At 37.2% G+C, this 72,089-nt stretch overlaps 3 protein-coding genes, 1 long non-coding RNA gene and 1 pseudogene across 14 annotated transcripts in view; 2 read left to right on the top strand and 3 right to left on the bottom strand.

Moving 5' to 3' along the window:
• LOC18423772 (Rubisco methyltransferase family protein) overlaps positions 1-2,470 on the bottom strand; it is a 14,679-nt gene extending 12,209 nt beyond the window's left edge. For 10 of the 11 annotated variants that reach the window (XM_088865205.1, XM_088865208.1, XM_088865209.1 and 7 more), the window contains exon 1: positions 2,070-2,470. Coding sequence is in view for 4 of the 11 variants with exons in the window: in XM_088865203.1 (XP_088721329.1) it covers positions 2,070-2,406 (337 nt within the window). In the remaining 7 variants the exon portion in view is untranslated. Of the gene's footprint in view, positions 1-216; positions 339-2,069 lie in introns of all 11 variants that reach the window. The other variant, XM_088865206.1, reaches the window with a different exon arrangement.
• Positions 2,471-15,075: 12,605 nt separating this feature from the next.
• Positions 15,076-31,386, bottom strand: EMB2656 (ARM repeat superfamily protein). Its single transcript, XM_006828366.4, has 12 exons — positions 30,205-31,386; positions 25,027-25,230; positions 24,460-24,605; positions 24,093-24,361; positions 19,700-19,788; positions 18,696-18,843; positions 18,088-18,530; positions 17,161-17,675; positions 17,006-17,066; positions 16,375-16,656; positions 15,876-16,137; positions 15,076-15,731 (listed from the first exon to the last, which is right to left on the bottom strand). The coding sequence occupies exons 1-12, from the start codon at positions 30,559-30,561 to the stop codon at positions 15,289-15,291; spliced, it is 3,219 nt and encodes a 1,072-aa protein (XP_006828429.4). The 5' UTR covers positions 30,562-31,386; the 3' UTR covers positions 15,076-15,288.
• A 3,946-nt stretch (positions 31,387-35,332) lies between these two features.
• On the top strand, positions 35,333-37,253 carry LOC110008461 (uncharacterized). The gene is made up of 2 exons (XR_002283371.2): positions 35,333-35,877; positions 36,967-37,253. It is a non-coding gene; the product is annotated as an uncharacterized LOC110008461 (long non-coding RNA).
• A 4,203-nt stretch (positions 37,254-41,456) lies between these two features.
• LOC148782441 (secreted RxLR effector protein 161 pseudogene) lies at positions 41,457-41,795 on the bottom strand (annotated as a pseudogene).
• A 13,671-nt stretch (positions 41,796-55,466) lies between these two features.
• On the top strand, positions 55,467-56,284 carry LOC18423768 (putative isoaspartyl peptidase/L-asparaginase 2; the record flags this gene model as incomplete). The annotated part of the gene is made up of 1 exon (XM_006828365.4): positions 55,467-56,284. A coding segment is annotated over one exon (486 nt), but the record flags the coding sequence as incomplete, so codon positions are not given.
• Positions 56,285-72,089: the final 15,805 nt, after the last annotated feature.

Raw genomic sequence — 72,089 nt, 5'->3', positions numbered from 1 at the left:
TCGATTCTTGAGGGTGTGGTCTAACATTTCTAATATTACCGACAAGATGTTCCTTTCACCAATAAACACACCCATATAAGTTTTCTGAAATAGAGTTCTAAAAACACTATTTGAATTTTTAGCGTAGCTAAGTTCCAAATATTTCAATGTTAAATCTTTGTTACTGGAAAAAGACAGACATTGTCCCAGAAAAAAGTATTAGCAAATGAATTTTACCGAAAAAGTCGATCCTACATTCTGAAATTCTGATACCAAACCCAGAACAATTCCCAAAATCCTTGTTTTCATCTCCTTAGCTCTTGAAATACTCGACCACTTGGTAAATCCTTGCCCAAAACCTTCAAAACAATGTGCAAAACAAACTCAACTGATCGCCCAAAGAATCCTTTTTTGTCTTTTCTTGAAAACTTCAAATTCACAAAAAATTTCTTGATTTCAATCTCTTGGTTTAATTCCCTTAGAACCATGTAAAAATGGCTCCAAGGACTTTTTGAGGGGTACATACTCCCCATACCCCTTTCCCCCCTTCTTGGGAGGTAAAATTACAAGACATGCCCCTATTCTTGGGTGTTTTCCACCCAAGAACAGTGGAGCACATATGCAGGCACCCTATGTGATTCACTAGTCTATGTGGGTTATGTGCTGCATATGCCATCACATCACCAAATCCTACACTAGTGTTCCGAACTACCTCAGGGCACATAATGCAATGATGCTAAAGTATATTGCGCTATGCACCTGCTTTTGATAACAACAACGTCCTGCAAAAAATTTATCTGGAGGTGGGTAAGTATTGGCAAACAGGTGGTTGGCTTGTTGGGGTGAGAATTGACCCAATCCGGATCCGAAACCTGGATTTTGAACCCTCTTCGGATCTGGGCATGGATCTGAAATCCGGATCTGGACCCAAAAGTCATGTCCAAATTGAAATCCGGATCGGATCAAGGTGCAGGTGGATCCGACCCTGAATCCAAATCCGGATCTAACCCAATTTTCGTTCAAATAGTACTTTTGTATTATATATATATATATAAATTTTTTTTAATAGTATATATATAATCTAGATCTGGATCCGGATCCGGATCCGGATCTGATGTATACTATTCAAATCCAAATATGGATCCAGATCCAAATATCTAGGATCCGGTTTGGACCAGGATCCAATGTATACTATTCGGATTTGGATCTGGATCTGGTCGGATCCAGCCCCGATCCGACCCATTCTCAACCCTATTGCCTTGTATTGCCAACAAGGATCTGAGCTTGTTTGGGCCAACAAGGAGGTGGGCCGATATAAAATTACTCCAAACAAAGCTGGAAATCAATCAGTTTTAAAAATGAAGTAATCCTGAGAGACTGGTGAAGACATCCGTTGCTTTGAACATAAAACACTAACAATATGCGCATGAGCGCACACACAGAGTGAATGTTATTATGGAAAAATTTAAGCAAAGAATTTCGAATTCAGTAATAGAGAGCAGTTGGATAGGTTTTCTTTGTATGCACATGATAATCAGATAGTTAAGCACACATTTTAATGCACTTTCTTTTTTTAATTTGATGGATAACACTTTAATAGTTTTTCTGAGTATAATAATCACTTTCAGATAGTGAGCGAAAGTGTAAGAAAGCAAGGTTTCCAACTCAAGCAGTCAGAAGCATGAAGAGCAAAACAAACAGACTTTTACAAATGCCATCAATGGAATGCACCAGCCATTACCAGTTGAAATGAAGGAAGAAAAGACATAACAATCACATTCATATTCAGATAGTTATTCCATTTATGGCTGAGTTTGAACCCCCTTCTGTGTGTATGTGTGCGTACGAGAGAGAGAGTTCCTAGTTCTCTTCCCGTTAATGATAATTCGTTATCACAGATTCAGCATAACTTAAAATATACATCTAAATCTCCCAACCCAGGTCCCAATTTCACAATTGATTTGAGTGTCTCTAACACCAAAAACCCAAATTTCACACTTGAATAGTTCTCATAGATAATTCATTCAAATTATAGCTAAGGAAAATGCCACAAAAAGTATGGAGAGAGAGAGAGAGAGAGAAAGAATTACCAGGTACTTTCTGAGCTATCCTGAAGAGAGAAGCATCCCATTTCTGGCCAGAACCAGAAGAAGGAAAAGAGAGAGGAATGTGTTTAGGAAGAGAGATAAGGTCTGAACCAGCTTCTATATCTGAAGAGGCCATTAAGCAAAGACCTGAAGCTTCTCCATCAGCGATCCTCAAACCCTTGTGGACAAAACCCCCTTCCCTTACGACCCATGAAACGAGGTCGGGTGGGTTGGGAACCAGGCGTTTGGACATGGAAGCAGAGACAGCTGCGAACCCACGGAGCCAAAAGGGTTTCACTGGGCTCGAGCCCAGTAGGTCTCTTGCTGCCATCGCCACCATATGCGGGACTGAGGGCGTTGGCGACTCGGAGAGCACAGTGGTGATAACGAGAGATAGGCGTGTCACCTCGGGCGAAAGTATATGGGATTTTTGTTACGAAAGGGATCGTATATAATCCATTTATCAATGGGACAATGACGTCACAATTATTTCTAACCATCCGATGTTAAATCTAATATCTAAAAAACCTTATTTGAATTTTGAGCTTAACCACCTTGCGTAATAGTTTTATTACGATATTAGACCTTTTTAGTTATTTTTTGGGTACGGTTTGTATAGAGCCGAGGCTCTAAACAATCAAAATAGAGCACACCTTCAAATAGTATCAAGAAATGCGGTTTCAAAACTAAAAAACTTTGTGATAGATTTAAAGTATATTTCTATTTCTAATTATAAATTTTAAAGCTTTAAAAATAGTATTGATCGAGCAAATCTATGAAAACTTGAAAATTGACAGTCCAAAAATGCATTACAAAATGCGCTAACTTGAAATCCATTTTTTTTTCATGTCCATGCATTTTGATGTCGAGATGATCAATATGAGGATATTTGGCATCAAAACAACCTCTTCTGATAAAACTTTGAGGTGTGTTCTAATTTGATTGTTTAGGTCCTCGGCTTTATATAAAGTTTTGGAAAAATTGTTCATACCCAAGTTTGAACTTTCTAGGCAACCTCCTTCCAACAAAACTTTTCTTTGTAATTTTTACTCCAAATCATACTTTTCTAGCTAATACACCCCCAAGTCAAAAAAAAAAGAGGTAAAAAAAGATCAAAATGCCCTCCTTTTAGTTAAAATGCCTCTCTCTTTTCCAATCGTGGTCCTAGTCCGGCAACAGGATAGGCGGTCCAGTACTAGCTACACACGGTCTGGCACATCCAACATTCGGTCTGGCAATTTTTTCTCTATCTAGGTTGTCAGTCCGACAAAAGGAAATGCGGTCCGGCACTGGGTGCCCTTAGTCTGGCAAATTTTTTATGGGGCCCAACAGTTGTTCTACATGGTCCGACACGTGTTCGATCTGACGTGTCTTTACCTCAGTCCCGCACATCTTTACATCGGTCCGACAATTGTTTACTACATTCTGGCAGTCAACATTCGTTGCGTATTTTATGAGGATGTGACACGAGCTTGTACGGACAAGGACATTTTGGTCTAACTAAATATAATTTTTTGATTTGAGAGGTAATTTGTTAGAAATATATTTTTTAAGGTAAAAGTTGCAAAAATAAAGTTGTTGGAAGGAGGTTGTGTAGATATTTCAAGGTTGGGGTATATGCGATTTTCCCTAAATTTCTTCTTCGTTTTAATTTTGACTCTGACCTTCCCAAATGTAGCTTCTTTTTAGTGTAAATTATTAATTTGCCTTTCTCCTTGTTAAAAATTCTATATATGTTCCAAACCTCTTCCTTTATTGATTTCTCTCTTGACTTTTTTGCTTGTGTTTTGTTCTTTTAAATGTTTTATTTGTTTTTGCCATGTAATTGAAGAAAGGTGAGGTTTTAATGATGCATAGGTGATATTTTTTGGAAAAATTTCGTATAAAACCCTAATTTATCATATTATTTCATGGTAGACTTTTTCTCCGTTTTTTTTTCAAGCGGCAAAAAGAAACTACTAAAAATTTTACCGTATCCATTCGTCTCTTATCTCCCTCTTTTATCGACTTTTGATCATAAAAATTAGTCCCAATAAATCTTTTTATACCATTTCAACTTAAATTTTTTTTAATGGGTGGAAAAGAGAAAATAGGGTTAAAAAATATTTTGGGTTGAAATGATATAAAAAGATTTGTTGGGGCTAATTTTTATGATCAAAAGTCAATAAAAGACGAAAATAAGAGATGACAGGTATCGTGAAATCCTTGGGACTTTCTTTATGTAAATAAAAATTAGCCTCAATAAATCTTTTTATACCATTTCAACTTAAAAAAAATTTTAATGGGTGGAAAGGAGAAAAGAGGGTTAAAAAAAAAATTGAATTGAAATGTTATAAACAGATTTGTTTGGGCTAATTTTTATGGTCAAAAGTTAATAAAAGACGAAAATAAGAGATGACAGGTACTGTGAACTCCTTGGAGCTTTCTTTATGCAAATAAAAATGGAAAAGGGTCTACCATGAAATAATATGAGAAATTAAGGTTTTATACGAAATTTTCCCATATTTTTTGGCTGAAGAATGAAATCTTTGATTAAGCTTCTAAAAGTAAATGTCTTGTCCCTCTTGGAAGTGTTCATCACAAAATTTGGAGTTGTAGATGGATTCACCTGTACTCATTGCCTCAACCAAATGACAACCATGATACATGAAACCAGGAATCACATGATGAAATGTTAATCCCTTGTAATGCAAGAGCTTGCCAAAACAATGCACTTTCCACCATTGCATAAAACTCTGAATCTCTCAGCAATGCGAAGAACAGCATTCACATATGGTGCAACTAACAAGTGCACCACTGATTATCACGTCAAAGAAGGCCTCTCCTCTCTCTCTCTAACTGGTTCTCTCTCACTGCAAATTTCTTTCTTCTTCTTTTTTTTTGTTAATTGTGGCTGATGGCTCTTGATTAACGCCAAAACTATGTAACTGAAAAGCAGTATATTTGGGCATATTGGGGTCTAGATTGGTATTGCAGGAGCCCGAGCAAATTTCATAAGCCTACAAACAAAAAGAACCCAATGATCCCCAATCCAGGGGTCGGGTAATTGTTTCAAAAATCGGATAGTACCAAACTACTTCGAGTCAAACTGGCTGAGACAGTAGGGGTGTCAATGGGTTGGGTTCTAGGTCGGCTCAAACGCGGGTCTAGAAATTAAATGAATAAAAGGATAATTTTTATATTGTATAATATATTTTTTATATATTTTATACAATGTTGGTCAACCCCAACTCGGACGCAAACCCAACTTGGGTCCAATCCAAGTCATTTAGACCCAAATCCTACCCGACTTGGACCGGATTCAGGTCGACCCATCAGGTCTTGCGGGTCAACCCGACCCAATTGCCACCCTGATGAAACATCGACTTAGCTCCACCTTGGCCGTGTTAATACAAAATAATAAAAAAAAATCATCATTATGATCCAAAAATTGTACTTATTTTATGACAAGCCCTACCATTTACCGGGCATTAAGAAGCTTGTAAGTATTTCATTCCCCCCTCGAAATGTCTCTAATCGTCTTTTTTTTCCTTTTAATCTCATTAATACCCCAAATTAGGTCTCAAATATCACTCTTATCATTTCTCCCTCTTCCTCAATTTCATTATATCCCAAAATCTAGAAGCCCAACTCTATGCGCCCCTCTTCTCTCTTCGAACTAGGCTGTGATGGTAGCACGAAGTACATGGGCGTTCATTCGTGTACTTTTGTGATTCACCAAAATACAAAGTTAAGTTTACGGGTTTTGAAAAATAAGAAATAAAAGAGGAGACAAAAATGACACATCATTTGATAATTATTTAGAGGCACATAATAAGGACATTTGGAGGGTTTGGATGAAGGATTCATTGGTATGGATTCATTCCGTTGGTAGAACATTTTCAATCAAAGAAGTATGAAACTTTATTCGTTATAAAAACTCATTTCAACCTGTATTTTGTACTCTTTGATCAGCCAAATGTCATCCACGGGCCAAGTGGTTCTCCTAGCTAGCTATGCACAATCAACTACCGACTACATCCATATTTCAGCAACAGGGTATTCATATGGCTACTATTTGTTCTTTTTGTAGGAACAATGAGGAAAACTTATGTCCTCTCCTATTTCATTGCACTTTCTCGCAAGACATTTGGCGGTCTTTAGCTTGGTAGTATGGCAAGAGGTTTGTGCTAGGAACTTCATATTCAAATCAGAGGGGTTTCTTAACATCTGGACGACTATCTTCTTCATGACAATCTGGTTTCTGTGCGAGGAGCGAAACAGAAGAATCTTTCGAACTAACGCATCAAGAAGAGAGCAGGTTGTCATTCAGATTGCTTCACATGTAAAGGTCATTACATAAGTTAAAAAATGGGCCTTTCATCTATTAGAAAAGGTGATTATTGGCAAGCTACAGATTAAGTTGCGCCAGTTGAAGCCAAAATGCATGATCCCAGTCGCATGGTCGCTTCCAGAAGCTCGTTGTTATAAGCTGAACATTGATGGTGCGGCCTTGCACAACCTTGGTTTGGCATGTGGTGGTGGGGTCATAAGAAACTGTAATGGTGGATTTGTGGCGGTGTTTGCTAAACACTTTAGTTTTGCATCCAATAATTTTGCAAAATTTCATGCTCTCGGAGAAGGCATTATTTTAGCTATTCAAAAGTGATGCTTCTCGATACAGACAGTGAGTAACTTATCTCTACTAGTGGATGCCATTAAAAATCAATGTCGTGCCCCTTGGAGATTACAAACGAATTTGACAATTGTCGTGCATGGTTATCGCCTCACGGGCGGTCTATTGCTCATATTTTTTGTGAGGCGAATATGGTAGCTGATGTCATCGCTAAGAGACGATCGGTTTATACAGGAGCCACTATTTGGTGTAGTTGTCCACCTAACTTTCTCTCTCTTTTTTTACTACATGATTTGGCTCAACTGCCCTATTATAGGGCTGTATAATAACATGTTATCCATTTTCTATTAATGAAAAATCGGGTAGGTGGCCTTCTCCCCCATTGACTTACCCCAAAAAAAAATAACTTCTCAAAGCCACTTGAATGGGGATAAAAAGATGAGGGTTATTATGATTATAAGTAAGATTGTTACGAGTTATAATAATAATTTCTCAAAAATAAAAATAAAATAGCTTATACAAAACGTAAAAGTGTGCAATGTTGTATGTGTGCTAAAACCAAATCACATATGTGCCATTTATATGTGATATTTGTTGACTTTTCCTTCTCTTATTTTGAGCATTCGGATTGAAACTAATTTAAGGGTGATGTTGTACAGACTTTACTCATAGAAGGGATTGAAACCTTTTTGTTTAGAGAGAGTGAGTGAACTGGGGCTTTCTCTTGTTGGGTGTTGTGTGCATTTCTAGAAAGAGAAAGTAAGAGTAAAAAGTGAGTTCTCTTGGGAGTTTGTTATGTGCCTTATTCTAGAAAAAGAAAGCGTAAAGAGCAACACATTGCATTGGGTTTTGTAGGTTGTAATATAAAAGGGCTTTGTACATAGGGAAAGACCTTTGTTTGGAGGTAAAGAGCAACCCATTGCATAAGTAAAGCCTCTCACCATTCTCACGTAGATATATGTCACTATTTGTGGCAGAACCACTTTAAATATTTGATGATTGATTACTTTCTCATACTTTCTTATATTGTTATTTTGATTTATATGAGATTTCATATTGTTTCCATGGCATGTTTGTGTGGATTGGATACACAATAACTATTTATACTTTACACCCCCTGCTGATTTTTTCATCGTCAACATGAAATGCTTAGACAAGGCTTAAGAACTTCAAAACATCCTATGGATACTCGTTTTATAACAAAAGACTTTTTAATATTAACTGCACATCCTTATGTCCTCATCCGGAATCAAGGAGGGACTTGAGCAAGTCATTACCTATCCTAGTTCGATTCTAGGGTTTCAAGTCAAATTGGCATTTTTGGATGGTTATAGTGAGAGAGTGGACATAGAGACCTACTCTTGCCTCACAAGCCAAACGATTAGTGGGAGATGATAACCTCTTGTCATTGACTTCTTCTTCTTCTTTTTTTAAATATATTAACAATAGGAATGGAGAGTAGGCCGGTATGTTGAGCCATCCAAACCCTTGCCACTAATGCCCAAAACCCCATTCCCTCTATTGTCATTGATTAGATAAAGCTCAGCCGACTTTTTTCAACTTGACTGAGTAACTTCGTCTCAAGCACTAGCCGAGCCCGAGTAGTCCCGATTTCATGGTCTTTCCTTTAGGAGGGTCCCCTACACTACACTACTCAGCCGACTTACCATACAACTCAATTTGTACACCACTCAGTCGATTAGTATATTACTCGATGATTTTATCAAAAAATCGACCGTTTTTTGCCCTGTACAGAAGAGGCTTCAGAAAAGCCTGTCAAATGGATTGTGTAGGCCCCAATCTTCCATTTTCCATACCTTTACAGGACTTTTTCAGGTCGGCTCAACTGCATTATTTGAGCTTTTGCTCTTATTATGGTTGGAGCAGGGAATCACCATTTGTTGGAGATATTTTGTGTGATAGGGCGTCCTTAAGACCCCCACCTTCTCTAGTTTCCCAGCACAACCACAGTCGATCTCTCTCTCTCTCTCTCTCTCTCTCTCTCTCTCGATTTACCTTCTCCCCCACTCTCTCTCTCGCAGTTTTTCTCTCTCAGAATTTAATGAATTCACTTTTTTTTTTGTAAAATGCATGTTAAAAAATGTGATGTGAATTTATAAATCCGCTTTTAATCTCAAATTAAACTTTTAGTACAAAAATTTTAAAATATTGATTTCTTAAAAATCTATATATATTTTTCAATTAAAATAGGATGTAACCCGAGGAGCACAACTCACTGGAGAGTTGTATCTCGTATACATATTAATTTTCTTCCATTTTTTATTTTAAAAAGAATTAAGTATAATTCTTATATATAGGTGCTTTCCAAAAGGATCAAAGTGATATGATGAGGGAGGATATTTCTTGGCAGTATGCCGACAAAATAAACAATCAGGGTAGAACTAGATGTCATCTTTCCAAGAGTGAGTTTTCAGGCAGTATTAGTCACCTAAAACATCACCTGCCAAAAGTATAAGGTAATATGCAGTCGTGCCCTCAAGCGTCAACAACTGTTAAAGAACAAATTTTACAACAACTATGGGACACAAAGGGAAAACAAATATAGAGGCATAGGGAAGTTGAGGATATATAGAGAGCATATTACAATCTGATAGATGAGAAGGATGAAGAGGCCTCATTTGAAGCTCAAATGGAGCAGGCTAGGCTTGTCAGTCTAGCAAATCTCTATTATAAACAAGCACAGATTAAAGAGATATATGGTAGACGTGGTGGAGCTATTGAATCATCTTCTAGCCACATCAATCCATATCTCGTACTATTAGGTATGAGAGGTTGTGAGCCTTCATTTATGAAGTCCACATCTACCATACTGTGGTGGACTTTCTTAGGTCGTCCTCCTACACCAAGCCGGCCTTCTACTACTGTCGCACCTAAGCCAACCACCTTATCACAATGTGCATCACCCACGAACCTTATCTTGGCCCCCCATAGTTAACAATATCATCAGACTAAACTCAATCTTTTGTGGGGGAAGAAACTCAAATAAATACTCAGTAAGGAAGTCGGGAGACCCTTCTCCATGAATGTCGTGCCATTTAATGTGGCTAATTCGAAATACCCCACGATGGTATCTGTCATTGCAGATGCATGTCTAGGTTTCAGAGCATCAACTGTGAATAACTTTGCAGGTTTAGTCCTACAAGAGGTTGTCGACGATGTCGATCGGCACGTTGCAGAATTTAAGAAAACCTGGCTAATGATTAATGTAACAATCCTGATAGATGGTTGAAAAGATAAAGCCTACCGGCATATTGTAATACCAGAAGGGTATAGCATATCTTTCTAGTCTGGACCTCTCGAATAAAAAAATACTGGAAGAATTTTATGTAATCACATTGCGAAGGTCATACAGGATATTAGGGTGGAGAATGTAGTGATAATGTGGGTCCATATAAAAGGGCAGGGGCATTGCTCATGGAAACAATATCAACTCTACATTGAATTTCTTGTGTTACACATTGTTTAAATCTAATGTTGAAAGACGTAGGGAAGTTGAGGAATGTGGCATTCCTTACTAAAAAGTGCAAGGTTATAACAAAATTTATATACAACTACAATTATATCCACTCCATAATGAGGAGCTACTGCAGTTGAGAGATAGTTAGGGAGGCGACCACAAGGTTTGCCACTGCCTTCTTGACCATACAGTCCATCTTGGAATAGAAGGCAGGTTGCGTTCAACGGTAATATCATCGGAGTGGCAGACATACAAAGTAGTAAGGAGTCCACAAGGAAAGGAAGTTGAGGAAAACTCAAACGCTGAGGGTTCTGAAAAAGATGCAAAGAGGTCATTACTATAACTAAACCTCTCGTCCAAGTGTTGAGGCTAGTTAACTCAGATGTCAAGTCAGTTATGGGTTTCCAATGCGATGCGATGAGACGGGCTCTCGAAGCTATTGCACATAACGCCATCTTCATCAATGAGATCTTGTCGATCGTCGAACTCAAGTGGCTAAATCAAATGTACAGCAATATCCATGTAGCCGATAATTTAAATTTTAGTAACTCGTTCGACCTATCGGGGTTAAATGCGTATTTCCTACTAGGAAATTCTTTGATTGTTGTTAACTACATATGCCATATACATATTATTTATTGAACCTATAGTATTTTATGCGCCAAATGCAATACGAGATGCCGATATAATTATGGGCATAAGGAATTGTGTTTATACCCTCGAGCCTGATCCTGATTCTCAAGTGCAATGTATGGTGGAGGTAAATCTTCTTAAATGCATGTCCATTGCAAGAAATTATTGTGTTTTAACGTATTAATTTTCTTGGTATGCACATCTTGATCTGTGCGGCTTAACAAGTGCATGGATACTAAGGATGAATTCGCATTCAAAACTGCCATAAGGGTTATTAGATTATTGCCTTCGAGTTAGTTCTACAATTGCATCATCATAGCCTTTTCACAATTAATTGGGGTCGGCTATACGAATCGTGGTCTATCATTGAGGTACGAGCTCAATGTTGACGCTTGATGTAGACTTATTGTTATTGAAAACTCACTTGTCTCTCCACTAGCTATTCGTACACTAGTTAGAGCACCATCATATATATCTCTCACCAAGTCGATGTAGTGTCTGGAGACTCATTTCTTTTCCAACACCCACTAAATCAAATCTTAAGGTACTCTATCATAAGCTTTCTCTAAATCAATAAAAAGACCGTATGAAGGTCATTTATCTTTGCCCTAAACTTCTCAATCAAATGCTTAAGTAGAAAAATAGCCTCAATTGTTGACTTTCCTGGCATAATAGCAAATTAGTTTTCATATACGCTTGTTTCATGCCTTAGTCGTTACTCAATCACTCTCTCTCAAAGCTTTATAGTATGGCTCATAAGCTTAATCCCTTGATAGTTGGCACAATTTGTATGTCTATTTTCTTCTAGTAAATAGGTACCACAATACTTTTCCTACATTCGTCTGGTATTTTCTTTGCTCTAATATCTTGTTGAACACATTCGTCAACCAATCAATGTCAATCTCCCCCATATACTTCCTAACCTCTATCAGCATACCATCCGGTCCTAAAGTCTTTCCTTTCTTCATCATTTTTAAAGATTTTTCACCTCCAATATCATAATCCTATGAATGTATCTATGACCTCCTCCCTCATTTATACTAACAGTTCATTTTACTACTATATTCCCCTTGTGCTCTTCATTTAATAATTTTTTAAAATAAACTCTCCACCTTTCGTTGATCTCGTCATCTTTCACCAAAACTCTTTGATCATTGCTCATAATGCATTTAATGTGGTTTAGATCCCTACATTTTCTATCTTATTTTTTCTAATTTGAATATATCTTTTCACCTTCTCTTATTCCAGGTTTATTATATATATTATTATATGCCTTACATTTAGCTTTACTTACTATTTGTTTAGCATTTTTCTTAACATTTTAATATTTTCTAAGTTTTGATTACTTCTACAATTACTATCATTACTTTATGATTTCAAGTTATCTACCACTTGATAAAGCATTATAATGCTATTCTTTGCTATTAAATATTTTGTATTTGTCTGTATCAAATAATTGGTAGATGGTGCATAATATAATGCTACACCTTCAAAAGCTTGCCATTCAAATTTTGAGCTAAATAGATTCCTTCTCAAGTTGTGAGAGAAATTGGAGCATGTTTAAGTGGATACACACTCCAAGGCAGAAAAAGTTGAATACTCAGACATTGCACAACCTCGTCTATATCCACTATAACATTAAACTCATGCCGCACCAGATAGAGAAGTCTCCCTCAGACTATACCTTGATCAACATGGGTTACATATTCCGCAAAGACCTTGCTGACAAGTGGGTATCAGAGAAAGTGCTACTACTAGATCAGGAGTACCTAGAACAATCGATTGCACACATGAATGACAACGATGACATTCTGGCAACCGACGAGGGGAACATGGTGGAAGACGAGGATGACTTCGATAAGGGAAAAGACAAGAACAACGACGACGATGATGGGGCGATGGCAGATGATTGGCATGAATCAACAACAGTAGAATGCGAGGTGTCGCAAGGTACTAGGTGCTCCCCTAGGAAGGAAGATGGGCTTAGATTGATTTGAGAAGAAGTCAAGAGACCATGCATAACCGCTTCATTATTGGAGAGAGAGGCACAAGTGGCGGAGCTATAGGTTGGTTATTCGCAACGATGACAACGCCGATGAGTGGAAAAACAAAGGCAAAGGAAGCGAGGAGCATAGGTGGTTTCAAAGTCTAAGTGACTATGGCTAAGGAATTTTACATGGTAGTATTCCTACTTGGCAAGGAGACATTGCAAGTGCACTACAGAACCGAGCAGGCTTCACAGCGATTTTTGGCCAACTGAACCCTAATAGCAAAACTCAAGAAAATCCCGAACCCCATTGTCACTCTTACTACTTTTGAGCAGTGATTTTCACGATTTTTTAATATGTAATTTCCTTCCATAGTTGTTCACTGGAAAAGTATTGCCTTAGGTGTTCAAATTTCTTTTCGAAATCCAATTATGCCTATAATATTTTTTTTCAATTATTTTATGTGACATTGTACAAAAACAATACATAATAAATTTTTAACATATCTTACAAATTTTTCATATTATTTTTGGGCTCCTTTTAGCCCCATTTTTATGTTCAATACTGAACTTGGCCCGTCTCGGCCTGAGTTACTCAAACACGGCCAAAGTACTCAACTTTGGCCAGGGCCGAGTACCCAGCCCAAGTCGCACTTCAAACATTGTTGGAATAGATGGTGATTATCATATTTCACGTTGTTTGGATGATATATAGGCGATTAGGGCCTCATTTCTATTCATAGATGCCTTAAAAATGAAACAATTGAAAATTCCAGATAAAAAGATTCCGTGCTCCCGCATGAGCAAATTGCACACTTCTTTCCTCCACCAAAAACATGGACATCCATTATTCATCTCAATTCGGAATGAAAAAATACATAAAAATAAAAAAAGTTGATTTCTGACCCACAAAAGTTCTATTTTCTGTAATAATGAATGCAAAGTGTCTCCTAGACCTAGATTTTTTAAAGCTTAAAACCAATTTTGTTCTTTGAATTGTTCTTTGGTGAATCAAATATCATACAATTTTGGATGATAAAATCCTTCAATGTCGATGCCTTGCCTGGAGAAGTATTCAATTTGCTCTAACAAAAACATGCTCTAAGAACTGAAGATGGCTTAACCCTTACCCACAACTAATTAAAAGGGGCCCATGGTGAGGGAGGAAGAATTGGAACATACAACTCCATAAGTGACCTTTTTTGTTCCCCCTCCATTGCAATCCCAGACTATCGATTGGATGATGACAATTTAATCGTTGACAGTTATGATGACAATACAGTTTATATGATACTATCCCCATAAGTAAAGTACTCCATATAATATGATCAACATGTTCATGATGACAACATGGCCATCCCGTTTTCGGGCTGCAAGGTGATGATGCTCCCTCCAGTGATTGAAAATTCACCGATCTGAATTGGAAATGCCATTCCGGTTGAGATTTGCTAATCCAGGCCAAGAGCCTTTCATCATTGCGTTGGTTCTTAGTCTGAATCAATGATTTAATATTAATATAAGATATAATATAGGAACTCTATTTTAATACTCAAATAATATATAATGTAGAAACTCCATTATAGAATTGAAATGGGCATTCTAGCGAATGTGTGGCCGAAAGGATGTTCAAACCCAAACCGGATCAAGATTGGTGGGTGGACAATCCACTATACTGGTCTGTATTTTAAAACGCTAGGCCTTGCCCAAACAAGTAATTTCACCTCTAAATCCCATTGTCCTCCATCACAATCCAACTCATTTAAATTCTAATTATAATAATATTACAAACTTTGTTTCTTCATCATCACTTTAGCCTTTTTCCAATTAATTGGATCGGCTACATGAATCTTGATTCTCTATTATTAAATGTTGTTTCATCAATGAGGTCATAAGTCTTTATATCTTTTCGTACTACTTTCACCAACATCCTTTTGGGCTACTCTTTGTCTTTTTCAGTCTTTCCACTTGAACTAACTTACATCTCCTAACAGGTGTTGTACTTCTTATAATAATATTATAAACTTTGCTTCATACCACAAAATTGGTCTCATAATGGATATTCAAGTGGCATGCAAAGAAAGTACACAAGGAATGAGAAACAGCTTAAATCTAGGCAAATATATGACAATGTACTATCCGATTTTATTTAATCCCATCCAACATGCAGGCCATAGTAACAAATATGGATGCTAGTCACAGCAATTACGACCAGACCCTCTAATGGAAGAAGAAATTTAAAACCACTTTCATTCCGGCTATGAGCTCCGCTGCCCAAATATAAACGGTCAATGCACAATGCAAAAAACACAACATATATTTACTTTCCATGAGGAATCAAATTACAACCTTTAAAGGGATTTTACAAGAGCATTTGACTGAATGATGTTTGATTGACAGGTTTTTTCACGAGTGATTACATGAAAATCAAAAACCAGACTCCAAGCGCATGCTTTCTACGATAACCAATCTCAGAAGTCACGTTATATATATATAAAGGAAGCTTTTTGCTTTACTCCAACTCATTCTGTGCAACAGCTCCAAGTACATGCTTTGCTTGGCTTCGAGAACTCACAGGGCTCCCATTTTCTCTCTTCTTCACTTTTTCTCTCTCATCAATAGCATTACCCTGTCCCTCGAATGCAAACTCATAATCAGATCGATCTGCAGTCTCTTCTGATGTCAAATCTGACTCTTCATCACTCGCCTCTAACTCCAAATTCTTAGCTGCCATCTTACTCATTGCAGCAGTTTTGCTCACCCTCTGAGAACGAGTGGCTATTGTTACTGAGGTGACAGGCATCGGGCAAGGTGGAGAAGCATCTTCATCATCGGATGAAACAGCTGGCCTTACCCGCCTTCTTGTGGTGGTTCTTCTTGTTGAGGGTGCAACTGGTGTAGGGGCTGATGTGGACAACTCCTCAATGTCAAATTTATCGTCCAAACCCAACTTTCCTGTACACAGAGCCAATGTTACTCCCCCTCCCCCCCCCCCAAAAAAAAAAAAAAAAACAAAGCACTCTCTCTCTCTCTCTCTCTCTCTCTCTCTCTCTCTCTCTATACCCCAAACATAACACAGCCATCAAATTGAACTTTTACCAAATATAAACTTGGTTCGATCAAGAGAGAGTTCTTGATCTGGATGTTCATCCAAAGCCTTAATGTGTGATGCTAATGCATTCAGTTCCTTGAGAAGTAATTTGTCCACTTGAACCAACTCAGCCATGCAGCCCAACAGTTTTCTCATACACTTAATTGCTTCCTGTTCAGAGGGCCGGAAATGGAGCAGAACCACAGCCTTACACAATGCTGACAGGTATGATTTTCCTGCGGCCGTCTTCTTTATTGGATAGCTCACCACCTTTGATTTATATATACAACATAATCAGCATACGCAGTTCAAGGTTCAAACACTGAGTTTCTCCCTACCACTTGGTAGCAGATGCAAGAAATAATCCAGAAATAACTACTCTCTCTCTCTCTCTCTCTCTCTCTCTCTCTCTCTCTAGGATGCCAAAACCTCAAAATCACTGGAAAAGAAGAAGAAACAGAAGCACAAGCCAATAGAAAAGTATGAAAGAACAAAGGACAAAAGTACCTCAACCCCTATTCTGATAGCGAGCCCTTCCTCTCCACTCTCAAGTCCAAGTGTATCCAGCTTCAGGTCTGTAGGACTACTTGAGTCTTTCTCATTAGACTGGTTTTCCTGGCCTTCTTCAAAGAACTTGTACAAAGGTGCCTGCATCATTTGAAGCATAAAATGTGACATTTGGGTGGCACGTCTTCTTTGGGCAGATACCATAACAGGAGAACCTGATTGTCCATTAACACCAGGCCACTCAGCACGAATGGTAGGAATAAAAGCCTCAGAGATGCTCCTCTGCATAAGGACCAAAGAAACCCATCAGATAGCAGTTTCCACCACAAATCTGAAATGTAAAACAGTCCATTCTCAAAACACACAAGTATAAATTTGGTTTTCGTAGAGATGATAATGGTAATTGTCTCATTTCTATATTCTTATCTATTCTGCAGTTTTTTCAGTTACCCAATATTGTCTGTATGAAATGTAGTTAAGTTGAACTTCAGGCTTTTCCAATTAAACATTATGCTCTCCCCACCCACAAAAAACAAACAAAAAAAAAAAGACAAAAACTTTGACAGCATAAAGCAGTGGCACAGGCATTCTTTTCATTGCACCTTCTCACATAAACAGTAACTCGACTTGCCTTGTGATCGTCTGAGAGAGCAGGATACTGCTCAAAGAACACAGACAAGCACTGCCTTAACCTGACAAAAAAGGCAACTACATCATTTTCAGGATAAAAGCAAAGGAATTCTACAGGCATAGCAGGAGTGCGGGGGGAAAGTAAAGAATGAATACCTGTGTAACTCCTTGGTTTCTTCACTGAAGTATAGTTTGATAAGCTTCCCAAAAATTAAGGGATGCATAGAAGAAGAGATGCTTGGATAATTCTTGCTCTGAAGTAACATTTTTGCAAACCCTTCAGCAAGTACAGCTCGAACAGTCTGATGATCTCCAGCATCTGAACAATTGTCCCATTGTTCTCTGTCGAATCCAGAATACAAGAGATCTACAACCCCTAATCCCAAGTCATCATCCCCATCACAGGAATTTCCGGAGGGAGAAATCCCATTATCATCAGGAGATGGTGTCGAAAGACCCAATCCTACAGCCCTATCAACTTCTTCAGGACTGTGCCACATAGCAAGGTCAAATAGAGCCTTTCCAGCTATGATGCTAACTGAAGATGGACCATTAATAAAAGAAATTCGCAATTGCTTAACCATCTCATGGCTTGGCTTCCCCTCTGCTAAACCAAAAAGGCCCAGACATCTAACAGCAACCCTTCGAACATCCATATGAATGTGTTTTGCCTGTTCTTAAAGAGTAAAGATAAGGAATCTTTATAAGCCTCACTTTAATAGTGCACCGGGAGGTAAGAAATTATGATAAAGAAAATCTTAGGTACAGAAATACAAGTATTAGCTCAACATATATGTATGTCTCCTCACAAAGCACGAAGAGTTATTCATCAGATTCGCGGTTGTTCTTATGAACAAACATTTATGATACTGAAACTCATACCTTATGGAGTATGTTATTCCATTTTCAAATTGGTTTATCAAGCATACCCAAAATGAAAAACAACTACCATTTAGCAAACTACAAAAATAAAACTCATGTGTATAGACTTCTAAGGAGATGGATTCACGCATGACAATTCAAGCCTAGAAAGAGAAAGTAGAAATGATTAGACAAGGAACAATAACACTAAAATAAACTAACCGCTGGAAGCAGTAACGAGTGAAGTATTTCAGAAGCTTCAATAGGTTTTCCACGAAGGCTCTTGAAGGATTTGATGTTTTCCAAGAGAAGGCCGGTCACTGCAAGACAATGCATCCATTGCATAAAATCAGCACCTCTCTCTCTACATGGACAAGCAAGCTCTTCAACAACACTGATGACCACGTCCTCAAATTCTCCAGCAGATGCATGTACTTTTCTTGCCAGATCAGACACTGCTCTTGCCCAATTTCTATCTCCACCAAGATTTATACCATCCCCTATGAGCACTTTAGTCCCGTCCTCCTCATCAACCTCATGTTCGAGAGGTCTATACAATAGCTCTTTTATAAAAGCACTAGCCACTTTTCTATTTGAAGCATCAGAAAAGTCTAGCATTACACCAAGCAACAGAAGCTGCCTCGAAGTGAAACGATAATTTGGTCCTGAAGAAAGAGAAAAGGATTATAACAAAGTGGGGAACAAGAAAAACACGCACACACATGCATGCACACAGAGTGTTAAGCATACACATGAGCACACACCAGTGCGTGCACATGCACTGGAGATTTGATTGATTCCTAGCATCTCATATGGTTGTTTGAGCTTACCGGCAAAGAGATGTGCCTTAACCAAATCAACATAATCAGCAACAGTGGCAGGCAGAAGTTTTTCTAAGAGGTCATTATTGTCTGAAGCTACTGCCGCATATACAGCTGCTTCTGCACCTGCTGTAGCTGCAGCATCACTACCTTTTGCCTAAACAACCAATTACAAAATAAAACACAACTACAAGAAAGGAGAATTCAACTAACGTTTTATGAGGTCAATAATTTAGATTAATAATAAATGGGAATGTTTTACTAGCGATGTGACTTATAAAGTACGACCAAGGTATAAACTTCGCTGTCCAGGAACAAAAGAAAGTGACAAAACATGGATACTAGAAGGTGGAGCACAGCACTTTCCAAAAGTCAGGGCATTCCTTTATGCAGTTTCATTTCTTTTGAGCAAAACAATAACAATAGCGGGGGCTCAAATTTGTATTATTCTTTAACCATAGATATCACAGATCTCTTTGAACAATCGACATTGCAGTCAGCTTGATATCCACCACACATAGACATTTACAGATCGGATTATGAGATGATGAATAAATTTTGAGATCTCAAAACCACCTGGAAATCAACAAAAGTGAATTCCTTTGCCATAGAAAGTATCAAAAGAAAATATAAAGAGCACAGCAATGGTAAGCTGTCGAATTAATTAAACAAATAAGTACACTAGTAGGATCAAGGACCCAATACAACTAGCCCTCGCTGTAATGAGAAACAGGTAACCCCAGCCGTCATTCTTCCTACAGAGTGATAACTAAAGCAGAGTAGGTCAATATATGCTGGAAAAATTGCCCCCACATGTAAAAGGGAGATAAGGTAGCTTATTTCAAGAAGAAAATACATGAAAGACATCCAACCAAAAAAGAACATCGGAGTGGGTCAGAAACTGAAGATCACAAAATGGAATAATACACCCAATACCTGCTTGTTTTAGTACAGTAACCTTGTCAAAGACACATCGAAAAGGGGAAAAGGTAAACAAAAAAAATTTTTCTTACCTGTGCTTCAGTTTGCAAGTGTGCACATAAAGTTCTCCAGTAAAGAGCAACTTCTGCCTCAATTAGTGGAATGCCTCTACTGCCATTGCCTGATATGCATATTTCATTGTGTTACAAAAACTATACCAAGTGCCATAGCCACAGATATTAAATGCAATTACTTAGCTATGTTGCTGTGACAAAGGACATGAAATTTAGCTTTCTGAATTACAGCCTGCCAGATGACATTGCATATGTAGAATACGGAGGATGCAACATAACCAGGAAGATACCACCTAGGAGAACTAAAATATAAGCAAGTATTTAGTTTATACTTTAAAGTGCAAGTGCAACCATCAATGAACAAAATGATTAAATATAGCAAATCAGAAGCACATGAGACATATTCAGAACATGATGAACATAACTAATACGCAGGTTTGAGATCCATGTTTGAACCTCAAAAGAGAACAAGAAACGATAGGAAATATCCCAAAAGAAGACTTCCAACTACTATAATGAAAAAAGCAATTCCAAAGAAACTTCTGATGAAAAGTACAATAACATAGGAATTAGTTGTTTTCATACCTGAGTTTATATTAAATGCACAAAACATATGATGCCTAAATACAGCTATGTAGACAGCTACTACATAAATTTTATGTTCAAAACACAGATGTTTTCATCGTATCCAACATAGGTCATTTGTTGCATACAAATATGAGCCTCTAATCTCATCTACTCGATGCAACCAAGTAAACAAAATTAAAATCATTTGCTACATATTTGCCATTAACATAATGCTCCTCCTTATATCCGTAGACTGTTAAAAATCGGGGAATGCCTCTCAAAACATGATTCCTACATCCTCCTAAAATGTACAAATATTTAAATGAACATCCTCCATGAAGGACACAAATAACCCACAAGCTATACATATATATGTATGACTTGTGTCAAAAATCACATGTATCATGCAAATCATAATTAGGCATGTTGTCTATTAATGCCCTTGGCGGGAATCGCTAAATTCAGTATTCCATAGCCAAACCAGAACCTAGTTGCTGGCACGTGAAGCATCAACCACATCCCCTCATGATCACACCATGACATGCCTCCAAAGAACAGATCCAGCTTCTGCTAACTGTTAATCACCACTGTTGGTCTGCCACTTATCCTCAGCTTCCTTAGCAGAATTGACAGAGTCCTTTGCAGGATTTCCTGCATCCATGGAGACATGTCTTTTTTTATCTTCCAGGTCATAAAAACCTTTGCGCATGGATCGCATGCTTCAAGCTCATTGACATCACATGAGCCGCCCAGGAATTGAGCCTTCAGTTCGGCCCTACCATCAGAAGAATCAAGAATAATGTGGAAAGGAGGCCCTAAAACACCAGCTGCCAGGTTGAAGAGAGCTAGCAACATTGGGACTCTGTTGGGCTGGACCCTTCCAAATATTCAGAAGGTGAACGGCATCATTTACCCAACATCACCTCAAGATTTCAGGATGAAAGGATTTGAGAAACATATCACATATGGAAATCACATGGAGTGAACCTTAGCCTAAACTAAAACAATAACAGTCATAAAACACAGAAAGGATCATGAAGGCCATCTCAGGAAAATGGCCAAAACGGACACATTACTCTACATGCTGGTTGAGCTATGGTCCTAAACTGGTCTTAAGAGAATAGTAGTCATGTGAAATTACAACCAATTACTGTAAAGCCAAAGCGGATCTTCAAAAGAGACCCGAGGAGATTAATACATATATGATGGCCTGAACGAGAGATGATCCATTTCCAACCCTTTCAAAGAGCAACTTAGTCTCCAAAATAAAGCTATGGTACACATGTCAAAAGGACTAGCAACATGTTGAAAATTTGCAGTAGAAGATGAAAAAGTGGGAGGCTAAGGTAAGAAGGGCTGGAAATTTGAAGATGGGAAAATTGGTGCTGGCTAAACTTCAGCCCAACTAGCTGTAGATCCATAGAGGTGTGCACAAAGGGCTCATATGGAAGTATAATGGGGCCTTTACCAACCCATAATCAGGGCTCGGGAATGCAGCTTCTAGGGTCTCACAAGGCTAAAGCTTCACACAAGTTGCTTCAAGCATACAGAACAAGGTGACGATCAAAGTCCACATGAACTGAAGCATTCATTGCCATAGAAGTCAAACGTACAATGCAGTTAGGAAACCACTTGATACATGCCAGAAACTCCAAGCATTCCAAGCGGGGGACAATCTCAATAAGCATTAAAAATAATACATAAAATTTAAATTATATATTTAAAGGGCAGTGATTTCATGCGACGGTTGTATCATTGTATAATGCAACAATCTTCAGAAACCATGTTAGGGCCATTTGTTTGATCCAAATTTTGAACTATACACTCTTTCATTCTAATGAACAATTACAAAAAAGAAAATTTTGAAACAAAACCTAGAAAGTATTTTTTTAGCCCAATTAACATAGGCTGTCCATTTTGATAAGATGTTTACATCTAGGCCTAAGAAGGATTTTTTCTTTTCCAATTTTTTTAGATGCCTTTATTATCATTAGATGAACAATGTAAAAAAAGAAAAAAATCCCAATGATCTCTCTACACATACACACAAGCTAAAGAAGCTAAAATCCCAATGATCTCTCTACACCCTAGCAAAAGCTAAAACAAGTTCAATCATCCAACATGAAACACAAGAACAAGAGAAGCTAAACCTTAATTTGTAGTCCCTTCCCATCCCAGAAATAAACATCTAGTTACGGCAACCTTAAGAAAAGAATTAATTATGAAATCAAAATTGATTCAATAATCTCATAATACTTCTCAAACTCTCCCTAAATTATATATACATAGCATGAGGTCCCACTTAACAATGATGATATTGTCCTTGCTTAACAAACTTGAGAATGACATATCTGGTCCTTGCACGAATGAAAGGAAAGGGCGCTGCCCTCTCATTGATTGGTCCCTTAAAGGCATTCTAAAGTGAAAATTTAACCAATAATATTTCCATATACCATTTATAAACTTGGTCCAAATTAAAACACACAGCACAGATCAACATGAACTCAAGCCAAATCAAAGCACATGACACACATCTGAGCTAACAAGTAAAAATAGGAACGCATGGCTGCATACCACATGGGCCGTGATGCATTAAAGTAAAACACACTCATGAAAGAGAAGAAATCACCCTAATTATGCCTATAGGTCCTATGTGATGTCATGACGAGGTGGAGTCTTCACTAATGAACTTGGGGACCATAATGAAGGGCACACCCCCATAAGCTCTACCCAAGCTGCATGAGAGGAAAAGAAGATGCCATTGATGAAGATCATAAAGTCAAACTAGACTTCCAACACGAAAACCATGAGGAGTTACCGAGAAAACATAATTGTGATTGTCAATCTCAAATTATTAGATGCCTTAGCATTTACATCATGAATCACTAGTAAATGCTGGAAAGAGGCATATTAGCAAAAAAAAGATATCATCATCATCAAAGCCTTTTCCCAACTAATTGGGATCGACTACACAAATCCTGATCCACCATTCTGCTCTATTAAAGGTCATACCCTCAACGAGGCCATAAGTCCCCATATATTTTCTTACTACGTCCAACCATGTCCTTTTGGGTCTATCCCTTGTCCTTTTTTAGCCTACCCCTTACCATTTTTGAGCCTTCCACTTGAACTAACTTGCACCTCCTAACAAATGTTGTATTGGATCTGTGCCACACACGGTCAGCCCCACCTAAGTCAACTCTCTCTAATCTTATTGCCTATTGGTGCTACGCCTAAATTTTTTCGAATGTATTCATCTCACATTCTAATCCCTTCTTGTCTTGCCACTCATCCATCTCAACATCCTCATCTCCGCTACACTCATTCTACATGTATATTTTTTTTTGACCACCCGACATTCTATCCCATAGAACAAAACTAGTCTTACAATTGTCCAATAGAACTTTCCCTTATGCTTCAATGGTATATGGAGATCACATAAAATTCCGGTTGCATATCTCCACTTCGCCCACCCAGCACTAATTCTATGTACGACATTTTCTTCAATCTCTCTATTTTCTTGGATTATTTACCCAAAACATCGAAAGTGCGCTCTTTTTGGTATATCCTGACCATCAATCTTAACTACTTCCTCTTCTCTACTCCTATAATTACTAATTTTGCATCAAAAAATCATATCACATGAAATGAATATTTCAAATGCCGCAGCCATATACATCCGAAAACAATAAGGATCTATCTAAAATGAAAATAAATAAAAACTTAAAAAACCCACCAAGCCAAGAAATAAATTGTCGGCATTTATTGGTCACAATTTCTTCATGGCATATGCATGCACAAGAGGAACATCATTTGCAACAGCATAGAATTGAGAACAACCCACCATTATTTGTGACTTGCACTGGGATTACAAACTGATCAATACATAGACCATCCTGAAATGGCACCATCCCAGTTTTCAAAAGCTCCTCCATGACAGCCTCTCCAACCAATTCATAAGTTTCCACATCTAGAAATTTGAGAAGGTTTATGGGATCACCATGGCTACTGTTTGTGAGCCATGAATCTTTCAACATCTTCAGGCATTCTTTAGTAACTGACAGGGACCTGTCAGCAAGTCCCCTCTGAAGAATAATAGCTCGATGCTTGATGCTACAACGAATAAATCAGTTAAAACATCAGGTCAACAAATACGAAACAATATGACAGATGAATAACATGAACACAATGTAGAAACCATAACAACTTACCTCAGGCTCTGAAGGGGGAAATTTTTTGCCAGGACAATGTATGCTGAGTTGCGCACAGAGTCACTGATATCAAGTGTACGTTCAATCACATCCATCGCTGTCAATTTTGATGGAGGCATGGACAAGACTAGCATTTTACGAACTTCCTACAGAAATACGATAACAGGTTCAACTAGTATGTCAATAACATATTGGTACAAAACTTAGCATGCTGAAATGTTGCACTAGAATCACATACAATGTCATGAGAAAAGACTTCAAACTCATCATCATCATCCAAGCTTTATCCCAATTGTTTGGGATCGGCTAATGAGAAAATGCTTGAAACTAAAAAGTCCAAAAAATGACAAGAACAACAAATTTGCAGGAAAATTTGTGTCCCACAAGGACATAATGATGAAAGGCTTCCAATGATCATGAGAAACAACTACAAAAGAGTAACTTTCAACCACACCAAGGGATGCATTGATCAGCATGTGTAGCCACAGAAATGTCCATATGCATATCATTAACTCCAAAATCACCGGTCCACACAAAGTATTTTTTAAAAAATTGGCAGATACTTACTGCATTATGCTCACCAGCCAGAACCTGCCGGTATAGATCAACTATGTCTTCATTCTCTGAATCGCTTGCAAAGCGTGCTAAGGCACGAACTGCAAAAGCCCTAACAGTTGGAACCTTATCCTGCATCCGTTGTTTCATGCAATCTATCACTTCATCCCAGACATCATTGCTTACTTCCGCATCGTCTGGCAATCGCATTATGATCTACAAAGGGGAACATTTTAAGCATAGAAAAGTACATGCAATGTATCAAAAAGCTCTGCTTAATGAGAAGAGATTTTGGATGATTCAAAGCTCAAGATCCATACAATTCATACAAAACATCGAGGATCGCAGATCCAGCAACAAAGGTTTTGTCATTTTTGGTTAAATATCTTTATATTTGAATTCTTTGAAGTTGTGTTATATGTGTGAAATGTGATACAACATTACCTAATTACTTCCAAACTTTGGATTTTTAGAATCAAATTTTTTATGTCAATTGATTAAATATAAACTTTAATTGTAAAACATATAGGTTATCGGAAGAATGCATATAAGCCATATACATATGCATGAATATACACACTTTAACACCATATAAATATAAAGGCTGGGGCACCTCAAAACTAACATGCACGCGCAGCCAACACGTCACACAAACCCCCAAATCCCCCCCCCCCCCCCCCCCCCCCCCCCAAAAAAAAAAAAAAGAAACCCCTTTTCTTGGCATATTTTGGTGAACAAAAAAGTCCATGGTCTCTTGGAAATTACGGGAAAGGGTATCAGCGGTTGATTCCTGTGTATCAAGGACACGGTGTCCTTATTCTTTGTACGTGTCAATATATCAAAGATGCTATTTTACAGATATTTAATAATATCTTAAATATTTTATATTTTAAGAAGAGGTTCTAGATAGCGTATCACGTATTTTAATTTTATTATTTTTTATATAAATCAGATTTGGACTAATTTTATTGTTTTTTATATAAATCAGATTAGCTTTTACAAATTCTCATTGTCATGGACTTGGATATGTACATAATCTCTTCATAATTGTTACATGTATACTTTTCTTATATATTCTTTGATACTTTTTTTTTGGGTAATTCATTGGGGAAGACAAGCCCCTACCCATTTTCTCAAATAGATTAGCAGTTAGCTTTCTGAAGTATTAGTGGGGTTGTGCTAGTGATGAGAATGGAAACTACAACGTGGTGACTAGGGTGTGGGGTGCTACCACCACAACCCAAACCCCTTTCCCAAATCCAGAATCTTCAACTTTACATATAAAAAATGCCCATCCTAGGGAAACTTTTCATGTCAACCAGTTCCTTTCCTAATATGGTTATCTCTGCAAAAAGATAGTTTCCTCTACAAATTTCAAAAGTCAAACAACAATATTCTTCTGGGCTTGAGAAAAAAGACCACTTGCGACTGATTACGCAATTAATCTAAGAATCTATAAGAAAAATTGGACATAGAAAGATGTGGACCATTGTTCGGAAAGGCAAACCGCCCAGTGCCCAGGCGGCTGCCGCCCAGCGCCTAGGCAGTTCAGATGGCTTGGGCGCCTCGCTCAGGCCTAGGCGGTAAATATAGGTGGCCTTCCCCTAGGAGGCGACCTAGGCACTTGGGCACCAGCCTAGGCGGGCCCATTGCCCAGGGGCAGAAATGCCTCTCGTTGAGGGGCTTTTTTGGGTTGTTTTTTAAAAATAAGATGACAGATTTTTTAATGAAAAGAGGGGGAAAATGTGGGATTTGGGTTCATTTCAAACTTAAACTCCAGTATGGCTCATTTCAGAGAGAGAGAAACTTCAAATAACTAGATTTTTATGATTTCCATAGAATCAAAAGGTTTCTCAAAATTACGAGAAATCTATCTAAACATCACCCATTGAGATTAGATTTAGCTTTGGACGTTTCATAGGTCAATTAGAGGGGTTTTATAAGATTTTAATATTTAGAAAACATCTCAAAGTTGGAAGTTTGGAGATCAAGTAATCAAAGTTAGTGAAAAATTTTATTTTTTAGATTGCTTTTATTATTTTGAGTTGTCTTCTTCAGAATCTAATAGAAGTGGTGATCTAGGATAGAAATATGGCTATAACCCAAATCCTTTACATAAAAATTGCATGGTATAGGCAGCTACATCGTCCATTGCATGCAGCTAGTTATTTTTTTAACCCAGCTTTTTTTATGCCGATAAGGATGCACACACAAATGACACAATTATGACTAGATTTAATAAGTGCGTAGATGTGTTAGTCCCTACTCCGAACCACAACATAATATGTGTTGATGAGCTAATAATTTACAAGTGCAGATTAAAGTCTTTTAAGAGTCCAATGGTGGTAAGGCAATGGGCCAAAATTGATCTAGGTAATAATATTTTTAAGTTCCTCAAGTTCAAGTTTCATTTCATGTTTGTTGTTTGTTTTCTATAATATATATTTCATATATTAATATATAATTAATAATTGTAATTCATAATCAATTTGCAATCAATTTGTGGAGCCAACATGGGTGTAGTGCTCCAAATTTACAAAACATTGACCATTCGGATCTTGAGCCTAACCACTACCTCGTCCCACTATGAGCGGATTTGGAGGACTTTTGAGATGGTAATTTAGTCTACTTTATTAGTTTGCAAATTGAAATTTACTAATTTGTATTAATACTTTAGCAGTTACTAGTTAGTTACTAATTACTGATTATTATGTCAGTTGTAAATTTGTAGCTTTGTGGTAATATATTATGGAAAATTGTTTCATGCGACTGGACCGCATGACTACATATGCGGTCCAAAAAGTGTAAAACATCCATCTTAATGATGGATGCAAGTAGGTGTTCCATCTAAAAAAATGGAAACTAACGGTCCAAACGTTTTCTTACTAGAATTATTATTTCTAGTTTCTAGAATTTACTTATTTTTTCATATTCATGATCTCCATATAGAGATTATATGTCCTTAAAAATTAAGTCCAAAACTCCATCTCAAAAATAGATTCATTAATAGGCCCGCATTTCTATATATGTGGGTCCTTATATTATATATTTATATTAGTTAGTTTCATTTAATTTTATTAGATTCATACAAACAAAGGGAACCAGCTTGAATAAAAGGTGCTCAATGACCTAGTCTATACCAAATATAATCAATACTTGAAGGAGAGGTTTGCTAAGAGAGATAAGAAAGACCCCCTCAAATCAAAAAATATGGATAATGCTATGGAGTGGTTGGATGATGATGTTGAGCTCGAGGGGCATGAAGGAGATATGGTCATAGAGGCCTTAGGGACAACAGCCGACCCTCCTAAGGCCACTAGATCCTCTCTCTCTCTCTCTCTCTCTCTCTCTCTCTCTCTCTCTCTCTCTCTCTCTCTCTCTCTCTCCATATGACAAAGAGATGCTCGCACTAATACCTTAAGATTGAACAAACCATCGCCACCTCAAGTACATAATAAGGGCAAAGGATAACTTCTTTGCAGCAGCAAAAGTGGCACTCAAAGTTATCGTGATATGATGTTGAGCTTATAATCAGCGAGGAGATGAAAATGAGGTGGCTGATGCATTATCCCAACAATTTAAAGAGCAATCACCATGTCCCAATTCAAAGGGTTAAACGAGGTCCGGCAAGAAAAAGGGGTGACAATACCATAATAGATGTCATTGAGAACCATTATCAATAAATACTTATTCATATGAAAAACTCAAGGCTAAAAAAAGGCCCTTCCCAGCGAATTCCATGATTCTCTAGCAATCAGGCGTTCGAGTTACCTAAGCACATTGAGACAGCCAGCCCGATCTTTTTATTGTAAGGATGGAAAGAGAAGTAATAAATATGTGAAAGGAGAAAATGTTGCAAGTCCGGGAGGGTTGCAACCATAGCCAATACCCAAACAAGTATGATCAGACATTTCCATGGATTTCATTGAAGGATTACTTGTTTCATTTGGGAAGAATACAATCATGGTGAAGGATGATTGCTTGACCAAATATGCACATTTTTGCCCTCCGAGCCGCGGCCACAATAGCACAAACATTTGTAGATCAGATCTCTAAATTGTACGGAATGCCCACATTAGTGATAGGGATGTTATCTTTACGAGCAACTTGGGCAATAACTAATGAGCTATTACAACTACTCGAAACAAACTTGCAAGCTGCTCAATTTCATATGAAGCAAAATGCAGATAACCACAAGAGTACAAGACTGAACATGAAGCCAAAGAAGGAGATTGGATGTTTTTGAGGTTACAATCTAATACACAATCAAGAGTGCCTCTACTAGAATTTATGAAGAACTCTCCAAGGTTCAATGGACCGTATGGAATCGTTCCACCTATTTGGCCAGTAGCATACTAGTTCATCAGTCCTATAAATTCCAAAATTCACCTTGTTTTACATTTATTTTGCCTCAAGAACAAGTTCAGGCAGCATGTTGAGAATCATGATGAATTACCACTAGTCTCAGAAGAGGGTATAGTACAACTTCAGCCACATGAAAATGCCACGTGGGAAGTTCCAGATTTCCAGCCTTTAGGGCAAGGTTGGTCTGCAAAGAGTATGGAATTTTGAGAGAGGAGGCCAAGTAAGCAGGGATTTAAATTTTAAATTTGGGCTAGGTAGTTTGGAAGCTTTTAGGAATTTAAATTTCAAGTTTTATGTGGAAATAAGGAGATTAAAACTTTGGGGGCAAGAGGGAGAAGGGAAGAAAACTTTTTGTGTGAAAACTCAAAGAGGACTCTCACATCGAGATAGGATGTTTCTCACTTTAGCACATTTAATGTCAATTTCTATTTCATAGTTTATTTGAATTCAATATCACAACAACATCACAGAGAAATTAATCAAATACGTAAAAAATTTCAGTTTTGATAAGAAAAATTGAACACACTGCAAATTCCCTGATTTTTTTTTGGTAAGCTAAGTGTCCTGATTTAACAGAAAAACAGTCAAGAAAGGATCCAATACTGCAATGGTTCAGCTTCAGTAAAACACACATGCCACATCATATATTGTGATGCAAGCAAAAAAAAATCAATTTAACATCTTATCTGAGAAATGAGAATGTTTGGCCAACGCAAGTGTCAGTTATACTGTTTCCTAGGCTATAAAATCCACTATCACAGTAATATTTAAAATAAAAAATAACAGACAAAATTGCAAAAACTCAAACTTTGAAAAGTATCTGACCTCAGAGATGATCTGGCAAGATCGAAACCTAATGGTCTTGTGTGATGCAGAGGAGAGTGAAAGCAACATCTTCAAGAATTCTTCTAAAAAGGCATCGGAATCTTGTGCATTCTTCTCATCCCTGTAAGCTGCAAAACCTGCTAAAAACTTAACAAGCCTTTCAGTGCCCAAAACCCTTTTCTGGGCAAGGAAAAGAGGCCTTAGGGTTTTCCAATATGGCTCTACAAACCTCCCTGGAGATGAGGCCCGAAGGGCCATCAACTCCTTCATTTTTCGGGCATGAATGGCATTAGACTCCTGACACTCGTTAAAAACCTTAGCAATCATCAGTGACAAGTCCTGTGCTTTCTTCGCCATGGTGAAAACTATTGAAAACCAAAAGTTGACCGAAACTGCAGATGGTCAATAAGGGGCACAGGTTCTCGCGTCCACGATGTAGAGCCCTAGATTTAAAACATTCACTGAAACCCAGGAAATTTCAGAAACGTAGATCAATTCTCCATTTCCATAGCCCTCTGAGCAGCAGGATGCACAAAAAATACACCTTTCTATGAATAAGGATGTAACTTCAAGCAGAATCACAGATTTCAGATAACAGGAAATTCAGGAAGTGCATCCATTACAGTTTGGAACCCCAGATATTCACACTAAAAATAAAAACCCCCTAAAAAGTAAAACCCTAGAAATAAGCAGAGCCAATGCATCGCTTGAAACGTCAAGGATTAACAACTCGGATCCCAATTCCTTGTTATCCAAAATTATCAAACGAAGAATATCAGAGAAACTTGAAACCCTAGAAATTTGGAAAGGCACTCAAATCGCATAGAACCCAAATGGATGGCCCTGAACTCCAGTCATTCACGGCAATGGATCCACTTTAACAGTGGCAAACTTCCAGAGCCCCAGAAAACTTTGCAGGAGATATTAACAAAATTTATTCAGTCCCATTCTTCAAGGGTTTTTCAGCGCTCTATAAATTTTTTGTTTAAATGTAGAGGCGGGAAAGATCGTGGCACCCTGTTTAAATCAAACTTTTGAGCTGTAATAATTATATTGGGAGTCATGATCATACGAGACCTTCCTATACGCATGTATGTAGGATTCCAAATGATCATTATTAAATTTGGTATAGATTTTTAGAAAAGTCAAATCTCATATCCATATGATAACTTTTCTAAAGATATGTACCAAATTTAATGATGACCTTTTTAAAGTTCTACACACATGGGTAACATGGGTGTGGGAATGTCTCTTAGGATCATTACTTTTATAATAATTAATAACAAAATTATTTTATGTAGACTATGCGGTCCCCAAGTATAAAGCATCCATTTTAAATATGGATGCAAATAGGTGGTCCATCTAAAAACAATTGAAACTATCTGTCAAAATATTTTTTAATAGAATTAGTATTTTAAATTTTTAAAATTTATTAATTTTTTCATATTCATGATCTTCATGTTAGAGATTACATGTCCTTAAAAGTTAAGTCCAAAAATCCATCTCAAAATAGATTATTTAAGAGGGGACTCATTTCTACCTAGACTCATAGAAACCATGTCCTAAATAATATATATGAAATTAATATATATATATATAACAAAAAAAAATTATTACATATAATAATTATATATAGTTATAATAATTATATAACTATATATTTTAAGGTTATGTTAGAGTGTTCACACTATAGAGTATTTTATAATAATTGTACTCAACAAATTTTGGACACTTATATACCATTCTTTTGTATAAGGAGCATTTTTTTAAGTAGGGTATTTTTGGTCACTTGTTGGCAAATCGGGATAATCCAAATTCCAATATGATGTGGCGAGCACTCTACAACAATGATTCCACCACGCAAACAAAATACCCAAAAATAACAATGTGTTGAATATATTTGAAAAAAATATAAAAACAAGTAAAACAAGTAAAATGAAAAATCACCAAACCACAACATAAATAAAAAAGTCAAAGGCACACACATTTACATTGTTCACTCAAAAATTGGTTAAATCCACTTGTAAGAGGCAATGATGCATTCACCATTAATGGAAGAATTTTACAAAATTTTGGTGTTTTGTAGAGATTACCTCATACAAAATGACAAAGAAAATTCAAATCGATATTTTCTACTACAATATTAACATCAACCGACTCATATCTTCATCACCATCAACTAAGTTCGCAACACAGAAAAAATACCAATGAATAATCAGCCCAATACAATACCAAATGGTACTAAGGTTCTTGCAAAAACCGCCAATATCTATCTCCCAAAATTTCTCTACACTTCTTCTTCTTCTTTTTCTCCAAAAATGCCTTTTATGGGCCTCCATAAAAGGCTTATTTTTTGTAATGAAATACTCCTCATGAAAGAAGGAATGCCATATGGGAGTGATTTTGGCATTACATCCCAACAATTTCCACTTGATGTAAAATCAAACCCTTGTCTAGCCAACAATATCAAGTTATTTCCTTTTTTTGAATAACTTAGTGAACTTAAGCAATGTCGTAAGCTCTCTAGCCTAATAACCGCTATGAGCATGCCTTGCTCATCTTCCTTCGTGTTTGTTCTTCTTATTCGAACTCCACCTTCAATAATCTCATCATTGAGTTCTTGAGGCCATCTTACCTTCATACATACTCTTAAGTGGATAATTTTCTACACACCTATAAGTATAACCAATGCTTGATCTCATATAAGCGAGATTCCTTGCATAAGTCTTTCCTACAAAGTCTTTTTTGTGCTCAAAACCTTGGTAATGCATACCCATACTTATCAAATTTTGAAGTAACCATTTCATTCCATCCCAACATTTTTTTTATAGGCTAAACACAAACCAATCAAGAGAGCAATAAACAAGTGAAGTGACAAAATTCATATAAATCATGACAATAATCAAAATCAACAATTGAGTATCATGCTTATGAAATAGCTAATCTTCATAGTTGTAGAGCAATCCAGCGTGCAAGATGGATCATGCCTCCTTTAAACACCTATAAACTCAACTTTGATGGCAATTCCTTTGGAAATCCAATAACAATGGGTTTTGGGGGGCTTATCAGAGATCATCTTGGGAAGATCTTATTGTCTTAATCTGGTCCTTGTGGTAATACAACAGTTAATGAAGCATAAGCTAGAGGTCTATCGAAGGGAATTAAATTGCTTTTAAAATTTGATGGAGGAAATGTTAATGAAGGGGATTCAACAGATATTATAGTATGGTGTAAAAGAGAAGCGAGAGTTCCTCGAAGACTCTCTTCCTTTTTTTATGAAATTGGTGACATTCTTCAGTCACTTGAGGTTGAAATATGCCATTGTTACCGTGAAACAAACGTTGAAGCTTGATTCTTTAGCCAAGGGCAATGCCTTTCAATCCTCATTGGTGATTACCAATTTTGTATGATGTACCTTTATGTATTTTGTTTCCCTTGTAACATCGTTGGTTTATAGTAAATAAAAGTCATGCGTTAATGTTAACAAAATAAAATAAAATTGAGTATCATGCAACACTCTAATCACATCAACCCTTCTGTCACCAAATTTTGAATATTGGCCTAAAGGAAATTCATGTGGTGTTTCGGCTCACACCCCCTTATAAAAAATCAAAATTTTCAATCTCTCCACCTTGATGACTATCCTTATCAAGACCTTACTTTATACTTCCACGATTTTCCATTGCCAAATCATGTACCTCCTTTTAAGCTTTATCTTTATCTACAACCAAATTTACCTTTCACTTATAACTGTGCTCCATAATAACTTATACAAGTTTCTTTTCCGGACTCCGTCATCATAACTAGAGCCCCATTTGAAACTTTGAAAACTCCACCTTGCCCGATAAATTTGTAGTATTCCATATCTAAAAAAAAAAGTGAAATTTGGCACATGCCTCACATTTTCAAGTGTATAAATCATCCCATCATACATCTTTATGTGAATCGTGCGCATTTCGATCGTCTTACTCATTGAATTATTTCCCATTAATACTATACCGCTCTCATGTGACTCATATGCATCAAACCATGATTTGTACAGGCACATGTAATGTGTGGCTCCACTATCAAAAACCCAATTTTGATAGTACATAGGATTACATCAAATACGGGGAGTCGAGACCTCCTCACATACCATCAAGAGTAAATAAGAGACTCAACTCTTCCTTCTTTTTCGGAAAAGGTTTATATGCTTCCCATACGGCATAAAAGATATATATACTTCCTCCTTAATCCAGCCGTCCAATTTAGATCTAGTGAGTCACTAACCATTTAATCTAGATCCGACGCCTCAGAATATTTGTTTTTAATTTTTTTTTCTACTAACTATATGAACATGAAATTTGATATGTGGCATCATCTCAATGGGGCGCATCTAAATAAAATATTTTAAAAATATTTTTGATAAAATACAATACCAAAATACCTTTGAAACTTTTAGAGGCATTTTAGTCATTTTATATTATTGGAAATAATTCTTTTATATTTTTTATAGGTGCGACTTCAAGAAAGAATGAGATGCCCAAATTTTAGTGTCAAAATGATTTGTATAGAAAATATTAAAAATAAAATAGTATAAAGGGTGACATTGTGATTGGGGCAATCTAAGCAGTCCACTTAGAATGGGCGGTTAAACATGGGGAAGTATAGAAGTTTCATATTGTAGGGGAAGCATAAAAAACTTGCCCTTCTTTTCTTACCTCAAATGTTTTTATTCAAATCAAAAGCCATCCTCTCATAAATTACATGTGCTTCCCTTTTATGCACTTACAACTTGCTTTCTAAAACTCCCCACAAAAGAAAAAAAGGACTTCTACCACTTCAACATTAATCCGAATAGGTGGTTTCCATATCACGTGAACCATGTCCTTATCCAACTTATTCATATATATATATATAAAAAGACGACATCAACTTCCTAAAAGAAACCAACAATCATCTAGTCCTCATATTTTCCAAAAAAAAAGCTTCAAAAATAAAAAATGTAGCCTTCTATTTTTTTTTTAAAAGCTTACTGAAGATTAAGACTAAATATTGAGATAAATTCGTATCATGCAACAAACACTCTAAAATAGTCTTTTAAATAAGGGAAAAGTTTTAATAAGATTACAACCGTATTCCAAGCTTGCAACCTTTTTCACCGTCAAATAAGGACAGTGCATACTGAAAAAAGGAAAGGTGATACGAGAAAACGTAAAACAGAAAGCCCCAATTCTCTTTTCAATTTCCCTCCAAATTCTCCCTCTATTCTTCTTTGACATTTCTCTCTCCATCATCATGTTCAACAGATTGATAGCTCTGGCCAGGACAGACCCTTTCAGAGAGAGAGGCACAGAGAGAGAAGATCGAATGAGCATTAGGGTTAGGATTAAAAATGCCCCAGCAGCTCAGAGAGTGAAAAGGCTGAGAGGGTATAAAGAGAATATTGAAGGAAACGGGAGAGCATATCGAAGAAAAGTAGAGAGAGAGAGGTACAAATAGAGAAGATTGAAGGAAAGCATTAGGGCTAGGGTTTGAAAGGTCCTGAGCATTTGCTGCCACTTGAAATTAACCCAAGTCAAGGAAGAATTGCAAAGTTTGAGAAAAGTTTGATGACTTTCCCCAGCACCTCAAGCAAGCCATCATCTATATACTATGTGTTTCGTAGTTCGAAATTCGGAGCGATCTCTCTAGGTATTTATTGTTTTACCTTTGTGAAGATTTTTTTTCCTAAATCAATCATTTTGTTACATATGAGCTGCTGTATTCTTCTTTTTTTCTTGGTGATTTCTTTGGGTATTTGTTTTGCCCTAATGATGATTCTTTGTGCAAATTAAATTTTTGGTGCATCTGAGCTATTCTCTCTTTTTTTTTGCCTTACATTTTCTTCCATATAAAGTTATTGTTCATGCATTCATTGCTTGCCTGAATTTTTGGTCGATGTTTATTCTGCCAAATTCACAATTTTGAAAGAACCTTGGGTTCAATCATTGAATGTATTTTGCAGTTTTTTTCCATCACTTTTTGTTTTGGGGAAAAATATTTTTTGGATAAATGGTGATCAGATTAGCGTGAACTACAAAAGAATCATTCTCAATTCAAGATCAACAATTTGGTGGATTTAATTTTGTTATTTACTTTGGAACTGGGCTACAAATTATCTAAGATCTCAATCCACTTGCTAAATTAGTTTGAAATCATGCCTAGCAAACAAAAGAAATCAAACCAATAGCTCTAGAAAATAAAAGGAAGGAAAGATTTTAGCCAATTGAATAATTTTCCTAAAAATTGCAAATACCAAAACTATTGTGTTTGGTAAATGGATTTTGAAATGGTGGCGATCAGAGATGTTGCAAAATTTTTGTAAATTTGTAGCGACATGTTGGATAAAGTTTAATATTTTCTGCTTATACAATATGCATAAATTTTTTTAGTATGTTAAAACATTCAAATACTCATTTATAGAAAATTTAATTTTTTTGTTGAAAGATTTAAATCTTATTAACTTTGAGTTTAGTAAATGATAATGATCACTCCTATAGTTTATATTTATATATTTTTGCGGCTTTTGTAATTGATAGTGAGAATTTCAATATATTTTTAAAATTATTATTTGGAACTTAGATTTTTCTTGGTTTTTGCAAATTTTTCGTAGAGGGAATTTCAATATTTCTCAAACCATTAATTGAACTTTACATTTTGTTTTTTGATTTTGAACTCATTTATGTCAGATAAATGAGTGTTATGCACTTGGCAATGAACATTACATGCATGAATTAACAGGAGCTTGATGTGGATGATGTTATGAAATTTTGGCAATTGGGGATATTGCAATTTTTCTGTAAATTTGCAGCAACGTGCTAGTTGCACTAATCTTTATGAGAATATTAAATATTTTATGTATATGAATGAGGAATAATGGCTTGCCAATTATTTGTATAATAAGAGTTTTTGATGTGTATATAGATGAGAATGTAAAGAGAGAATGGGGGTGCTAATTGATGATAGAAGATTTATGTGTATATCGGTAACACACTTAAGATGTTTTTTAGTTCATGGTTTTGTTGCTATTGTTGTTTGTGATGAAGATAACCATCTTAGAAATATTAGAAGTGTTAAACGAATAGTAATTAAAGCCTGATACTTGTATGATACTGAGAAGTCTTTAATTCTAGCCCTAGAGTTTTTTTGAATAATTTTGACTTAAAATGAGTCGATAACTATCTAATTAGAATTTCCTTTCATCTTTATGGTTCCATAAAATAGATCTAAAGCTGGGTACAAAGAACATAATTGACATGGAGGTGGAGAGAAGCAAAGGCGATTGGAATTGGTCAAAATATGGTGATCGCAGAGATTTACAGAGCTACTGATGCTATATGAAAAATCAAAGCATTATAGAGAGCATAAAAAATCAGAGCACCACAGAGAAACAAAGGAACATAAGAGCGAGAAACCAAATTGATAAGAAACCAAAACAGGTGAAAAAGAAGCCAAAAACCCAAAAATGCACCATTTATAGATCAGAAAGAAAACTTTCATCTAAAAAATCTTCTGCAACAACCCATCGTTCCAAATCCCTTTTGGATTGCTGAGAAAAATTAAAAACAACAAAGAACATACCTAAAATAGCTTCAAGGGCTTGAAGAGCGAGGACATAATGATATGAGAGCTGATGGCTTCAGATGAGGGCTAGGGGTAGAGGGATTTGCACAAAGAGAGAGAGAGAGAGAGAGAGAGAGAGAGAGAGAGAGAGAGAGACCTATGCGATATTTTACTAGGGAATAATAAATTTTTTTTATTCATCCCTTTTGTTTTGGTAAAATATCAATTACAAGTGGTCTTATTACAATAACATATATTTCAAAATAAACTCAACACAACAATAAATCCAAAATCTTAAAACTTGATGCCATTGAAATAACTATGCACTATGCTTGAGAATAAAAAGATAAGATTGCAAGAAATAAAAGAGAAGAGTGTCGGAGATTACCTCACCCGGGCTTATTACACCCCACACCGAGTCACCACCATCCGATGATGCGGGATCGACGATCCAGCTTCAATCTCAAATCGAGAAAGCAAGTTTAGGCCAAACTAATTCTATGGAACCTTTTTAGAGTTTATCGGACTTAGATCTTAACCCCAAGACTTATTTTGGCATATCTCATACTACCCAACCATTAGGCTATTCAAGATGAGAGAGAGACTTAGGTGGTGGCCTAGGGTTGGGGTGTGCCCCTCTAAAGATAAGCTATGAGAGAGCGGTCTCTAGAGAGAGAGGGAGACTTTAAAGAGAGAGGGAGACTTTAAAGGGACGAGAGTGAAAGTATTGCGAGGGAGGAGAGACAAAGTCCTGAGAGGGAGGAGAGAGAGTGGGGTGTGCCCTTAGAGAGAGATAAGAGAGAGAAGATAGATTGTGTATAGAGAATGGGGGGACACCCTTATTTATAGTGTAAAATTAAGTTTAGGATTTCTCATAGTTTGCCTCTTAAGTAAGATTGAACATGGACAGTCGATCAAGAGTGATGTGTGGGGTGAGAGATCTGAGCCATCCATTTCATAAATGAGCCATCAACATTGTGGAAGTTGCATAAACCATTATCCCTCTTTTCTAAACCATTTTCCCATCAATAGAAATTAAATAAATTAAATCTAATCAAATATTATGCATACCATAAATTTAACACAAGTCTACTCAATCTTTCCACAAAATCTTTCAAAACATATTAAGTCAATAGTTAGTCAAATATTTTCCAACCTCAAGATTCCCTTTGACCTCATACCATATCTTATCAAAATAGAAACAAGATAAGAGAGAATAAGGGGTGGGGCGTGCCACCTTTTGGAACATGGGCCCCACCTTTTGGAACATGGGCCCCCATGAAATTTTATTTTATATTTAAAAATAATTTTAGAATATTTAAACCATTGTAAATTTAATATCTTTAATTTTACAAATCCAAATATCATAAATAAAATATCCAGATGTTCATAAAAATTCAAATAATAATTCTAAAATAAATTTTATCTTAAAACAAACATAATTAAATTAATTTGATAAGAAATGGATCCATATAACTTAGGAATTAAATCAACAATCATGGGGCACTTCACCTTCAATTGTGGACTACAGACCACACTTGCTTTATTGAACCGACCTAGTGTTTCCTATGACCCATAGTCCCAGCAGTGGCTCATTAGCGGGTCACCAAAGTTTGGCCGATGAATCAAGGGGTCGCAATCTCAGTTTATAGATTTCAGGTCCTCCCCTAAAGAAGAGTCAATGTCACTTAGACCTGAAGCGACTACAGCTCTTATGGTGAATAAGGGTATCTCTCGCACATGCATACGCTTCACGCTGAAAGGTGGCTTGCTTTCCCGAAACGGTCTATGGATATACATGTCATGTGATGGTACATGGATGAGGCTTTGACTCCCGTCTCTGAAAGCCACCATCACACACAAGGGTCACACAGTCCCTCGGCTCACTCATCCAAGCATACTTTGACCTCATCAAGGGGTGACCCATTAGAATCCTTATCGGTTGATATTCTATACCTAAGTAACATAGGTTTTTTCCAACCGATTGCCTCGACCGTCAGGCACAGTTTGGTATCTGCAAACACTGTTTGCATAGTATGGTCCATGAGGGACCACACTTCCACTGAGTTTGTGATCCACTATATCAAACATTTCATTACAATCACTCATAAGGCCTTTAATGGCCACACAAACCCAACATCTCCCACTTGGCCTTTGAAGGCTCATTAGCGGGTCACCAAAGTCTGGCTGATGAGCCAAGGGGTCGCAATCCCAATATGTGGATTTCAGGTCCTCCCCTATAGACGAGTCAAGGTCACCTAACCTGATGCGACCACAACTCCTATGGTGCATAGGGGTATCTCTCGCACATGCATACGCTTCACCCTAGAAGGTGTCTTGCTTTCCCGAAACTGTTTATCGATATGCATGTCGTGTGATGGTACATGGATGAGGCTTTGGCTCCCATCTTTGAAAGCTACCATCACACACAAGGGTTACATAGCCTATCAGCTCACTCATCCGGGCATACTCCGACCTCATCAAGGGGTGATCCATTAGAACCCTTATCGATTGATATTCTATGTCGAGGTAACATGGGTTTTTCCCAACCAACTAACTTAGATCGTCAAGCACATTCTAGTATCTGCAAATACTGTTTGTATAGTATGGTCCACGAGGGACCACTCCCACTGAGTTTGTGATCTACTATATCAAATGTTTCATTACAATCATTTATAAGGCTGTTAATGGCTACACAAACCCAACATCTCTTGCTTGGCCTTTGAAGGCTCATTAGCAGGTCACCAAAGTTTGACTGATGAGTCAAGGGGTCACAATCCCAATATGTGGATTTTAGGTCCTCCCCTAAAGACGAGTCAAGGTCACCTAAACCTGATATGACCACAACTCCTATGGTACATAGGGGTATCTCTCGCATATGCATACGCTTCACCCTGAAAGGTGGCTTGCTTTCATGAAACTATCTATCGATATGCATGTCGTGTGATGGTACGTGGATGAGGCTTTAACTCCCGTCTCTAAATGCCACCATTACACATAAGGGTTACACAATCTCTCGGCTCACTCATTCGGGCATACTCTGACCTCATCAAGGGGTGACCCATTAAAACCAGTATCAGTTCTTTTATGCTCAGGGAATATGGGTTTTTCCCAATCGACTGCCCTAAACATTCAAGCACAATCTGGTATCTGCAAACACTGTTTGCATAATATGGTCTACGAGGGACCACATTCCCATTGAGTTTGTGATCCACTATATCAAATGTTTCATTACAATCACTCATAAGGCCTTTAATGGCCTCACAAACCCAACATCTCCCACTTGCCCTTTGAATGTCTTACAATCTCTCTTCCTCACTTTCTCTCATCCCCATTTATCTCACATGTCTTATAAAAACATTAGGGGCAACCCCTTTAGTCAGAGGATCTGCAATCATCAGATCTGTGGATATATAGCTAATCTTGATCTCTTTCAATCTCACCTCATTACTTAGATGATAGAAATATGGTTTAATATGCTTGAAGTTTTTATGAAAACGAGGCTCCTTAGAAATGCAAATTGCTGCCGTGTTGTCACAGAAAAATCTGTACTGCCTCACAATGTACGGGATGAAAGCTGAGCTGATTAATAAACTTCTTAATCCATACGGCCTCCTTGGTTGCTAGACAGCATGCCACATATTCAGCTTCCATGGTGGATAATGCCACTATATCTTGTTTCTTTGACTAACTACACCCCCTCCAAGTATAAACACATATCCAGATGTGGACTTCGCATCATTTGGATCGACGATGTGGCTTTCATCTGAATACCCTTCTATTGTTATTTCAGTTCCCCTTTTGTATGTTAGCGCATAGTTCATGGTCCCTTTTAAATCTCTAAGGATTCTCTTAATCGCTTTCCAATGCTCCTCTCCAGGATTTTTTTGGAATCGGCTTACCAAGCTCATGACGAATGACAAGTCTAGTCTTGTTCCCATCATGGCATACATAAGGGACGCAACTGCACTCTTATAAGGCACTTTCTCCATGGCTCTCATATCCATATCTTCTGTAGCACACATTTTATTGCTTAGCTTCGTCTTTTTGTCTATTAGTGTAGACATGGGCTTGCACGTACTCATATCAACTTTTTTAGTATCCTCTTGCAATAGGTTGCCTAGGAAAGTAGGATAGTTTTCTCTCTTCTGTTTCTTATTATCTTGATAGCCAACACATATGAAACTTCTCTAAGATCCTTCATATCAAAGTATTGTGCAAGGAAAGTTTTTGTTTCTACTACTAGGGCAATCGAGCTACTAATAATTAGCATATCATCCACATATAAGAAATAAAAACCACATCACTCACACCGACCTTTTGATAGATACAGTAGTCCTCATTATTCGTAGAGAACCCTGCAAGAGCCAGGGTCTCTTGAAATTTTATGTACTACTTACGCGATGCTTGTTTTAGGCATCCATTTAGATCATGTAAATTTCTTTTTCTAAATCTCCATTTAAACATGATGTTTTAACATCCATCTGATAAATCTCAAAAATCAAAAAAGGCTACTATGGTTATAAGGATTCAGATAAATGGGAAGTTGGCAACAAGAGAAAAGGTCTCGTCATAATTTATCTATTCTTTTTTAGTGAACCTTTTGCAATTAGCTTAGCTTTGTATTTTTCTATTTTCCCTTATGAATCCAATTTTTTCTTAAAAATCCACTTACAACCAATGACCTTACGTTTCTGAGGTAGAGGTACTAATTCCCATACATGGTTATGGTTAATGGAAGTATACTTATCTTTCATGGCTTCTACTCAGTATTCCTTTTCAAGACAAAACAAGGCTTCATGGTAAGCTTTAGATTCAGAATTTGGATCTTCCTCAACTCTATCATAGTGTTCCCCTAGGTAGACAAAGTGTTCTAGGTAAAAAAAAGGTCTACTTATTTAGTTACTTCGTCTTGGTTTGGGTTCATGTTCTTTTGTGGGTTCAGGTTCAACAATATCAAGCTCAAGTCTATTGGAAGTTTCAGGTTCGGGTTCTCAAAGCACAACCTTGTTTCTTGCCTCCTCAAAGAAGTCGGATTGTTTCTGTCTTATTATATCTTCAAGAAATTCTTCCTCGAAGAAGTGAGCATTGTGGCTCTCAATGACCATCCCTTTTTCAAGGCTGTAGAATCGATACCCCTTACCATGGCCTGAGTAGCTACTGAAAATGGTCTTAACAGTTTTGGGTTGAGGTTTAGTCCTATTTTGGTATGAAATAAGAACATAGGCTGAGCAACCCCAAGCTTTCAAGTGATTAAGGGAGGGAGCACGACCTGTGAATATTTCGTGAGGAATAAGTGGGGTAACTTTTGTGGGAGTCTGATTAAAGATATAACATGTCGTCAACATGGCTTCTCCCCAAAAGTCTAAGGAAAGACTAGCGTGCCCCATCATACTCCTTACTTTTTCAATCAATGTCCTATTCTATCTCTCGACAACACCGTTTTGTTTGGGAGTATATGACATGGTATACTGATGAATGATTCCATTCTCAATACATGGTTCTTTGAAAAGTTCAGATGAATATTCCCCCCCTCTATTAGTTCTAAGGACTTTGATTCCCAAGTTGGTTTGATTCTCTACCTCGACTTTATATACTTTGAATTTTTCTAGGGTTTCAGATTTTATGTGAATAAGATAAACATGGTCATATCGCAAGTAGTCATTTATAAAAGTGATGAAATATCTATTATCGCTTTTGGTAGTTACATTCATAGGTTCACATATGTTACTATGAATGATTTCTAAAACGTTAGTAGCTCTTTTTACCCTGATGGTATTTTTTTTATTAGTTTTCTTTGCACACAAGACTCACACACTTTCGATAAATCTCCTTTATAATTTTGAATAATATCGTCCTTTTTCAATCTCTCAATTCTTTTCAAATTAATGTGTCATAACCTCACATGCCATAGGGTGGCATCTAATTCATTAGGGGATGAGACATAAGCAACGTTCTCTTTTATTTCAATAGTTAATAAGCCATCTACAAGACGTCCGGTCATGATTGCATTTTTTCTCTTCTTAACTACCATATTCTCCCCAATGAAAGTGGTCATGAATCCAACCATAAACATCTTGGGAATCGAAACCAAGCACTTCCTCATATCAGACATAAAATACTTAATTTAGGATCAAGATGCTCCCACTCTTCAACTTCAGCTCGAAATCTCCAACTCCAAGAACATCAGTTTTTTGATTTCCTTTCATATAGATATGTTGTCCTGGCCCCATTAGAGTAAAAGAATGGAAGCCTTCATTGGTGTTTGTGACATGAGCCGTAACTCCCGAGTCAAGACACTAAGAAGCCCCTTGGGGTTGGCCAGTAATGTTCCAAGGACCACACAAGCCAGCTCCTTGTTGGTCCCTCCAAATTTGTTGGACCGATAATTCTTGGCTATGTGGCCCACCTTCTTGTAGATAAAACAAGTTATGGTTTCTCTCTTTCCTCCTTTGTTACCAAAATCTCTCCTTTTGAAGTTTCCTCTCCATTCAAAATTAATTCTACCTTTTCCTTTCTTAAGTTTAAAAGATGGTGAAGATTTTACCATGTGTACAGCTTCCCTCAGAGTTGTAGCCAGTGCATGCCTCGAGTTCTCCCTTTCTTCTTTTACTTTGATCGTCGTGATGAGCACCTCTAGTTTTTGTGCTTTTCTTCTAGCCGAGAGTGAGGACATAAAAGTTTCTCATGAGTTTGGAAGTGAATTCATGTGATTAATCACTTGCATGGGTTCAGAAGGTTTCATGTCGATGTCTTCCATCTCTCTGACTAGTGCACAAAAGATGTGCACATGATCTGCAAACTTAGTACCCTCTACCATCCTTAGCACATTATACCTCTTCATGGCCATGATTTGTTTCATAAGAGAGGGTTCAACATACTCTCTCTCAAGTTTATCAAAGATTCAACTTGTATTAGATATTGACTCATACTTGGAAGCATATTAGCTAGTTATGGCACACAAAACAATGTGCTTTCATCTCAAGTTCCTCCTTTTCCAAGTGGCATACTCATATTTAAGCTCTTGTGATGAGTCGTCACTTGGATGATGAAGACGATCCTCATAGAGCATCTCATGCAAGTTTTTCTCATAAAGAACATATCGAATCTTTCTTTCTAAGAGGTATAATTGGTCCCATCAAACTTTTTGGTTTTTAGGATCTCTGAGATGAAGGTACGAGCAGTCATATGTTTTATTCTCAAGCAAAAATTAAAAAAGACTCCTAATGACAATCAAGTAACTGTACTTTGATACCAATGAAAGAAAGACCTATGTGATCTTTTATCGGGGAATAACAAATTTTTTTTTTATTCACCCCTTTTGTTTTGGTAAAAGATCACTTACAAGTGGTCTTATTACAATAACATATACTTCAAAATAAAATCAACACAACAATATAACCAAGATCTTAAAACTTGATGTCATTGAAATAACTATGCACTATGCTTGAGAATAAAAAGATAAGATTGCACGAAATAGAAGAGAAAAGTGTCGGAGATTACCTCAACCGGACTTATTACACCCTACACTGAGTCACCACCATTCGATGGCGTGGGATCAACGACCTAGCTTCAATCTCAATCCGAGAAGGCAAGTTTAGACCAAACTAATTCCATGGAACTTTTTTAGAATTTATCTGACCCAGATCCTAACCCCAAGACTTATTTTGGCATATCTCATACTACCCAACCCTTAGGCTATTCAACATGAGAGAGAGACTTAGGAGGTGGCTTAGGGTTGGGGCATGCCCCTCTAGAGATAAGCTAGGAGAGAGAGGTCTCTAGAGAGAGGCTTTAGAGGGAGGAGAGAGAAAGTCTTGAGAGGGAGGAGAGAGAGTGAAGCGTGCCCCTTAAAGAAAGAGAGAGAAAAGAGATTGTGTGTACAGAATAGGGGGGGGGGACACCCCTATTTATAATGCAAAATTCGATTTAGAGTTTCTTAGGGTTTTTCATAGTTTGCCTCTTAAGTGAGATTGAACATGGACTGTCGATCAATGGTGACGTGTGAGGGGAGAGATCTGAGTCATTCACTCCATAGATGGGCCACCAACATTATGGAAGTTGCATGAACCATTATACCCCTTTCCTAAACCATTTCCCCATCAATAGAAATTAAATAAATTAAATCTAATCAAATATTGTGTATACCATAAATTTAGCACAAGTCTACTCAATCTTTCCACAAAATCTTTCAAAACTTATCAAGCCAATATTTTCCAACCTCAAGATTCCATTTGACCTCATAACATATCTTATCAAAATAAAAACAAGATGAGAGAGAATAACGGGTGGCGCGTGCCACCCAAGGAAGGCATGCATGGGCCCCACCTTCTAGAACATGGCGGGCCCATGTGCACAATGGGCATTTTATTTTATATTTAAAAATAATAAAAATAATTTTAGAATATTTAAACAATTATAAATTTAATATCTTTAATTTTAAATATCATAAATAAAATATCTAGATGTTAATAAAAATTCAAATAAAAATTCTAAAATAATTTCTATCTTAAAACAAATATAATTAAATTAATTTGATGGGAAATGGATTTATATGGCTTAAGAATGAAATCAACAATCACGGGGCAGACCTTCAACTGTGGTCTACAAACCACACTTGTTTTATCGAACCGACCCAGTGTTTCCCATGACCTACAGTTTAAGCAAGGACTCATTAGTGGGTCACCAAAGTCTGACCAATGAGCCAATAGGTCGTAATCACAGAATGTGGATTTCAGGTCCTCCTTTAGAGACGAGTCAAGATCACCTAGACCTGATGCGACCACAACTCCTATGGTGCATAAGGGTATCTCTCGCACATGCATACGCTTCACTCTGAAAGGTGGATTGCTTTCTCGAAACGGTCTAGCGATATGCATGCCGTGTGATTGGTATGTGGATGAGGCTTTGGCTCCCTTCTTTGAAAGCTACCATTACACAAAATGGTCACATAGTCCCTCGGCTCACTCATCCGGGCATACTCCGACCTCATCAAGGGGTGACCCATTAGAACCCTTATCGATTAATATTCTATTTCAAGGTAATATGGGTTTTTTCCAACCGATTGGCCTAGACCGTCGAGCACAGTCTGGTATCTGCAAACACTGTTTACATAATATGGTCCACGAGGGATCATACTCCCACTGAATTTGTGATCCACTATATCAAATGTTTTATTACAATCACTCATAAGGCCTTTGTTTGCCATACAAACCTAACAAGAGTGCAAGAGGGCGAGAGCTCTAGAGAGAGAGAGAGAGTGCATAGGTGTAAGAGCCCTAGTGCAGAGAGAGTGCAAGGGTGTGAGAGCTCTAAGGAGAGAGTGCAGAGGTGTGAGAGCAATAGAGAGATAAAGAAGATCGGGGATAAGAGAGAATATAGGAGAGAGAGAGGCATGAGTGAGTACCTATGCACGAGCAGAGGAGAGCAACGAGCAAGAAAATGAGGGCTTTTTTCACGGGTTTTCACAGGGGCAAAACTTCATTTTTTAAGTTCCACCATTTTCCACAGAACTGGTTTTTATGAATAAAGGTGGGAAGATGAATAGTAAAATGAAGTTACTTATTTATCTTATAATTTTTTAATTAAACACAAAAAATGAACAGTAACAGGTAAGTACCAAATTCTGGTAAGCAAACTCCTGTTATTAAACAGGTAAGCTCCAAATTCTGGTAAGCAACTTCCTGTTATCAAACAGATAAGTTCCAAATTATGGTAAGCAACTTTCTGTTATCAAACACGCCCTTAGAAAGAGAAGACTGAGAAGAAATAGAAAGAGAAGATTGGGAACGACAAGAAAAAGGGTAGATAGAAAAATACAACAAAATATTAGTATTTTATTACTATGGAGAACTTCAAGGCAACAGGTAACCGAGGTGCCCCGGTTTTCCTTTCGGGAAGCTGTGTAAAATTGTCACCGCCCAAATAAGCAGACAATGAGAAAGGCCGCAACCCAACTTTAGTTAGGGATGCAACCATATAGAAACCAGACCCTTTAAATAATAACTTCCCTTAAAAAACAAAAACAAAAAATAAAAGTTACCATAAAAAAATTACGAAAGAAGTTTTCCCCAAAAAAACAAAGCGTAACCCGAACCCCTCAAATAAATATAATTCTTAAAAACTAACCAAAAAATTTACCCATATCTCTAGAATAAAAATTTTATAGCAACCAGATCTTGATCTGCATCGCAACCCTTGCTCATTTCTCACTGCACCTGGATTATGATAAAATATGTCGCTTATAGGGAACGCTCTAGCATGAGTATATAACGTAAGTTCCAGATTGGGACTGGCATGATCGACCATGATAGAGTTATCTCGACCTTGAGATGTATTAATATGAAAAAAACAATTTAAAGTACTAAAAATGATGCATCTTATAACACTCGTTATTTAATTTGCTCGATCTACACCATTTTGGAGTTTTTAATTTCATAATTATAAGTACAAATAGGTTTTCAGGTCATCATAAAAGTATTTGGCACCTACAACTTTTTAGCAATATTTAAATATGCGACGTATTTTGATTATTCAAAGTTGACACCTTATACAAATTGCACCTTCAGTATACTAACTTAAAAATTTACCCACATCTCTAAAATTAAAATTTTGTAGCAATCAGATCTTAATATGCATCACAACCCTTGCTTATTTCTCACTGCACCTAGATTATGATACAACATGTAGCTTACAACGAACACTCTAGCATGAGCATATAACATAGCTTTCGGATTGAGACTGGCATGACCGGCCATGACAGAGTTATCTCGGCCTTGAGATGTATTGATATGAAAAAAAGAATTTCAAGTGCTAAAAATAATACACATTATCTAATTTGCTCGATCTACATCATTTTGGAGTTTTAAATTTCATAATTATAAGTACAAGTAGGTTTTTAGGTTGTCATAAAAGTTTTTGGCACCTAAATAATTTTAGCAAGATTTAAATATGTGCCGTATTTTGATTATTCAAGGTTGACACCTTATACAAATTGCACCTTTAATATAGTCACAAAGAAGAAAAAGAAAAATTAGCCTTTTGCCGCTCATTAAATATTGAGCGTTAAAGAGGGTTGACTCAACTTTTGTGACACCCACCTTCAATGCTGAATAGAAAAACACTTACTATGAGAAAATGAGTATAAAATAATAACATAGTACCAAATAGGTAAAAGAAAATTTGGCTTTATGCTGCGCACTAAAATATTGTGCATTGAAGAATGTTTACTCAACTTTTGTGTGCGACTGAAGATAGAAAAATCCTATTTTAGAAAAAATATAAAATAATAGTACAAACAGTTTATTACAAGGCGTAAAATTTATACTGTGCATCTAACTTAAAAATCCATCAAATGAGGTTGCTCTGCCATTAAACAACTAGAGAAATGATTATTTCTACTTCGAGATGTATGGATATGAAAAAAACAAAAAATTTCAAATACTACAAAAAATGCACATTGGAATATATCATCTGCACTGTCCATTTTAAAAAAATTTAAGCGATTATATATTTGCTCGATATACATCATTTTTGAAGTTTTGAATTCCATTATCATAGATAAAAATAGATTATTAAGTTATTGTAACGGTTTTTGGTATTGGAACTGCATCATTGGGCAAGATTTAGTGGTGCAGTTTACTTTGAGTGTTTAAGCTTGACATCTCATACAATCTGGACCCTTAAAAGAGTAAAAGAAAAAGGAAAATATCATCGCACCCATTATTTTTTGTTTTCATATCTCAATATACCTAATATTCAAAGCATATCTCTTAACTTCGTGACTAATTTTATCCACTTTTAACTATTTTTTTGGCTCTCACAAATATAAGTACAAATAGGTTTTCAGGTCATCATAAAAGTTTTTGGCACCTACATCTTTTTAGCAAGATTTAAATATGTGACGTACTTTGATTATTCAAAGTTGACACTTTATACAAATTGCACATTTAGTTTACTAACCTAAAAATTTACCCATATCTATAAAATTAAAATTTTGTGTCAACCAAATCTTAATATGCATCACAACCCTTGCTCATTTCTTGTTGCACCTAGATTATGATACAACATGTAGCTTACAACGAACACTCTAGCATGAGCATATAACATGGGTTCCGGATTGAGACTGGCATGACCGGCCATGACATAGTTATCTCGCCTTGAGATGTATTGATATGAAAAAAAGAATTTCAAATGCTAAAAATAACACACATTATCTAATTTGCTCGATCTACATCATTCTGGAGTTTTAAAATTCATAATTATAAGTACAAATAGGTTTTTAGGTTGTCATAAAAGTTTTTTGCACCTAAATCATTTTAGCAAGATTTAAATATGTGTCGTATATTCAAGGTTGACACCTTATACAAATTGCACCTTTAATATAGTAACAAAGAAGAAAAAGAAAAATTAGCCTTTTGCCGCTCATTAAATATTGAGCGTTGAAGAGGTCAACTTTTGTGACACCTACCTTCAATGCTGAATAGAAAAACACTTACCATCAGAAAATGAGTATAAAATAATAACATGGTACCAAATAGGTAAAAGAAAATCTGGCTTCATGCTGCTCACTAAAATATTGTGCATCGAAGATTGTTTACTCAACTTTTGTGTGCGACTGATGATAGAAAAATCCTATTTTAGAAAAAATATAAAATAATAGTACGAACAGTTTATTACAAGGTGTAAAATTTATATTGTGCTTCTAACTTAAAAATCCATCAAATGAGGTTGCTCTGCCATTAAACAACTATAGAAATGATTATCTCAACTTTGAGATGTATGGATATGAAAAAAACAAAGAATTTGAAGTACTAAAAACGATGCACATTGAAAGATATCATCTACACTGTCCATTTTAAAAAAATTTAAGCGATTATAGATTTGCTCGATATACATCATTTTTGAAGTTTTGAATTCCATTATCACAGATAAAAATAGATTATTAAGTTATTGTAACGGTTTTTGGTATTGGAACTGCATCATTGGGCAAGATTTAGAGGTGTAGTTTACTTTGAATGTTTAAGCTTGATACCTCATACAATCTGGACCCTTAATGTAGTAAAAGAAAAAGGAAAATATCATCATACCCATTATTTTTTGTTTTAATATCTCAATGTACCTAAAGATTCAAAGCATATCTCTTAATTTCGTAACTAATTTTATCCACTTTTAACTATTTTTTTAGCTCTAACAAATATAAGTACAAATAGGTTTTCAGGTCATCATAAAAGTTTTTGGCACCTACATCTTTTTAGCAAGATTTAAATATGTGACGTACTTTGATTATTCAAAGTTGACACCTTATACAAATTGCACCTTTAGTATACTAACCTAAAAATTTACCCATATCTGTAAAATTAAAATTTTATAGCAACCAGATCTTAATATGCATCACAACCCTTGCTCATTTCTCGTTGCACCTAGATTATGATACAACATGTAGCTTACAACGAACACTCTAGCATGAGCATATAACATAGCTTCCGGATTAAGATTGGCATGACCGGCCATGACAGAGTTATCTCGGCCTTGAGATGTATTGATATGAAAAAAAGAATTTCAAGTGTTAAAAATAATACATATTATCTAATTTGCTCGATCTACATCATTTTGGAGTTTTAAATTTCATAATTATAAGTACAAATAGGTTTCCAGGTTGTCATAAAAGTTTTTGGCACCTAAATCATTTTAGCAAGATTTAAATATGTGTGATTATTCAAGGTTGACACCTTATACAAATTGCTCCCTTAACATAGTAGCAAAGAAGAAAAAGAAAAATTAGCCTTTTGCCGCTCATTAAATATTGATCGTTGAAGAGGGTTGACTCAACTTTTGTGACACCCACCTTCAATGCTAAATAGAAAAACACTTACTATGAGAAAATGAGTATAAAATAATAACATAGTACCAAATAGGTAAAAGAAAATTTGGCTTTATGCTGCTCACTAAAATATTGTGCATTGAAGAATGTTTACTCAACTTTTGTGTGCGACTGATGATAGAAAAATCCTATTTTAGAAAAAATGTAAAATAATAGTACGAACAGTTTATTACAAGGTGTAAACTTTATACTGTGCATCTAACTTAAAAATTCATCAAATGAGGTTGCATCTAACTTAAAAATTTATACTGTGCATCTAATTTAAAAATTACTCAACTTTTTCCACCGACCTTAGACACACTCAACAAAAAATGTGTATTTTGAGAGAAAGAGTTTGTCACAGATTTTATATAATGAGACTATTTATCTTTGGTATAAGAAGGTAACAATTTTTACAAGATATTAGATGTCAAATTGGACAGCTTGGGGTGTCACAAAGTTCGAATATTTTTGAATTTTGAGTCTAGTCAATGACATTCTCATAACAACTCGATTTGAAATCTGAAATTTGATGGATGATAGTAATTGTGACCTTTTTGTTAATAAATAAACGGTACCGTTTGTATAGAACCTAGGCCTTTAAATATATTTTCATCTTTATTTATAAAGTTTAAAGCTTAAAAAATAGTGTAGATCGACGGATCTATAAAAACTTGAAAATCTTGAAAATTGACAGTCAAAAAATATGCTACAAAATACACTATTTTCAAAACTTGAAATCCAATTTTTTTTTTTTTCTCATGTTCAAGCATCTTGATGCCGAGATGATCAATTTGAGGATATTTGGGAATCAAAACAACCTGTTCTAGTGAAAATTTTGAGGTAGGCTCCAATTTGATTGTTTAGAGCCTCAGCTCTATATCAACTTTTCCCAAAAATAAATGATTCCTTTGTATACATTTCCCTATCATAATACGGTAACAAAGAGGTAAACGAAAAATTGGCTTTTTGCCGCTTACTAAAATATTGTTCATTCAAGGGGTTTCTTCGACTTTTGGAAGCGACTAACCTTCAACAAACTCAATAGCAAAATAGAAAATGCATTCAGAAACTTAAGAAGAAAATTGGTTTTTTTGCCACTCATTAAAATATTGTGCATTGAAGAGGGTTCACCAAACTTTGAGAGTGAATGACCTTCAACAAATTGAATAGGAAAAATGTATTTCAAGAAAGGGAATATAAAATAGGAAAAAGTTTAAATAAGGACGAGGCCCTCAACAATCAAATTAGGACACCTTAAACACTCCCTGAAAGAGGTCATTTCGATGCTGAAAAATCTTCTATTCAAATATCTTGACCTCAAGATGTATGTACATGAGAAGAACTAGATTTCAAGCCTTGGGAATAGTACATCGTGAAATGTGTCATCCAGACTATCAATATTCAATATATTTAAGTGTTCATAGATATGTTCGATCTACATTATTTTTGACTTTTCAAATTAAAAAAAATAAAATTTCAACCCATTATAAAGATTTTATATTCTGAAACTACATATTTTGATACTATTTGAAGGTATGCCTTACTTTGATTGTTTAATGCCCCTTGTATAAACCACACCCTATCAAATAATAGTAGGTGTGGTTTTTATAAGATGTCAATTGTATACAATAAAGCAAAGGGGAGCTCTATACGTTATTGAAAGATGCAAATTTGGTGCCCAAACTTCCTACGATGGCTTGAAAATTTATTTTTATAAAATTTCAAAAAATAATGCAGATCAGTCATATCCAAGAACACTTGAAAATCTTGGAGAAGGACAATTCAGATAATATGTTGCAAGAAACTATGTTTTGGATTGAAATTTTTTTATCTCGATGTCAGAGATGATTAATTGGAGGGTTATCCATCGTCAAAACCAACATCTTTGATGGGTTTTTAATTGGTGTGTTTAACTTTTTTAGTGCAAAGTTCACAGCATACCTAATTTTTTTAAATAATGAAAAAGTACATAATGAGACCATTTACCTTTGGTTCAATGTGGTCACAATTAATCTTAACCATTGAACGTAAAATTGGGTGTCTGCATTTATTCCATTGATCAAGTTCAAAGTTCAAAAAAACTTTGTGACGCATCCAAACTATCATCTTTCACATTGGATGATTGTAAGTAACTGCGACCTCCTTGTACCAAAACTAGATGGTCTCAATGTATAAAATCTCTTTAAATATTCCATTATAGAATACTTTGATATAATATATTAACGGGGTTGGTCCTCATCCTCTTTAACCTCAACAAATATATCCATATGTAAAGTGGGCCGGTGCTTGTCCTCATTCGTATAACCTGAGTAGACAAACATGGTTTTTCCTTAATTCTAGCACGAGCGGCATATTTGTTTTGCTTAAGATATTCCTCGGTTTTGCTTGAAACATGGTATGCATCAACATCAACATGTGCTCAATGCTCGTTCTAAGAATTTAGATGAAAAGTAATTTTAAAATTATTTAATACGAATATATATTTTTATTTATTTCTAGTTATTTTAGTGTTCATTTATAGCACTTTAATTTCCTATCTAGCATTTTTTTATTTTTAATTTAAATTTTTTGGACAAGTTAAACTATTTGTTCTAAGAAGGATGATGACCTTAAACTTTCCTTTAACCTGTCTTGTGCTCTGGTAAAGGGATTGGATTGCGTTAGGTCGACAGCCAACGTAAGCCAAAATTTATCATGAATTCTGAACCTAAAGTTAGCTGACCCCAATTAATTGGAAAAGGCTATGATGAGGATGAAAATAAACTATTACAAAAGTTTTATTTTTATTGATTCTAATATTCAGAGCATAATTACAATATAAAAAGCTTGGATGATGATCATGATGAATTGGAATATAATAGCCTTTTGTAAATTATTTATTAGCTTTTCTTTTTTATTTGTTATTATTTTTCCTTCATAGTAAATTATATTTTTTAACTAACGATTTGGATCAAAAATAAAATTCGGGCTACCCTATGGACTAGGCTTGGGTGAGACCTGACCCAAGCCCTGCCATAACTTTTCGTTCATCCCGGGCACAAAAATAGGCAACAACTTAGTCCTGTGCTCAATGGAAATCATATCATGGAGGCCGAAGTATGGCTCAGGCCAAAAATTAAATTAGGCAATCTCAAGTCTAGGTATGTTTATATAAATTTATATATTATGTATATCTAACATATCGAAATGTAGATATGAATTTGTATGTTGTATATCTAACATATCGAAAATATCTCTTTACCTTTTAGGTTTACTTTCTCTATCTCTTTAGATCCAATGATGCAAAATATTACTTGGAAGCAAACGATCTCTATAACGATCTCTATAGAAACCCCTTTTTGATAATTTTTGACCTCAATAAAAATTAAAATCCAATCTTGCAAAAACTTCGTTTAGGTTTTTTTAGAGAGAGAGGGAATGATCTCTCATCCTTGGGTCACTATCTCTCTACCCACCTCTCACCCCCCAACCCATCTCGGATTTAAGCCAAGACACTTCAGAGTCGCATATTTTTGGGGTTGGCAAATTTCCTCTCTCATCAAGGAGAGAGATCCACCACCCATCAGACCAGACTCCATAGAAGTGCTCAAGAGAATCGTTTCTCTCTCTTCTTGTTCTTCCCTCTCTAACATCTCGAGGAGAGAGAAGCACCCACAATCCACTTGTGAAAGAAGTTCTTCCTCTTCTCGCTCCACCACATTGAGAGAGAAGAGTTACCCACAATCCGAACATGGAAGAAGCACCTCTCTTATGAGGAGAGAGAGAGAGAGGAGAGAGAGAGAGATAAGAGGGAGAGAGAGATTGAATATAAAATATAGGAGGGTGGGCAATTGCGGTTCATGGTGGTGCAGGGATGAACCCGAGCTTGCCGCGGCAGCGCCAAGAAGAGGCCCGCCAAGCCTTTCTCTCCGCTCTCCATCTCGGCATCTTTGCTCTCCGCTCCGCCTCCTCCGCCGTCGATGTCGTAGAATTAGTGGTCAGGGAACTTGAATTAAACCCCCTGTTCAATTTCGGTTGTGGATCGGCTCTGACAGCACAAGGAACGGTGGAGATGGATGCTAGCATTATGAATGGCTCTACAAGGAAGTGTGGCGCTGTATCGGGGATATCCACTGTTAAAAATCCAATCTCTCTTGCCAGCCTGGTCATGGACAAATCACCCCATGCCTATCTTGTTTTTGATGGAGCTGAAGCCTTTGCAAGACAACATGGTGTAGAAATTGTGGACGCAAGTTTTTTCATCACAGAGGAAAATGTTATCAGATTAAAGAAAGAAGCACCTCTCTCTCGCCCAAGTTAATGAGAGAGAAGAAATATCTGCAACCCCACCATGTTGGTGAGAGAGAAGAAAAACCCACCTCCCAATAATGACAGAAATGCTTTTCTTGTAAAGATAAAGCGATAGTGAGAGATCCTTCCCCTCTCTTTCTAAAATACCCACAACCAAGCCTGCAAGATAGGATGTCATTTTAATTTTTATTGGGGTATAAATTCATCAAAAAAGGGATTCAAGGGGTTGCAAGATAGAAAAAATGGAAGTCTTTTGCTTTCGAGTAATATTTTTTATTCTTGGATCCAAAGAGATAGAGAAGTTAAAATTAAGGGATAAGGAGATATTTTTCCTTATATTAATATTGGTTTTACATTAAGTATATACACATATAACGGCTTGTACATAGTTTAATAAGCCCGGCTCTAGAATTGTCTGTGCCTAAATGCCTATCACAAGAATTGCCTTAGAGTGTCGCCCAAACCCAAACCCAGCCCTAAGGTAGGCCCAATCTGAGGGCCCATTGGCTAGCCTGGTTGGTAGCCCTACGTAAGATTGATTTCTAAGGATAGATGAGTATGCTTTTTTATTTTTACAACTTTATCATTGGATAATGTTGGGACTCAGAATTAATGGCAAGGTGGAACACATGTAGCATCTCTGAAATACACTATGGCAAAACATCCCAGAGAGAGCTAATCCCATAAGCCGTAGATGAAGAAAATTCTTAGGGTGGCCATTGAGATACACTTTGCCGACGAACCTGATGTTATGACTATCTTATGCCGACGAACCTGATGTGATGCTATCCTTTCGCCATTGGTTATCAGGTTTCAAGTTTCCACCAGTCTTAGGTGGTTACTTCTTTTCCATCTGCATGTTACCTAAAGAATAGGGTGCGCTAAGAGAGGTACTTGTATGCACCTAGTTTGAGATTGACTTTATTTATGAAATCCTAAATCTTGAAGCATAGGAAGATAGATTGGCCTATTTTGATTCATAGAGACCACATTAGTTCAATATACCTTAGTTCACTCTAGTTTATAGCCAACCCAATCTATAATCCAAACCAAAATATCCCATGAATCCTAAATATCCTTAGCTTAGGAAACCAAAATTTCTAGAACGGGCAGGTTTCAGTTCAGATTGGAGAGAGAATATTCTAAGAATTAAGGAAGCAAGATTTTTTAGAAAAGAAATAATAAAGCAAATGTACTGAGAATTAGAATTTTAAGAAAATCTACTTTAGCCAGATCAGACATGTTGTCAGTGACACAGGTTGCATCACAAGAATCAGCTAAGTCAGTGTTGCCTACCGTGTCACTAACATGTGGCAGCCTAGGATTTGCTACAGACAACGACCGTCCTATATTAGGGTGATTTCTGAATAGCCCTTTTCCCTAACATTTTCGAGGGAATTAAGAGAGCAATTAAGATAAAAACTAGGTTTTAGACCAAAACCCTAATTCAACGTAGTTTATCATAAACCTAAGATCCTTGGAAACGTTAACCCTAGCATAGGAGTAACCCTAATTTTCCCCTGCTACCTATAATCATGGCCTAAACCTTAGATTCATAGGATATCTGACATCAAGCTTTGAATTTTGGGAAGTCATTTCTTTTAAGGAATAGCGGATTCATTCACTCAGTTTAATTTGATGAAGGCTTTGATTCTAGGTGCCGGGCCAGTTGGCCTATTGTTGGTAAAGTGTTTATTTTATTCGGTTCTATTGCATGTTTAGTTTCTTTCTTACATTAGTTTTAACGAAATTATTTCTTAGTTTCCGTGATTTGGATAAGGCTTACAGCTGGTGATGTCGACGGTCCTTAGAAGGTTAGATCTCCTTGTGAGGTTGTATTATATTTGAATTGGAATTTGATAGAACCCTAGTAGATACTATCAAACACACAAAGAAGAAGAGGAAAGCTTATCTCTATTGACCATTAATAACATGTATATATAATACAATTAGATTTGACTTGCACAACAAGATAATCTATAATGAGTAACTTCCTGTGAAATATAAACTTTCTACTTATAATAAATAACTACAACATCTTCAATCTTTACACTCCCTCTCAAACTGAGATTGGTTGAACAACATCAGTTTGTCAATGAGATAGTCATGACGACCACGAGTCATTACCTTGATAAAAATATTTGCAAGTTGTTGTTGTGAGGCAATACGTTGGAGTATAATTTCTCCACCGGGATTTTTTTATGAATAAAATGACAAACAACTTCTATATGTTTTGTACGGTCATGAAATACAGGATTGGAGGCAATACGTATGACACTCATATTATTAGCATACAATGGCATAGGAGATCGATGAAGAATATGAATGTCATGTAAAAGTCCTCTCAACCAAGTAATTTCACTGCAAGTTGAGGTCATTGCTCGGTATTCGGCTTCTGCATAGGATTTGGACATAGGTTGTTGTTTCTTAGATTTCCATGATATTAGAGAGTCTTCAAAAAATATACACCATCTAGTGGTCAAGCGTCGAGTATCTGGGTAACTTGCCCAATCTGCATCATCATAGGCTCATAACTGGAGATAAGAGTTAAAGGAGAAGAATAGGCCTCTATGGTATGTCCCTTGCATATCACGAATGATACGATAGACAACCAAGATGTGGATGCGGTGTAGATTTGTAACAAATTGGCTGATGACCTATACTGTATAAGATATATTGGAACATGTCAATTTAGCAATAGGAGAAAATGTTTCATCATCGTCTATGCCATACTCCTATTTGTAACCTTGAGCAACTATTCATGCTTTATATTTCTTAATCACTCTATTAGATTTAAGCTTCACAGAAAAAACCCATTTATTTCCAATAATAGATGTGTGAGGAGGGCACAATACAAGATCCCAAGTATTATTTGCCAAAAAAGCACTTATTTATGCATCAATGGCCTCTTTCCAACATGGTATGGTGAAGGCTTGCTGGTAGGTAGAAGGAATCTCAACTGAATCTAAAAGGGCAAACAATGATCTAGGAAGTACACAAAGTTCTACGTGTTTGGAAGGAATCTCAAGAGTATCAAGAGAAGTAAACAAAGCTCTAGGTTGAGTGAAAAGTCAAAATCGTCAAGAGAAAAGTCATATCGGTCAGGTAGGTGAGTTACACATGAAGAATGTCATAACTGGGTAGAGTCATCAAAAGAAACATGATTAAGAGAAAAGGAGGAGGGAAGAGATCAATTACAGGTAGGGTGAAGGTTTGACATTGGTTTAGTTGGTGAGATGGAAGAGATGTGGTTTGGTTTTGTTTGCCTTGATGTTATTGCATCAAAAATTGTGATGATTTATCAGTGGTGTTAGCATCTGAGAAATTTGATAAGAAAGGAGCAGAGGACCCTGTTGATTTAGCAATTGAAGAGTAATAAAATAAGCTTTCCTAGGAAGAGAGCATTGCAAGAAATACGTACACGACGAGCTATTGGATCATAAGATAGAACTCCCTTTTGGTCGGGATAGTAACCCACAAAAATACAAGTGGCTGTTTGAACAGAAAATTTTATTTTTTCATGTGTAGGAAGATGAACAAAACAGACACATCCAAAAACATGCAAGAGAGAATAATCAGGATGAACATGAAATAATGAATAATATGGAGATTTTTTATGCAAAATTGAGGAGGGGAGGCGATTTATGAGTTAAATAGTTGTTGATGTAGCTTCAACCAAAAAACTATGAGGAATACGAGTGTCATGCATAAGGGTCCTAACAACTTCCAAGATATGACGGTTTTTCCTTTCAGCTATGTCATTATGTTGTGGAGTATAGGGACAAGTTTTCTATGATTGAATGCCCTGAGTTTTCAAATATTCTTGAAAATCATGTGATAAGTATTCCCCCCTTTTCCCCCCTCACGGAGTCTGGCTGAAAGATTTTGAATTTTTTACCAAATTGAGTTGAGATCATGGATAAAAAAGTTTTAAAATGGGATAACACTTTAGATTTATGACGTATAAAGTATATGCAGGTATAGCGTGTGCAATCATCAATGAACAAAGCAAAATACTTATAGCCTATTCTGGATAAAATTGAAGCAGGACCCCATAGTTGCTTTATCAACTTGAGAAGGAAAAGGCAAATTGGTGATTTTATTCAAAGAACAACTAATGCAAGATTTATTAACATAATTTAAAATAAGTATTTTATTTGGGCAATGAACCAGAAAGAAACAAAATATCTAATTTATTTGTATCCTGATGGTCAAGTCTCTGATGCCACATATGCAATTGTTTATTAAAAACAGAAAAATTAGAATCTGATGGAGAAAAGAAAGAAGCATCAGGGTTTGGTTTCTCAAACTCCAAGTCAAACATACAACCAATTCTACGACCCTTCCCTTTCACTGTCCTAGTGCGTAGGTCTTGTATTACACAACCATCACAAGAAAATTGAATATTGTAATCGACAAGTTGGCCTATAAAGATTAGATTAGCAGTTAAATTAGGACCCAAGAGGAAAACTTATCTCAAACACACAAAGAAGAAGAGGAAATCCTATCTCTATTAACCATTAGTAACATGTATATATAATACAACCAGCGATAACTTGCACAACAAGTTAACTTGCACAATAAGATAAACTACTATGAATAACTTCTTATGAAATATACACTCTCTATATATAACAAATAAATACAAGATCTTCAATCCCTATAGATATCCCCTCTCGATATTCTGGCTAAGGGATTACCTAAAAACTTAATTTTGAATCCTAAGTACCACACAAACCCTAGTGAACCATGGTCAATTTAGATGCAATATAATTATTCCAAAACCACACAAAACTTCTATCAAGCCATAATATACCTAAAGAGATTTCTAATGGTCCAAGATTTCCTTGAATCAGATGTGCCGTTGAAAAGTTAGAGGCTTGGGAAATTTGTTTTTCTCAAAATGACAGAATGGCCCCATGGCACTAGCCCCTCTGGATCGCATGGGGGGCAGTTTGACGCAAGGAGGCTCGCACGGCCCATGAGTCCAAATTTGTTGAGGCCTTTAGAATTATTTTTTAATTAGGATTTCTAGGTTCATGTAAACCAGAATATTCCAAAAAAATCCTAAAATTTACCTTATTCATAATCAACTTAGAACTTAAGAGATTATTTCAATTATTTTCAACCTGTTACCTCACCTAAGCCTATAAATACCCTCCTCAAATTTCTTGGAAAAATAATCCAAAAAATCCACAGAAAGTATTAGGAAATTCCAAAAAAGTTAGAAAATAATCTACATAATTAGAAAAATAGCCTAGAAATTCCTAGAAAGTTAGAAAAATTAAGTAAAAATATCCAAAAAGATCCTAAAAAATACCATAAAATCATAGAAAGTTCCAAAAACCTCAGAAAACCATAGAAATCTATCACTTTAGAAATAATTAGGGAAACCCCATACATGTGACCCCTAAGCATTCTTCAACTCTTAAAACCACCAAATCTAGGAAAAGCCTCAATTCCAGCAACAAAGGTATTCATCAAAGGAGATAGTGGCATAAGAGCAACCTGATCTGAGCCTGAAACTCCATGTTTTGGGTTCCTACGTAAGTAGCTTAACTTTATTTTTTTAAATTCCTTCTTTCTTTAACTTTTAGATTATTTTTGTGTAATTTTCAGTCTATTTTCATTCTTAGAAAATTAGTTAGAATTTAAAAGTTTTTAAGGTCTAGCAAATGGAGCCTCAAGCTGGCGTTGCCAGTAGATTTAGAGGAGAATATGATTTGTAAGATCTGTGATGCTCCTAAGTCTATAATTTGAGTGACCCCTACTCTCTCCACTAATTTAAATATTTAATTTGTTTCGCAAGAAATTTGCATTGATTTAGCTTAGAGCGATCCAAATTCACGCGTAAATAGTTTGACACCCATTTGTGGTGCCCTCGAGCTTTAAATCCATATATTTAGACTGTAAAAAAATTCCTATAAACTTCCAGTGATATTTTTTTTGATAAAATAGAAAGTACACCACTTGCACCCACCACTTGTGTGTTGATTTTCCACACACTTATTTCTAAAACCCCAGTTATACTGATACTTAATTCATGTCGGCACCTAGTTTTGTGGTAGCCCAGTTGAGAGTGCGCTAGTGTTGAAGCCCAAGTCTAGCTCTAGCAAGTCCATAGTCCCATGCCACTTGCTCAACCTGGAGAGCCCACTTCACACTCTGCTGAGTCCAACGACCCGAGAGGTCTATGTGGCTCATGCTACCCTGAACAAGGCTACACTCAACGATGCATGACTACTTCCTGCCTCCAAATCCAAGGCTAAAAGGAAGGCTACTGAGGTTCACAACCGAAAAAGACCCTACACCTCTTAGTTCGCTTGAGCCCCAAGGTGAACCAGATTGGGGTCAATGCTCGCAAGGAGAAACCAGGCCAATAGGGTCAGGGCCTATCCAAGACCTAGTCTAAAGGCTCTAAGGGCCAAAGTTCTATCCACTAGTGCTCGTCTCATAAGGACACGCACCCCTAGTTCCCTAGGTGTGACCTCAAGCACAATTTTGAGTATTACGAGTCTTTCTCCGCTAAGTTTCTGATGGACCTACCTACGGTCAGGACATTCTTATGACACACTGACCTTGATCCATCTCGAGCTTCGGACCGTTTGGTTGGCATGGATCTACGTCACTCAGGCTCCCTTAGGACTCAGGTTTGATTGACCCCCTCTCGAACAACCACTTGACCGCACGAGCGCATGTGTGGCCCATGTGTCATGTGCGGATAGGTTTGTCCAACTATGAGAGGATTTTAAAGCGATGTAGAGATGAACTAAAGAACCTACCTCACCACGATTTGAGTTCATGGGATAAGCTCGGACTATTGCCCTGTCAGATCAATGAAAGAAAACCCTCCGCCTGTCCAGCAATGCGGTTTGAATTTGACCTCTTCTCTAAACTCAACACCTCACCTGAACTCTCACTAAAAAGTTGCTAATGGACTCTACTCAATGTTAACTCCTCTCTGATGTGCTTCTTATGGGTAAGTGGCTCTAGTTTTGGGGGTAGAGTTGTAGAGAGATAAAAAAGAGAAGAAAGAAGTGAACATGAATGAGTTGATGAGATCTTGGTTTAGAAGTGAGAAGAAGAAGAAGATGAAGAAGATAAAGTAAGAGAAGTAAAGGGATAACCCAAAGAAAATTGAGCAGCCTCCCAGTGTAACCTCTCCTAAGAGGTATTATTGGAGACAAAGAAAAGTACCAGGCTCGAACCATTGGTACTCGGAGGTTTTGAAAAGTGGAGTTACATGATTGAGCATATAATTATATCACTATAACAAAGAGCCCCCTAAAAGTAATCAAGGGTTAGAAGAAAGCGAGAGAGAGGTGAAAGCCTGTCACAACTTGAACACCGTGCGGCTTGGTGGTTAGAGTAATAAAAGGGTTAGAACTCCAAAGAAAACTGACTCAGGACATCCCCAACTCGAGTGATTGAGTGTAAGAGAATCAATGTCTCTTATGACTCAAAACTACACTGTACGAGCTAGTGGTTAGAGTAGCAGTCTAAGAGTGAACCTTAAGGCATTATCTCAGGAAGACCCCAAATCGAGTGCTCGATGAGGTGAAATAGGCAATAAGCAAAAGATAGAATAATGAAATGATAAGAATAAACTTGGCGGTATAAGAGAGGGTGAAAGGGGATGAGATTGTAGGGGAGAAGAAGATGGGCCCGCCTCAAGTGCGGGTCTGGGCTCTGGAGTGATGGATAAGAGGATAAGAGGTATAAAGGGGCAGATGGAAGAGTAAGATGAAAGGGGCAGATATGGTATGAGAGATAGGAAGGGTGGATAGAGTGTGAGAAAGATATAGGTGTGAATAGAGCGTGAGAAATGAGGGGCAGATAGGGAGTGAGAAGGAGATAGGGGTAGATAGAGTGTGAGAGCTAAGAGCGGGGTGGATGGAGTAGAAGAGAGGGGCAGATGAAGTAGAAGAGAGGGGCGGATGGGGTATAGGAGAGAGAGGGGCAGATAGAGTGTGAGAGATAGGAGAGGAACAGATAGGGTATGGGAGAGGGGCGGATAAGGTAGAGGGATGAGAAAGGGGTGGATACGGTAGGGAGGAAGGGTGGATTGAGGAGAAGGCAAGATAGGGGAGGTTTGAAAGGGGTGGATTGGGTAGAAGAGAGGGGTAGATAGGTTAGAGAGGAAGAGCAAATAGAGGAGAAGGTGAGAGAGGGGCAAATAGGGTATAAGAGAGGGGTGGATAGGGTATGGAAGAGGGGCGGATAAGGTAGAGAGATGAGAGAGGGGCAGACAGGGTAGGGAGGAAGGAAGATTGAGAAGAAGGCGAGAGAGGGGCGGATTGAGTAGAAGAGAGGGGGTGAATAGGGTAGGGAGGAAGGGCGGATAGAGGAGATTGCGAGAGAGGCACATATAGGGTATAAGAGAGGGGCGGATAGGGTAGAGGGATGGGGTGGATAGGGTAGAGGGTGAGAGAGGAGAGAGTAAGAGAGTGGGAGAGGGGCAGACCCGCCTATGGCATGGGTCCATGTCTCGAGCAAGAGCGAGAGGGAGAGAGAGAGTAAGGGAGAGAAAGGAGAGAAGGGAGGAAGGTAGTGCCGGGCTTGCCCTAGGTGCGGGTCCAAGTCTGAACGAGAGAGAAAGAGAAAGAGTAGAGAAAGAAAGTGAAGCTTGGACCTGCCTAGGGTTCAAGTGGAGGAGAGAGAGAGAAAAAAGAGAGAAGAGAAAGAAGAGACAGAAAAGAGCGAGAAGAGAAAGAAGAGAGAGAAAAGAGAGAGAGAGAAAGAAGAGAGTGGACGAGAGAGAAAGAAGATAGAGTAGACCTAGAATGGGCTTGAATCTATTTGCATGCATATGAGAGAGAGAGAGAGGTTTAAGCTTTAAGTCAAGGTTAGGGTCTAAAGGTCTAGGTACCTAGTTTAGGTGAGTTGGGTTAAGCTATAGTGTATGGAAACTAGGGTGTATTGAATTGGGTAAGGTATAGACTAGCTAAAGCGTATAGAATGCTATGGTGTATAGTGCACTATAGTATAAAGTGTAGGATAGGGAGTAGGCTAACCAAGGTAAAGTATAGGGTGTATAGATTAGAATTGGAAGCTAGAGTTTTTAAGGTGTGTGGAAGCTAGAAATCCTAGGGAGTATGAAATTGCGGGTTGGGAATCCTAAAGGAATAGAAATTTTGGGGTTCTAGGGAGTGTAGGGTTCCTAGGGGTATTTTATCTCTCTAGAAAATATTTCTCTCTCCTCCCATCTTGAGTCTTGAACTTGAAAGCAAAGAAAAAATAACAAGCCTAAGTCTTAGAATTCTCAAGTTGTTCTCATTACTTTCTAACACTTTCAAGAGAGATCAATAGAGAGTATTACACATGACTTGAGTTCCTTATGTAGAACAACCACGAAACAAGGGTGGATTGCTCAAAAACTACTAAAATTGTAAAAAATTATACATTTTATGAATTTAAATATTAATTCCGTTTTTTAACCAAATGACCAAAATACCCCTAAGTAATTTTCAACAAATGACAAAACCATCACTCCATGAGGGGTCTTTTGCCATTGCTAGGCCTCAAGAGCTTTTTCAAATGCTTTCGGTAGTAATTCAGGCGATCAATTGTCGTAGAATCGATGCTTGAATTATGATGCACATTTTGATACACTTTGATCGTCTTGAAATAGACTTTTAAGGAAGAACCCAAAATCCAGATATGTTCCATAAACTTGTGATTCTTCGATCACCAATCTGGTAGAGTCTATGACGTTCCAAGCCTTCAATTTTTATTACAAATTGAAGATGATACTATCATGATCATTTTGTGATAAATTTCATCCATTTTGGTCTTCATTTGAGCACGTTCCAATTTTGGGAAGTCGCTGGAAAATGAGATTCCGACGACAAGAAAAGTATACCATCTTTGACCTCAAAATTCATTGTTATCTGGCCTCCGATCGTACACAAAAACTATATCAAATTGTAGCTCTTCAAAGCACGGTCGCAACAGACCCATACTTGCGACTATCCAACATCGAGATCTTGAGCTATGGCCTCTCAAAGAATTGGATGTTTTCTTTTTAAAATCTGAATATTCATGTTTTGAGCCCATTTTCTCTCGAGAAATTCTCTCATTTCGGGCCACACCATGACACGTGCCATATGTCAAAACGAGCGTATCGTCGAAATCTAGTTCGTGTCCGAATTTGAGCTTAATTAGACCCAAAATGAGTAAGTTATGAACATCTGAAACTCATAATGAGAAAACAAAGTTTCCATAAATGGAAGCTAGTTCACTGAGGCTGCACCACAATAGTGTAAATCCCACACTTTTATGGTAAGTTAGGCCCAAAATAGTCATGGAGGTTCCGATTGAGCCGAAATTTGGTTCTTAGGTTTTTTTCGACATTCTGAATCCAATGGAAGTAGTTTAATACTGTTTTGAGACTCAAAAAATATGGCTATAGTTATATGATCCATTTTCAGCATGATAGGAACTAGATTTTAAAAACTAAGTGTCATCCTGATCAACTCAAAACTTGTTAGAATGCGACGAAACTTTATGGGTATCTTTACAGTAGCCATAACTACTCTCTCATGCAATTTGAGGCTGTTATGAAACTGCTTCAGAGGTCTCCCAATTTCAGGCTTATTGCTACAATGTTCCCATGGTCTGGCAGCGTCTTGGGGATCGACGGGACTAGGTTACTATCGGCTCTCTCTTTATTTGCCCCGGGGATACAAGTAAGTCAACAATGATGTATAATACCAGTGTCCTAGTCGAGGTCAAGGGATACTTTGTTCCAAACTAGCATAGTCGTATCAGTTCCACTCCCTCGGCGAACCGACATCACCAAAGCATCGATCCTGAACCACCGGTTGCCCTGACACGACTGCCACAAGACCCTCCACCTTGTAATCCTCCATCTAGGCCTAAGCCTCCACAATATTGACATCATCATCCACTGAGGCAGTCTCTTCAGGTTGCTCGGCTCCATATTACTATCTATAGTTGGATTACTTGGCTCTCACACTACCCCATTGTCCACCCAGTTAGTCGCACCATTTGGCTCATTCCCTTTCGGTGGAACCTCCGACTTATAGTTAGCACCATCTAGAGCAGCCTGTGTAGCCCACCCCCAGTAGTGCATTTTCAATTGCCGGTTTAGGTTTATCAGCCTCTAGCTCCAGTAGGCTAGGTCACTCCTTAGATCTACTCTAGTAAACCTCTAGCATGGGTCCTTCATCCTACGCCATCCTCTCAACCGACCCCAATCATTTCATAGGCTTTGCCTACTCCATGTGTAGCCTACATTGGCTGCCTCACTTGCACAGCCTACACCATCAGCAGGCAAGCAGTTGAGCTTATCAAGTTGAAAGGCAAGTTGAGTACATTCAATCAAACCTTGGTAAAAATAGGAGGCCTTGACATTTTTCCACCTTGATACTATGTCAATGACATTCTTGGGGATGTTGAAGCCCTCCCATTGGTTTCGTATTCTCCAAGTTTGAGAGAAAGTTTTGTGGGAAGGGTGACCCTGAGAATCATGTCACCGCTACCTGCTGACTATCACTTCCTTGGAAGAAAATTTGCACCTACTTAAGACGATGCTTCAGCACACCCTCTCAGGACAACCTCTAACCTGGTTCTGAGAGGTGAACTCTAAATATCCCAATAAGCCCCCCAATGAACTGTTCCAACGAATTGTCGAGTAGTATCGTGGGACCAAACAACAAACATTGACCCTTGGGGAATTGGTTGGAATAAGATAGATCCAAGCAAGCCATTCCCTAACTTCACGCACAAATTTAGGGATGCTGCATAAAAAATCATTGATTGTGCACTCCCTAAGACCTCCCAAATTTTTATGTGCTTGAAGAACTCCCTGCAAGAGTACATGAACTTCTTTAACCACGAGTTGCGACCGTTCTCCTTCTAGCAAATGATCAACCAAGTCGCATTATCTGAAATGTTGAAAGTCTTCGTTGAAAGTACGAAGCCCAAGAATCTGATAGTAGTTGCACCATCTCAAACGAGACCCAAAGGCAACAATACTAATAAGAAAACAAATAATATTGTTGCCCAGGTAGGCCAAATTGTCGCACCCCAAGCTCATAATAGGAATAACAACCCTAGGGTGCTGGTAGAAATAGCAAAAATAATTAAGTAATTGCTGGAGGCAAGAGGACCTTCTCGAAAGTCAAACTCCCACCATGGAAATAATCCTGCTCCAACATTCTGAATAAGATCCTTCATGTGGGATTCCCTGTCATCCCTAATCTTGTCCAACCCAAATTTGAGGTTAAAAATCTAAGTGGTGCAACTGGAACCTAAATCATACTTATGATACTGAGGACCACTACAATTTAAAGCGCCTTATCAGGGAACTCTTAATTAAATGCACCCTTAACCATACTCCCACCGACGGAAGCATCCAATCAGAAGATGGGTACATTTGCCAATCCACTTTTGGATAACGATAAGAAGCCTGAAGAAGAACCACCTAAGCAGGCCACTCCGAGGTTAGTGGTCATCATGATCATCAAGGGTGGACAAGGAGAATCCTGAGAATTCAATTCTTAAAGAGTAGGATACCCAAGGGAACCCACAGGTTTCCCCTTTGGACCTTGCTACTCACAACGAGGAGGAAGCCATAATTGCCCAAGACATGTCTGTAGGCATGATCTCAATACACTGAGACTATGCTTCACATAAAACTCCAAGAACAAAAAACATTGGATAGTCATAAACTAGGCATTATCATTGTGGCCAATAATAACAACTCCCAAGTGGTCGACTACCTCACAAGAAGAGGAAGCCACTTTAAGCCATCTAGATTAGTGGCCGAGACTTTGGAGGAGAGGCTTGGCAATCCTTCCAAAGTTAACCAACCCCTTTCCATGTCAACTACTGACATTAACAATAACAATGAATAAGAGAAGGGCATGACATGACCTATTACCTAATATAATCTACTTAATCATTTAAGTAAAATTCTGACATCCATATCCATCATGGACCTGCTAAAAAACTCGCTCGTCTATTTGGCCCAAGTCGAGGCAGTGTTAGGAAGAACTGATATCCCTACCGACACTAAGCTTGAGGAATTGAGGAGTATGATTAACCTCTTAACCATGATGACCGCTATCATTTTCATTAACGATGATGCACCTTTGTGGTTCAAACGCTTTCATAATCATCCACTATGTATAATAGTCTTTATAAGTGGATATGAAATAATTCGAGTCATGGTTGACAATGGGGAATCTCTTAGCATTTCCCCTCTAAGAACTGTTTAAGGGTTGAATTGTCCCAAGTTGACTTTGAGACTTACAATGTCTCAATTTTTCGTCATATGCATGCTTTAGGGATCATCCCCCTTACCCTCAAACTCAGACATGTAGTCTAAATTGTTAGGTTCTATGTCCTCGACACTGAACCATCATTCAATATGCTCATCAGCAGGTCGTGGTTACACAAGAACCTTGTTGCAACATCCACTTTACATCAATGCCTTACGTTTTCAGCTACCAGAGGGGTGGTTAGGGTACGCTCTGATGCAATCTGAGCAACAAAAGAATAACTATTTGAGAATCTTAAAACTCAAGAGATTCCCCTCATAACATGCAAGTCATCAAATTGCACGATGCTCCATGTAGCGTAAAGGAATTCACCTGCCAAGACAATAAGTGACTTCAAATTGTCTGAACAGTTAAAAGACTGCTATGACTAATATGATTTTGGCTCGTATACGAAATGACACATGCTAACTCAATGATATCACCCAGCCACTGGCCTTAGGAAAAACAAATATTTGAAGCAATCTCTCATCCTCCCTAAGCTAAAGTTGATGTAGGGGACCGAAAAGGACTGGGTTGCACCCTTTCTCTACTCTAGTGCAAACTTAAGCCTCCGTGGAGCCCTGCCTTTGTTTTTGAAGGGATTCAAGGCGTAGATCATAATAAGACCGAGCACCTCCTAAAACTAAAGGTCATTATCAGGTTCTCACCAGAGGAGGAGCCCATAGAATAACAATTTTCATGTCTTACTGTTGAAGCCCATACTGTGGCTACCACTTCCTTAGTCCTTAATCAAACTAGGTCAATTGAAACACAAAACTAGCATGTCACTTGATGTACATTTAATCTCTTATGGGACTAAAATTATTTTTCAAGATATCAGTGTTAAAAAATGGGTCGGTGCAGGGTGCCTATGTAGACACCCTGTGGAACCCTCCTCTGACACCATTACTCCTCCCATCGTCGATAATGCGGTCGAGACCCTTGAGAAGCCCAACGAAAGCTCAAGCCAAATCAATGAAGAAATAAAAAAAAATCAAGAAAACGAGGAATCACCTGCTAATGATAATCAAGCACAACAAAATCAAGCGGCAGATGAAGGACCCAACCTCCCCCCCCCCCTCCCCTCCCCTCCCTGGACGAACTCATGTTCCAAGATGAACAGTTCAGAACAAGATTTGATGGTAGCCTATGGCTATTGTCGAATAAACTTTGGATGTCAAGTTAAGAACTTATGAAGATTCAAATATCGTTAAAATTGGAATATCTCTATCACTAGAATAGAAAGGCAAGATGATATTGTTTCTAAGAGTATGTAGATCTCTGCACCTGGTCTTATGATGACATGCTACGGCTAAACCACAAATTGGTGCAACATCACTTGGAACTCCATGAAGGGGCAAAAGCCGCAAAACAGAAGCTATGCCAACAAAGGCCTCATCTAGAACTGAAAATAAAAGAAGAATTAATAAGCTTTTGAAGGCAAACTTCATCTTAATTGTAACTATCCAAACTGGCTAGCCAATTTTGTGGTAGTATTAAATAATGGAAAGGTAAGAGTATGTGTCAATTATAGGGATTTAAACAAAGCCTATCCAAAGGACGATTTTCCTCTTTCAAATATAGATGCCATATCTTTGGATGTAATCATATCCTCATGACAAAAGAAGACCAAAAGAAGACATCTTTTATTACACAATGGGGAACTTACTAAAATAGGGTCATGCATTTTGGACTAAAAACTATTGGGTAACCTACCAAAGGGCCATGAATGCTATATTCCATGACCTAATGTATGACATCATGGAGGACTATGTGGATGACATCCTACTAAACTCCAAGGGTAGGGATGCTCATCTCACTAACTTTAAAATAGTATTCGTCTGACTCCGAGAGAACCAGCTCAAACTCAATCCTCAAAAGTGTGCCTTTGGTGTCATTTTTGACAAACTTCTTAGTTTCGTTGTAAGCCAAAGAGGCATAGAAGTAGACCTAAAAAATACTAGGGCTATGTCTGAAATTCCTCCACCAAGAAATATTCAAGAAATCTATAGGTTCTAGGGAAGAATTCAAACTATCCGGAGATTCATATCCTAATTAACCAAACAATGTGCACCAATTAATCCTTTTATATGGGAGGAAGCATGTCAATAGGCCTTTGACACATAAAGGATTACCTTTATAACCCATCAATCCTAGGTCCTCCTAATCCCAACAAATCTCTATTTCTTTATCTTGCAATCATCAATAAAATAATGGGGGCTATGCTAAGATAAAGGAAAAGAAAATACTATCTATTACATTAGTAAGAAAATGGTCGAATACAAAACATGATACTCATATGTGAAAAAACATTTTTTAATACTGTTATGTGCAGCTCAGAAGTGAAGACACTATGTTCTATCTCACACTATCAAACTCATATCCAAAATGGATCCACTCAAGTACCTACTTGAAAAACCCATTCTCAATGGGCGACTAGCCAAGTGAATGATGCTCCTAAGTAAGATTGATATAGAATATGTGACTCAAAAATTAGTTAAGGGGCAATCAATTGTCGACCACTTAGTTGAGCATGCCTTACTTGACAACACGCCACCACCACTGATCTCCCTAATGAGGACATCTTCATTATCGAGGACCCCACATGGGAATTATAGTTTGACCGGGTTAGGAGTGAATATGACATTGGTGTTAGAGTCATCCTATGATCCCAAAAAGAGCCATGCTTCCAACCTCTATAAGGCTCAACTTTCCTTACACAAATAATATTACAGAATATGAAGCCTTGATAACTGGCCATGAGAATGCCTATGAACTCCGAATTGATCAATTACTGATCCTTGACAATTCTTTCCTTGTGATAAATTAAACAAATGGAGATTGAAGGTCAAAGATGAAAA

The sequence above is a fragment of the Amborella trichopoda genome, chromosome 4, assembly GCF_054954075.1.
Source record: "Amborella trichopoda isolate Santa Cruz 75 chromosome 4, AtrichopodaSantaCruz75HAP2 v2.0, whole genome shotgun sequence".
In the NCBI taxonomy this organism is placed as follows: Eukaryota; Viridiplantae; Streptophyta; class Magnoliopsida; order Amborellales; family Amborellaceae; genus Amborella; species Amborella trichopoda.
The sequence above is the reverse complement of the archived record's forward strand: the minus strand, read 5'-3'. Positions and strand labels throughout refer to the sequence as shown.

Bases quoted from the DNA above. Each gene is read 5' to 3' on its own strand.
- EMB2656 (XM_006828366.4), bottom strand. From the start codon at position 30,561: ATGGCGAAGAAAGCACAGGACTTGTCACTGATGATTGCTAAGGTTTTT. The intron at 25,231-30,204 runs GTCAGATACTTT...TCCCCTTTGTAG, and splicing joins CTTGCCAGATCATCTCTGAG to ATCATAATGCGATTGCCAGA. The intron at 24,362-24,459 runs GTAAGTTGTTAT...TATTCGTTGTAG, and splicing joins TTCCCCCTTCAGAGCCTGAG to CATCAAGCATCGAGCTATTA.